General features: G+C 40.6%; 9 non-coding genes across 9 annotated transcripts; 3 read left to right on the plus strand and 6 right to left on the minus strand.

Moving 5' to 3' along the window:
• Positions 1 to 28,072: 28,072 nt before the first annotated feature.
• On the minus strand, positions 28,073 to 28,145 carry trnav-aac (transfer RNA valine (anticodon AAC)). The gene has a single exon. It is a non-coding gene; the product is annotated as a tRNA-Val (tRNA).
• A 476-nt stretch (positions 28,146 to 28,621) lies between these two features.
• On the plus strand, positions 28,622 to 28,695 carry trnai-aau (transfer RNA isoleucine (anticodon AAU)). The gene has a single exon. It is a non-coding gene; the product is annotated as a tRNA-Ile (tRNA).
• Positions 28,696 to 29,691: 996 nt separating this feature from the next.
• trnaq-uug (transfer RNA glutamine (anticodon UUG)) lies at positions 29,692 to 29,763 on the minus strand. Its single transcript has one exon. It is a non-coding gene; the product is annotated as a tRNA-Gln (tRNA).
• A 137-nt stretch (positions 29,764 to 29,900) lies between these two features.
• On the minus strand, positions 29,901 to 29,973 carry trnav-aac (transfer RNA valine (anticodon AAC)). Its single transcript has one exon. It is a non-coding gene; the product is annotated as a tRNA-Val (tRNA).
• A 476-nt stretch (positions 29,974 to 30,449) lies between these two features.
• Positions 30,450 to 30,523, plus strand: trnai-aau (transfer RNA isoleucine (anticodon AAU)). The gene has a single exon. It is a non-coding gene; the product is annotated as a tRNA-Ile (tRNA).
• A 957-nt stretch (positions 30,524 to 31,480) lies between these two features.
• On the minus strand, positions 31,481 to 31,552 carry trnaq-uug (transfer RNA glutamine (anticodon UUG)). The gene has a single exon. It is a non-coding gene; the product is annotated as a tRNA-Gln (tRNA).
• A 137-nt stretch (positions 31,553 to 31,689) lies between these two features.
• Positions 31,690 to 31,762, minus strand: trnav-aac (transfer RNA valine (anticodon AAC)). Its single transcript has one exon. It is a non-coding gene; the product is annotated as a tRNA-Val (tRNA).
• Positions 31,763 to 32,238: 476 nt separating this feature from the next.
• Positions 32,239 to 32,312, plus strand: trnai-aau (transfer RNA isoleucine (anticodon AAU)). The gene has a single exon. It is a non-coding gene; the product is annotated as a tRNA-Ile (tRNA).
• A 996-nt stretch (positions 32,313 to 33,308) lies between these two features.
• Positions 33,309 to 33,380, minus strand: trnaq-uug (transfer RNA glutamine (anticodon UUG)). Its single transcript has one exon. It is a non-coding gene; the product is annotated as a tRNA-Gln (tRNA).
• Between the last annotated feature and the right edge of the window lie 38,709 nt (positions 33,381 to 72,089).

Consider the following 72,089-nt stretch of genomic DNA (forward strand, 5'->3'; position numbering starts at 1 on the left):
CAGATGATTGCAATTCAGCAGAACCCTGTAAATCAGCCATCAATTGAAATCATGTGTGCTGAAGCAGGGGAACATCTAAAACATGCAGGTCAGTGAGACTTGAGGACCAGGGTTGGGAAAGACTGCCTTACATCACCTGAGTTCAGGTTCTGCTGATTGGACCAGATTTCGTTCACCTGCTGAGAAAAGCTGCAGAGTTTATGCAGCCACAGCTGCACCAGGAGCAGATCTGCACAAGTTTAAGTGAAAAACAAGGAAAGTAGAATTAGACACAAATTTAAGACATTCACAAATATGAAAAAGTCTCAGTCAGACCCTTTCACCAGCTGTGTCTTTAATTACTTCAGCAAAACTCACTGTTTTTACCAAATTCTATAGTCTAAATCTGCTCCTTAGTCGCATCTTTTCGGGGTTGCTACTGCCTCTAGTGGCGTGGGGGTGGTAACACAGCTAATATAATTACATTACTGAATCAGAATACCGCAACGTATTTTGTGTGTCGGGGGGGTTGGAATAAAAAGGGTTCGGTGAATGCGCATATGCAACTGGGGGGTTCGGTACCTCAAAAAAGGTTAAGAACCACTGGTTTAGACATTTAGTAAATGCTGAGGATCATGTAATCCTGCACATCCACCAGACGATCGGTTTCAGTGTCTTTTGGGTTTTGTTGCTCTTTCTCACCAAAAGTCAAACATTTTTCCTGTTGAGAGGTAATTCTGTTTTAACAAGAACGTTTTCCAGAAATATCTTTTCGCCCAAGAAAAACAAACAACTGCAGAAGTAAATGCTGCCTGGACTGCTGCCATTTTCCCTGAGGAGCATTTTTCAGATTAAACCTTTTTACCTTTTTAAATAATAACTTTAAGCAAGTATTAAACATATTTTTAATTAAGTCCATGTTGTCTTTTTTACTGGTCTGATGTAATATTCAAATCTCAAATGAGTATGTGTAACTTTTGTTGTGTGTAAAAACTGCTGGAACGTTTTTGCAAATCCAAAACTCTTCCAATTGAGAGATTATATTGATTTTTGTTGTGTATTATGTCAGGTTTTGCAGCTGCAGTTTGCATTTATCTTAGTTTTGGACATAAACAAAGTCTAATGAAGATTGTATTACTGATGTAGTACAGGGAAATATAACTCATGTTTTTTATTATTGTTACAATAACAATTCCTTTGAATAAAACTGAATGTTCCTGTTCATGTTGAAAAGCAAATAACTGTAAATCTTCAAAGCATTTCTTTGAATGTTTGCAGCAAACATTTGTTGCCTTTTGCAGCAAAACACTACATGCAAAAGAGCCAAGTGTTAGCAGCATTTAAATATTAATGCTAATTAAATGCTGTGTCAAATAATGCTCTGATTGATAGAATAGGCCTGATTGTGAACAGTGTGAGTCTGATTGCATGACTAAACTGTTATAGGATCCCCCACCAGCAATTTCAGCAAGTCTAGCCACACAGTTTCAATCCCCATGCTTTTTAAAATCCACAATTACCCTCTGAGTAGCCTGAAATGGTGATCTATTTCATTTCAGGACTAATATAAAACTCAATTGCTCTTGATTTCCAGCGGCTCCCATTTATACTGAAGGTCATGGATGATGATATTGTGGTAAAAAAGTTCTAAAAAGGCAGACAAGAGCAATCTATTTATTTAAGTATGTCCCCATGTCATAAGTTAAGAGCATCACTGAGGCCTACAGTGACAAGCACTGGCTGAGCTTCCTTTAAAACTGGTTTAGGTTTTTCCACTATCCAGTTTATAATAAACGGCCAGAAAGATCTAAACTGGATAAATATATTAATGAATACATATTTTTGTGTTCAACTTCCACTGACATTCACAGAAATGATGAGTTTTATTTGAAAGAGAGCATTTAATGTGCAGTAATATGTGACTGGTTTGCATTTTGGAGACTTTTAAAAACTTCAGTTCTCTGATAAATACCAACACTTCAAGGCAACCAGAGTAAAATGACAGAGAAGACAGGCAGAAACAGACACCAGTCGGATGGAAACAACTTCAACAAAACTTCCTTTGTTCTGAATTTTTGCTTAAAATGCTAAATTTGCTCCATCCACCATATTATTAATATTTATTCAGAACCACTTTATTGTAGAAATCAACTGGCTGCAGCAATAAGATTTGGCATGCTGATCTATGGTTTCACATGTTTAGTTTTTGTAAAATTAGCTTGACATGTGAGATTCAATACTTTACAGCTGACATGATTAAAAAGTAAGATATCATCATGAACTAAACAGAAGCCCAGATTACGGGTCCGTTTGGTTTCTGCTGCTGCCTGGACTCTGGGAGTTTTCTGTCTTATCAGCCTGGTGAGGAGTCAGTCAGTGATTTGGTGGAGCGCTAAGCTAACATTAGCGCTTACACTGGCAGTTACCCAGCAGCCAACAGGAGCGCAGAAGGTGCTTCCAGCTTCTTGAGAGACTCCAGTGAGAGTAAACTGGTGAGAGTCTGCAGAGTCACAGCTTTAGCTCCTGTTACCTTCAATCACAGGCGGGAAAAAGACGAAGTCATGTAGGACCAGAACATATTTTTATTCGTTAAAGAGTAACCTTCAGGTACAGAGAAACTGATCACAACATAGGATTTAATATTCACAAGACAGAAAATATAAAAAATATTTGCAGATTATGGTATTTTAAGGTCTAAAATGATAATAGCTCCTGGTCCAGGTCTGGTTCAGGCTCCGGCTGTAGCTCTTTGTCCGGCCCCGGTTCCGGCTCCTGATCCGGGTCCGGTTCAGGCTCCGGCTCCAGCTCCAGCTGTAGCTCTTTGTCCGGCTCCGGTTCCGGCTCCTGGTCCAACTCAACATAGTGAATTAATCCAACTGCCTCTGATAAAGATTTTAAATCCACAGAGAAAAACGTTGCAGCCTGACGGATCAACGAATCCCTGTGGGAAAATGACTGGAGGTCTTCCTTTAAAAAGGTGAGATAATTCTTTAATAGCATGAAAAAACAATTGACTAATTATTTAAAAATTATAATAATATTGATAATAACAAACGGCATGACAGAGACAAAATAACATGTAATGTAGCTTCACTTGTTTGTGGAGAAAAACTAAAAACTCAACTCAATCAGGGTCCCAGCAGAAACACTGCTGTTTCTTTTTTATGTCTTTATTTTCAATCATAATTAGATAATTAACCCAAAGTGATTTAATTCATCATAGGTTGAATAATTAAAGCTTGAATAATTAGGTCTCCTGTGAAATAGTCCAAACAACTTAAAGCAGTCCAAGGTTTAATCCTTCATATATTTTATTCGTATCACGTGAAGCTGCAGACATGCAGCTGATTAACAGTTTTATTTAGGTGAATCATTCCTCAGTTAAAGCCTCACCAACATGTGAGGTTTATCCCAGACTGGCTGACGTCGTCTTCTGACCAAGTCTATTCTTTATCTGTTTGCATTCATCTCAAACTTGATTTTGTACCAGAGATTGGATGAAAATGTTGTTTCATTTTTTTAACCTAACGATATTTTGTTTGGACTGTGGGAAGAAGGCCAGAGCTAAATACATATAAAGCTCTGGAAAAATTAAGAAAGCGCTTAAAATGATCAGTTTCTATGATTTTTCTTTTTATAGGTTTATGTTCGATAAAAATGAACTTTGCTCTTTTAACATGTCTCTGAAATTCCAAGCAAAGATTTTATATTTATTAGCAGAAAATGAGAAATGGTCCAAATAACGAAAAAGATGCAGCGCTTTCAGAATTCAAAAAATGTAAAGAAAACAAATTCATGTTCATTTAGAAGCAACAACACTAATGTTTTAAAAGAGTTCAGGAATCAATGTTTGGTGGAGCAATCATCAGGTTTTTAATGGTGCAGTGCAGTGAGCTCTTCTGTATATATACAGTTATAGATTTTCAAATTTGCCAGAAATAAAAACTTTTATTTTACATTTTAAACTGTTTAGCAAGAATAATATAGATTTTTCCAAATCTACACATGAGTTCATTTGTCTTGAAAAAAGGCAGAATAAACAGAATCTTAATTTGTTTTTTTAAGTGCATCTTCCCACTCACCAAATAAACTGGATAAAACATTGAGAGAAAACTCTGGACCCCACTGAAGGTTCTGGTTTCAGACCAGTAACACGTCCGGAGTGGATCCAGCTGCCAGCAACAGGACCTCACAGCCAGTCTATCTGTAAACTCCTTAAGCAGACCTGGTATTTAACACATAACCGACTCAAAGCAACCAAAACGAATGAAACGGTTCCACAGGTCTGATCAGCAGCTGCTGCAAATGGGAAAAATCCTGTTGGACGTTTTCGCTCCACAAAGAAGAATCTACAAAATTCCTGCTTTTAAAGAGGCGATTAAACCTTCTGATAATTTATTGATAAGAGCTTTTAATTAGCAGTGCTGGCTGCTACTTTCCTTCAGAAATCTAATGGAGACATTAATGGTGGATTTAGTGTTTCCTACGACTATAAAATATTTAATCCGTCTTTAATATTCCTGCCTTGCCTTTCTGTTTCCACACACCTGATCACAGCAGTTCCAGGATCAGGGAATGGTTCAGACACTTTCAATAATCAGTCAACCGGCATCAAGACCCAAACCAACTCAAAGCAGTCCATCCTCACTTTGCTTTAAATTAACAAGCTCCAGGTCAGTTTCTCATTTAATGGCTGCCGCCACACCTTTCCAGCGAACCTCCTGCTGGAAACACCTGTCAGCCGCCGGCATCCTGAGGGCCAGGTAGCGCTCTGCTCGTGTTAGATAGCAAAGGGACGGAGAGATGTGTGAGAGGATTTGTTTTTGGCTCCCGTCTAGCACCTCCGCTAATCTCAAGGCTGTAATGTTAGCAGCTGCTGCAGGCGGAGAGGAGCCAAGAGCCAAATGCTATCGCTAGGCGAGGATTAAACAGAATAAAGGCTCAGCACAAGTGTTGCACTTGGGTGTTGTCTAACTTATAGCCTGTCAGAAATATTTGGTGGGTAAAATATAAATAAGACGTTTATTTCCATGGTAACTGTGGCTTGTTATTGAACTTAATCGTCATGCAGCTGCCACCTGCTTTTAGACTCCTGTTGCTCTGAGTCTGAAACATGAGGAGCTATTTCTGCGTCAGAAGGTGGGAGGACGACACGTGAGCTGAAGTACATCAGAACAATAAAGGCATTTAAATGCATCATGCACACACATGAATCTGTTTTTCTGTCTTATATTCTTTTTATTTTGCATCATAAAAATGTCAGCACGGTTTTTACAATTGCTTACAGGAAGGAGAGCTCTGGTCGCTTTGTGTTTCCAAGGAAACCTCGTTTTCTTCTTAAGGGTTTAGTTGTTTTATTTTTCATACTTAAAGGTCAATGAGTTGTTTCATGGAAGACGATGTTCAAACTCTCCTTCACGTCACAACTTTAATGTAAGAAACATTAAACACAACACATTCTGTCACATAAGAGAGGAAATGTGTAAATAATACATGCATAAATGTATTTTTATTTCTGTGGTCTACTAAAGAGGCTTCAATGTCTGTTTTAGTTAGATATAGAACAGATTCAAAACCCAGAACAAATTCTCCGTTCTGGACAAACTCTTTTCAAGTTTTCTGTGGACTCACTTTGTCTGCAGTCCTTGAACCCAGCCCCTGTCAGAGCAACGCTAAGGCAGAAAATGCTTCACAGTTCAAGGAATTAACCGGCATTATAACCACTGTAACACTCAGATTTTACTTCTTTCCTGACACACTTTACTTCTTGCAGCCTGTCATAATTAATTATAAACCTGTTTTTTTCTCAAAGTGCTCTTATATATCTGACTCAGAGCTGCAAAGTGGAAACATGCCAGAGAAAGCAAGAAAACACTAACAGCTTATGGAGACATGACAGACAAGCTTTTCCTGGAGGTGATGTCACAACCTATATTTGTATTCTCAGTTTGAATTGACCTGACTTGGCAACTCCTATACATTCTTGCTGCCCCTGACATTTCTTATACATGCCAAAATGTAGCGTGAAAGCAAAGGAAATATGAGGAGGTTGCAAGACTCGCTGCTGCTTTGTGGTGTCAGTTCAGTAAATATGTTCAGGAATGCTTTAAAGGGAAACTATTATGCAAATTTTATGTTTTTGTACTTTCATTGGGTTTCTACTGATTCTAAAAACAGCCCAAACACTTTATGAAAAAAATACAACCTGTTTTTTGGCTATAACTTAGAGGTTTTTGGTGTTTGGAAAATGAGCCGTTTCAAAAACCTCTGTAACGCAGCATCACAAATCAGCAGGAGCTGCCCCTCACCTAGCAACCCCAGCCAAGCCCAGCCTGTTGCCTAGCAACCCCAGCCAACTCCAGCCTGTTACCTAGCAACCCAAGTACAGTGTCCACATGTTTGGTCAGCTGGTTTTACCGCTGTATGTCCTGTACAATGGCTGCTGGAAAAGGCAAGTGTTTTGATGTTGACTTACCATCCAGAAACCACTTGATGCATTCTTTTTGATTGTGCAGAATGCTCCACTTCTGCTTTTCAAAGATGTACAGTTGTGTAATTGCACATCTGTTAGCAGTCATTTCCGTGTACATTGAGCTGTGGGGGGGTGGCCAACTGCAGCTTACTTGGATTTAAAGTGACAAGACGTCCAAAGAAAAACATTGCATTCTGGAAGGAGCTCAAAGTAAGAAGAATTGAGAAACTGGAATCTCATTATCTAAGATGCACAAACTCATAGATACCTAATGGCAGCTTGTTTGTGTTTTTTTGTCTGTTTTTGGAGCGTGGGAGGAAACCGCAGTATTCGGTGAGAACCCACATGTTTGTTGATTCTCCTCATCATATTCACCAGGATTCACTCAAAATGAAAACAAACTGCACAGAAACTTCATTTATTTACAGTCTTGTAAACACTACACTCCAAAAACAGTTGTATATGATGAAAATAGTCTCTAAAATGCTTCATGTCAGCATATTCTGGGTACATTTTCAAGATTTTATTAAATTGACACCCCTAGTACTGTTAAGAGGACAATTTTATGGACAGAAGGAATGACCTGTGTGGAGTTTTGCCCAGGTGGGATCCATGCTGGTCATCTTCACATGAAATTACTTTCTGCACATTCATTTTATTACTGCAAAGTAAAACACTTTACAGTTTTATACATTCTGACTAAATTGGCTTTTGGCACTATCAGTTTTATGTCTGCTGAGTAGGCAGGACGAAGCAACATGTGCTGCTTGAAAAGACATAAAAAAGTGGCGGTAAAACACACAAACCTGCTGACAATACTGGGGAACAAAAATGTTGTTTCAACAGAACCGCCACTTAAAAGCGGATCAGTCTAAGGTAGTGAAGTCAGGTATTGGGTTTAGATCAACGCCCGGCGGCAACCGGCGCTAACCTGTTTCACCCCCCCGACACATTAGTTCCAAAAACAGTGCAGTGAAGACGATGTCTGCACACTCACATCATCATGTTTGTTCATGTGTGGATGGTTTGTGCCGCTGTCACAACGCGGGACTCGTTTCTGCCATGTGTGTTGCATACCAACCCAGGCAGAGGATTTGAAACATCTGTGGGGGTACGGCAGCCCTGGAGGGCCATGGGTGGGGCACACATGCATTCCTACATAAACACCATATCCATTTTCAAATGCGATGCCAACACATTTTCACCACAGCAAGAATCAAACAGCAGAGTGATTAATATCACTGTTGGGAGCAGAAATATGTTTTTATTCCAGTGTTAAACAATGAAGATTAAAGGGAGAAAAACTCCAGTTAACATGCAGTTTCTCTGTGTCGTCTGAAGGACAACATGGGTGCAACGAGAGTTTCATTAAGTTTCTCACAAGTAAGAATGATGTACAGGTTTGTTGCCAAGGTTTTGAGAGTAACAGTATTTTTCTGCCATTAGTGGAAACGATTCAGACAAAGGAGAGAGCACGGCATGAAGCTGCAGCTCAGTTCATTTACTGCAATGATTTAATTCAAAGACTATTGATTACACACTGGGATGGATTTCCATTCATTTCCATGGTTATGTTTTGCAGATGACGAAAACTCAGAGTAACACATCAGGACAATGACAGAAATATGTCATTGAGTTTTTCCCCTACCTTCCAGCAAGGTGCACGGTCATCAAAATTAACTGAAACAAAATCTCAAAATGCGTCACTATGTAGCACATTTTGGTCTGATTTAACTTCAGAAACCAATTCAGGTCATTTTATCAGAACCAAAACAAAAGTTTGGTGTAATTTTAACTTCAGACAGTGGGACAAAATGTGCTTGTGTCTTTATATTTGCTGTTTTTAACCGTGTGTTACCAACTGAACAGTGACATAATTCTTGGTAAGATTTGAATTTACTGATCAGGACCTGCAAAGAGATCCACAGAAACATTCTAAAGGATAAAGTTTCTGTGGGGACAAGCCGGCCGCGCTGGGCGGAAGTGTTTGTTAATGTTGCCATTATTCCCGAACAGAGCAGGAAAACTTGGAGCAGGACAAAAGTCCCTTTCTCAGAGCTGCAGCTTGTCAGCCAGAAACAATGCAGTCATGACATCGGGGAAACGCTGCTGATGTTTACCTTCGCCCGCCATGCCAACTTCCTGCTTTTCTACCTACAGTCATGTTTGTCAAGAATTGTCCCAACACAATGATGCCGTCCGCCAGAGCCTTCAGAGTGTCAGCACTAACTCAGGTCTAATGTCAGACGCATGAGAGAAGTCTGAGAAAAGACGTTGGACGCAACAGATCAGGTTGGCTAAAACAATGTTCAGAAATATCACTGCCCCTTCTGCACCTGGTTTGAATAGAAACTCACAAGTAAATGTCATTTGTTCTGCACTACAAAGCTGCAGCTCTTTGTTCTGGACGCTCTGAAGTCAGATGTCCCTGTCGAGTTGTAAAAGTCAAGAGGATAACCGTTCAGGCTGCGTCAGGACAATGCAGAGCAGCGTGTCAGAGAATCAGTGACAACATTGTTGCCGTCTGCTTGACACTAATGCATCTCCAGAGGAACGTAAGCATCTCCTCGTACTGGGAACTTCAAAGCCCGTTAAAAAAAATCCTTCAAATGCCTTAGAGATTCTGTGACACATAAAGTTGCAACTTCAAAGTCACATTTGCTTCTAAATGTGATGCACACTCAAAGCTCCAGAAAACAACTCTTAGATGTAAAAGCTTTTCACGCATCAACTGGCTGAACAAAACTGTCACATTAGCAGCTGTTATCTGCTGAATTTGTTATCCTGCACTTAAAAAAACCTCACAGCTCACAAAGTGTTTGAGTTCAATCATTATTCATCTGTAATGAAGACATATTTCAAGCTGGACCACATCCTGCACAGATGTCTGCATTAACTTTGCCTTTTAGTTTAAATTTAAAGCATTTTCTGTAGCACATTTATTACATTTATTGTTTGTTTTATTTGAAGATTTTTAGCAACTTTTATGTTTATATTTGTACCTTTTTTTTGTTTGGTAATAATCATGGCAATACTGTTATGTTTTAATTAATATATATTGTTTATATATTCATTTATATCAGTTTGTTGCCTATAATCAGAGATGGACAGAGTCTGCAGAAGTTTTACTCAAGTAAGAGTAAAAAAGTATTAGGTAAAAAGTCTAAAAGTACCGAGTAACTGATCAAATTATCAATCAAAGTTTTGCATTTTAAGTAATGACAATAATTCATATAAGTATCAAAAATATGAAAATCGGGCAAAAGAAAAAGTTTACCAATCAGTTTGTTTCAATACAAACTGATGAAACTTTAACAAAACCTGCAGGTGTGTCTGGTGGATTTTTGGTTAAAACATGTTTGTTGTTCATTCAGTTGGTAGAAAATCCAGAAATTTTACTCAAGTAAGACCATAAATACTTTGAAATAAAGTTACTCAAGTAAAAGTAAAAAGTACTGTAATAAAAATACTTCTAAAAGTTTGTTTTTTGTTTTTTTTTAAAGTTACTGAAGTAAATGTAATTGAGTAAAAGTAACTGGTTACTAACTAACTGCCTATAAACCCTTCGGTTTATTTGATTTAATCATTTTGATCTTGTCACTGTTTTTGCCTCTTCTGATTAAATCTCTGCCTTCCTGGTTAACCAGAAAGTTTATTTTCAAATTAAAATGAAGTTATAAAAAGTGGACTGGTGGAGCTGCATGTTTGAAAATGTTGTGTTGACGATGACCCCATGTCAGCGGCTGTGGCTCCTCCTCAGACCTGGGCACGCTGTGTGTGTAGAGCGCACACAGAGCCCCGGGCGGACGCAGACCAGGCACCCCACAGAGTGGCCCATCGCGGCAGCAGGTCGGAGCAGCGGCCCCGGGCGGACGCAGACCACGCACCCCACAGAGTGGCCCATCGTGGCAGCAGGTCGGAGCAGCGGCCCCGCAGACCAGTCACCCCACAGAGTGGCCCATCGCGGCAGCAGGTTGGAGCAGCGGCCCCGGGTGGACGCAGACCAGTCACACCACAGAGTGGCCCATCGCGGCAGCAGGTCGGAGCAGCGGCCCCGGGTGGACGCAGACCAGGCACCCCACAGAGTGGCCCATCGCGGCAGCAGGTCGGAGCAGCGGCCCCGGGCGGACGCAGACCAGGCACCCCACAGAGTGGCCCATCGCGGCAGCAGGTCGGAGCAGCGGCCCCGGGCGGACGCAGACCACGCACCCCACAGAGTGGCCCATCGTGGCAGCAGGTTGGAGCAGCGGCCCCGCAGACCAGTCACCCCACAGAGTGGCCCATCGCGGCAGCAGGTCGGAGCAGCGGCCCCGGGTGGACGCAGACCAGTCACACCACAGAGTGGCCCATCGCGGCAGCAGGTCGGAGCAGCGGCCCCGGGTGGACGCAGACCAGTCACACCACAGAGTGGCCCATCGCGGCAGCAGGTCGGAGCAGCGGCCCCGGGTGGACGCAGACCAGTCACACCACAGAGTGGCCCATCGTGGCAGCAGGTCGGAGCAGCGGCCCCGCAGACCAGTCACCCCACAGAGTGGCCCATCGTGGCAGCAGGTCGGAGCAGCGGCCCCGGGCGGACGCAGACCAGGCACCCCACAGAGTGGCCCATCGTGGCAGCAGGTCGGAGCAGCGGCCCCGGGCGGACGCAGACCACGCACCCCACAGAGTGGCCCATCGTGGCAGCAGGTAGGAGCAGCGGCCCCGCAGACCAGGCACCCCACAGAGTGGCCCATCGTGGCAGCAGGTCGGAGCAGCGGCCCCGGGCCAGAGTGGCAACAGGAGACAGAAAGTAACTCCATTCTATACTTAACACTAATATGAAGACATGACAAAATACCTCTATTATTTTCTAAGTCATGCTGGCCATAGTTCTGCTAAAAGGTCATTTTATTGACTGGGTCAGGTTCCAGTAAAGTAAAACAACAGCAGTTTGGTCCTGTGAGCTTCTGGAGGTGCGAGGTGGAGCTCACACCAGTAGTTTCCAAATTGGTGCTGGGAACCGAGTCATTTTTATAGCATCTCTCCATCGAATACATTTTGACCACTCTTCTCATACCAAGTGTGAAAAATACCAAGATTTTAAAGAAATAAAGCGGCGGCTGTTATTTGGGAGAATGTGTGTGACTGGAAATGTTTCAGAGCTGCTTCAGGCTGGCAGGAACCATTTTAAATCATTTTCATGTTGTGTACTTCAGATTCTTTATGTCTGTTCTGTGAGAAACCACTTTATTATGGAAACAAACTGCAAAGTGTCTGCATTGTTTCATGGTAACAAATGGAACAAAATCATCTCTTGATTTTATGACAAAGTGTATCCCCATGTTTTTAAATGTAAAATCTCCTCCATGATGTCTGTAGAGGGATGGTGTGCCAAAGTGCATGTACTGAAAAAAACCTCTCATTAGGCAAAGATTGAACTGATTGATGGTAATTGTCTGACGATAACCTGAGAGACCTGGGGGGTCTCGTTCTGATCAGCCTAAGTGATGATGAGTAATCCACTTGTCAAATTTAGCTGCTAATTTGTCATTTCGAATCATTTTATAGCAGCTGCCGTCTTTTTCTGTGGACTTTGTCCCTCTGGTCCTCCTGTTCTCTCAGTATTTGTCCTGATGGACTGCTGACCCATCCGGTTTCTAACGTGCCTCAACACAGACGGTTAATTAGATTCCTGCAAGAACGAGGAAAAACATGATGGATGGAAAATGTGAACAAACTTCACTTTCATATTTTAAACAGTTTATTTTTTTTCTGGAACATTTTACAAAGCTGGATGATGCAGAAGGAAGCATATTTGAATATTCCTGTTCATAAATTACTCTACATTTTTCAGAATAATCTTTTATTCATCACATATTTGGCATATTTTGGCGTATTCTTTTGTTTTTCACATTTTGCAGAATGGCTAAAGGAAATGTTATATTTATACCAAAGGTAACAAAGTCTTTAATTAACCAAAATGCCTGAAAATGTGCAGAAAATTCAGATAAAAACCTCTAAAATGAGTTTTTGGTTTCATACTTTTCAGGTTTTGTTCTAAAGACAGCAAGTTCACAAGTACAGGTCAATCTGAGACTTTTAGAAACGACGACACAGCTAACGTCACACAAAACCACAACATAACTGCTTTACAGCTTTCATGGTATTCTCCATATTTCTTTTTTTATCCCACTTGTTACTCTCCAAAGATGTCATGAAATGGTCAACAGGAGCAAATTTGCCTTGTTACGTCTAAAAAAGATGTTAAAGTTTTGAATAGTGTACAATGACTGGAGAAAGGCGTCAGCTGGAGCTACTTTTCTAACCGTTCCTGGGTTTTAGAATATGAAACAAAGGAAATCTTCCTTCATTCGTACTTATTAGAGACACTGAACCAAATAGTTGAAATGAAAAATAAAAATAAACTGAGGTGTGATTGAAGACTCTCCGGAGGCAACGGCTTATTAATGTGTCGCTTCCAATAAAGCTCTTGATATTCAGATTCTGGTCGTCATGGAGATCTCAGTCACTCCTGAGATGGAGGCAAAGGTTAGAGTGGTGGTGCATGACTCCTGCAGCATGGAGGCAGATTATAACGGCTCTCCTGCCACTCAGGCTGAGAGCTTTTTACTGAAAGGAAGAGAGACTTCCTGAAGCAGTCGAACAACGGGAATCAATTTTTCACTGGTTGGAAATCTCCCGTTTTTTATTCTGCCTGTCATTTTTCAGAGGGATATCTGAGGAAAATCTATCCACTCCTGCATGTCAGCAGGCTTTATTGTGATGAGGATGGAGTATCCTGCTGCTTTTAAACCCATGTCTTCCTCACATCTTTTTTGTCTAAATAATGGATTGTTTAAGATTTCTTTTGCTGAAACAAAGAAACGGAGCACATTGTTCAAGGCCAGCTTCCTTAACCCCCAATACTTCAAAGAAATTAAGATTTTAAGTAAGATTCATTCCAGCAGGCAGTCATAGATTTTTTAGTATTAGCTTGTGTTTCTCCCCCAGTCAGAAATTTTAACACCAAAATATTAAAACATTCTTGCACCAGAATTAATTTCCCAATTGCAATTTAGAGGCTTAATGTTTTCACTTAGAGTAAAAAAATGCAGAATTCACATTATAAAGTCTACATTTTCCTTTTGCAGTTATTGTTGATTTAAAATTCAAGGTTGTTTTGTAAAATAAACACAACCCTGCTTTGTTCAGACGGGACGTTTACACTGAGCTTTTATTGCCAACTGATTTCAAGCTTCAGCCGAAAATTAATAAGCTGATATTCTTCTCCAGTTTATCCAGTATAAATTGGAGAATACGTCCATTAGCCAATGCTTTTTGACATCTTGACCTTTTCTTTTGAGTCGTGGCGCCAAGCTCACTTTCTCTTCATGAATCTTTAAAGGCTGCAGCGTAAACAGCTCAGCCTCTGCAGCAGCGTCCATGTTGCCTTTGTGTACATGGACACCAGTGTGAGCAAATATGTATTTCCTTCATTATTATGATTTTTTATGAAATATTTTGCCACATGCACTCCTTCAAATGGAATAAATATATCCTTATCTCTAAAGCATGTTTTAACTTGCTTGGACTGATGCAGATCTGGGAATCATCCTTTAGTGTGAAGATGGAGAAAAGTCCAACTTTTTCATATGCATCCTGGAGCTGGAAGCATGGACCATACTGAAAAATGTTTACTGGAAAAATGACAGCGGCAAACTTATGAAAATCCCGAGGAGAACAGGGAGCCAGAGCAGAACAAAACATAAATCACAGGAACCAGGGACTACAGAGAAGCAACAGGATCAAATGAGAGAAACCAGCAAGGAGGAACTGAGAATGAATGACATAAATATGCAACGGGGAGGCTGATTACTGAGCAGGGATCAAAATGGCTGATTAGAAACACGTTGCAGGTGTAAGGGGAGAGAAAGAGAAACAAAGAATAACTAGATACAATAAATAATAAACTGGAATCACAAAGGAAGGACAGAAAACAGAAACAAGATTGGCTTAATCAAAGAAGACTAAGAATGATCAAACTACAATAAAAAACTGTAAACACCAAAACAACCTAAGATCCTGACAGACGTTGTGCCAAAACAGCAGCAGCTGAATGTATTTTTCAGAAAAGATAAGTTTAAGTTTACTCTCCCTGCTGCGTAAGCGGCTGTCATGTAAGGAGCAACAATCAAGCCAAAAATGGAACATCATACAATTCGGAGATTGCATGATTCAGAAATTCAAGTCTTCATTGTCTTTCCAAGCATCGGATCAGAGAAGCCCCTCCTTTGTGGCTCAGAACAGAAATGACAACACTTTCTATTTTAGTGTCTGAACAGAGATTACCCAGGGTTGGTGTGTTCCCCCGGCTGGCAGGCGTTTCACAGCGAGTATGTTATCAAAGCCACTTCAGAGGTGAAGTCACTTCCTCCTCCAGCGAAGCCAGATAACAGCACCCACTCCGAGGCTCCTGGGAATTAAATCCTCACCAGGAAGTGGCACAATGGCCGCCCCATTAGCTCTCAGGCAGAGCCGCGTCGGCCTCTAAGAAGCTCCGCTGATTCCCCCGGTCTCACCAGGTCAACGCTGAGAATCCCCCCCACACGCCTGCTAATGGCCTGTTTGGGGAAGCTTTTGTTTTTTGTCCATGTGTGAGTCTGGAGGACTGTTAGGGTCATCAGGGCTGATAGATGATTATTGTGTTTAGGAAGGAACTCTAATTACTCTGAGTAAATCATCTGGTGCTGCTGTGACAGACAGGAATGCTATCAGGCTAAAGATTGGTGCAATAGATGACTAACCTCCGGGTCCACGTCTTCAAAAAAATAAAAGTATTTTGTACACAAAAGGTCTAAAAACAACAGCTGGGGAAAAACCCAAAACCTTTGCAGCATATTTTAGTCATTTTGTCCGATGGGTTGGGCAATGCTCCAACAAAATGGATGCAGTAACGATTTTTCATTTTAGTACAAATGAAAACATTGAATTAACCTTTTACTCTGGATGGAAGAGCAAGAAAAATGAAACCTGGCAAATCATGTCTGTAGAAAACTAACAGCTAAATCAGAGTCGAATGTTTTGGTCCCCAAAGCAGAAAACTGTTTTTTTTCAGAACAGTGGAAGGAAACCCAACACCTGATCCATCAAAAATAATGTAAATTATTAAAGCATTGTACTGTTTAGCAGCACTTATTTAAAAACAATAGAAGAAAACAGAAGAGATTATGTTGGGATCAAGAAATCAAAGACTGAAGCGTCTCAGGTTCAATTTGAACATAAACCAGGAGGTGATGCAGAACCAAAGGAAGAATCTGGAAACTGAAAAGATCGACTTCTTTCCTCCTCCACTCCAGCATTTTCCCCACCAAGCTTAAGATTTTATTGTTTTTCCTTTTCTCTCACTGCAAAAACAAAATCCTGACAAATGTTTTTATCCATTTTCTACTGCAAGTATCTTAGTACACCTGAAATAAGTCAAAACTAATTTACAAGCTAAAAGATGCTATCTTTTAGCAAGATGGAGGATTTTGTGTTAAGACAATAAATTATCGATATTGATCAAAAAATAACTAGGTCCATTAACAGACTATTTCACTTATAATTAAACATTTTCCCTTGTTAGATGTGAAATATTCTGCTGGTGAGCAAACAGCTCTGGAAAAAATGAAGAGATCACTGTGATCAGTTTCTCTGGTTTTACTCATTATAGGTTCATGTTTGAGTAAAATGAACTTTTTCTTTTATACTATGATCTACTGACAACATATCCCAGATACTCCAAGCAAAAATTTAGTATTTATTTGCAGTAAATGAGAAATGGTCAAAATAATGAAGAAGATGCAGAGCTTTCAGACCTCAAATAATCCAAAGAAAACAAGTTCATGTTCATGAAATAAGCCAGGACACATGACAACATGATGCATTGACCTACTTATATCACACCTACAGCTAATCTCACAAAACGTCTCTACATCCACAAATGGAGACACGGGAACAGAAGAGCTCCTGTAAATCCTGACTGAACGGGTCAGAAGTGAATTGGCTCTTGAGCAGAGGCCGAGCTCCTTGACCTTTCCGTGTAACATAATCCCGTGTTTGGCTTCGTAAATGGACACGTCGTCGTCTCGTTTAATAAAATCCCGTCCTCCCAAGTTTATCAGCGATCAGCCGATGTTTCAGGTCAGCCGACAGGAACATCGCTCATGAATATGTAAGCTCAGCCAGGCTTGTTAACATTCCCGGCAAGTCATCTGCAGACAGGTGAAGAGCACACATGGAGCCTCTTCTGATGACCCTGTTGGGATAATCAGACGGGCCAGAGGAAGGCCTGCGCCGCCAGGTGGAGATCAGAACGGCGCCGCTGGTCCCGCTCGCTCCTCTGCAGAGATTGCACACCCTGAAGGTTACTGTAATCATTTCTACTTTCCTCCAACAAACAGCCCTCAGCAGGGAGTCCACTGTTTACCTGAGCATCAGGTTTTATTCAATATTTCATCACAGCATCGACCAGAACCAGATGGAAAGTGGAGCTTTAACATTATTTGGATGCTAAAGTCAGATCATAAGTTGCTCCGATGAAGATTTAGCCTTTTAAAATTTATTTTATATGGTTTATTATTCAGATATCTGTGGTTTTATATTGAATAACTTTATGAAAATGTTGTAACTCGCCGCTGCTTTCATCTTGACCAGAGCGCAGTGGGAAAGTAGACTTTGTATGTTACAACCCGTTACTGTTTCAATAAATGTATGCATTTATTTTTTTTATTTTTTTACAAAAATAATCATTTTAATTCTCATGCAAACTGAATTATTTCAGATTGATCTGAGTTTGAACCTGAGCTGTTAAAGATTCAGCTTAAATATAGATTAAAACCGAAATATTATTTTTCTCTTTTAATTTATTCCAATGATTGTTAAAATAAGATGGAAAAAAAAGTTGATGTCCTCCTGTCAACATACAGAAATTAAATGGTAAATGCAGGTTTGAGGTTCAGAACTGTGTGACACTGATTTACAGAAATCTGAAACTTATTTCAAAATGCTGAGTAATAATCTTCTCAGCCTTATTTTAAATGTAGAACTGTACTATTTTAAATAGGAACAAATAACGGATGTCATACTGTATCTAACTCCAGAAAAAGAAATTATTGCTTTTTTACCAAAGATATAAGGGATTTTCTTCGGTTTGTATTGTTTGTTTTATATTCATTGATAATAAACATGTTAATGTATTTGTTTCTTTTGTTTGCATTTTTTCTTTCCGCTTGTGGGAAACAAAGTTTCTTGATCTTCGTGTTAAATATAAAAACCCTCTGCTGTCTGGTTTTATGAGCTAAAATCAGTAAAAATCAGCTTTTGCTGAGCTAATTTCTCAGTTTTCCACCTTTTAGTGAGTGTGGTTTTACGGTGAGGAAGATTCGTGTGACCTCTGTACTTCTGTTCCACACACTGAGATAATCATCAATCATGGATGAAACTGTGTCTTTTCTTCTGCTCCTACCAGGCACTCGACCTTTAGCAGACCTTTTCTCTGCGATTTCTTCCTACTGTAACGTCTTAATAAAAGATAAAGAGATCTTCCCTGCGCCCCTCCGGAGAGCGCACATTTCATACATACCAACACTCTGAATCCAGGGATATTATATTCCTCCCAGGGAAGTCCAGATTGTGTTCTGAATCGGTTCAAGCCTCGCCTGGCAGCTCTCAGCAGCACCTAACAACATGTGTTCTCAGTTTACAAGGAGGCCAACCTGCACTGTCCAACCTGCAGGCGGGAAACGAATCCCCATGAATTAATCTCATTAACAGTGAGACCAGCGTTGTGGTCAGGACGTTTCCAGATAATGATGTTTTCTCTTGATATAAAGTAATTTGTGAAAGTTTTGCTTCCATTTGGACATTTTGATATATTCTCACTTCACTTAAATGCACTGTGTTGGGATTTCATACCATAAGCCAATGTGCTGTTCACTGACTGAGAGCTGCATCCGTCTGGCAGCAAGAGGAAAACCGTTTCTGAAAGGAAGCCAGAAAATAAACAGAAAACAGAAACCATGGAGAATCAGCGTTCAGCTTCTACACTCCACAAATCTGGAACAAACTGCAAAACAGCCGAAACGCTGACTTCCTTTAAACCAGGACTAAAGTCCCACTGCTTAGATCTGCTTCTGAATCATTATAACTGGAACATCAATGAACAAATATGATGTGAGGTTATGATGTCATTAGACGAAACATAATTTGTTTTGCTAGTTTCATTAGTGGTTCTTGTGTTACGTTTTTATGATGTAAAGAACTTTGAACTGCCTTGTTGCTGAAATGCTCCATACAAATAAACAAATAAACATGAGACTGTCTGGCCTGGTTACGTTTCTGCACCACGTTTTACTCTGTAAAAGGAAGTGGCAGCATCAGGCATGAACAGGAAAGTAGATGAACGTTGGCAGGAAGCTGGATGGATCTAAAGAGAAGAAATGAAATCTGAAACAGGCTGCAAGACAGGAGGGGTGTGTCAGAGCAGCCCAGTCAAAGTCCAGAACAGGTGCAGCTGAATAATTAGTAGAAACTATGTGATAGCAGAGTGATATGTGGATGTTGTAGTCGGGTGGGTTTCCTGAGATGGAAACTTTTTAATCTGATTTGAAAGATTATTTGAACTTACTGAACTCTTTGATAACGAGGATCATGTGAAATGTTCTGTTTTCATCTCCACTCCTTCAGACTAGTCAGCAACAATTAGCATCATTACAGCAGCTACTTCTCAGTGAAACTCTGGTAAAAACGTTTTTAACGTGTCAACAGAGGAGCCATGTTGTGATGACTTCCTGGAGGCGGAGCTTCAGAAAGAGCAGAATATTTTTAAAGAGACAGACGCCCTTTTTCAAGGCATTAAGCTACTGAGTCCAATTTATTTGGTATTTTTGATATATGTAGCATTTTTATAACAACTGAAGGTAACAGTTAGTAGATTGTACTATAAAATGACATTATGTGCCTAGAAAATACAGAAAATACATAAAATGCTGCTGCTTTAAAAAAAACGTCTGAAGGCACAAAGGGTTCCAGCGCAGTAAGCTTTACCTAAGAAATGTTTCTATTACAGAGAGGTAAGGAGCCTTATAATATATTTATACCAGCTGATTGAATGTGCATATTCTTTAAACATCCGTAAATGGACAGTGAGATGTTTTTTTTTTCCATCAGATGACCGGAGTCTGACCTCAGGTTGCTGCTGCAGCCTCCTTCCTCTCCAGTGGCTCTTCCCTGTGGAGACTCTGCTCCCCGTTTGCCCCGTCCTGCTGGGACCTGGCCTTTTGTGGCCTTCTTTCCCCGGCTGCAGCAGCCCTGAAGAAGCTAGCAGCTAGCCTCTCTTGGCCTCCACACAGCGGCCAGACAGAAGCTGCTCCTCACTGAGCGCGCTCAGACGCCCGCTGAGGCTCCGCTCCCCGTCGGCTGCTCATTTCTTCCTTTCCCCAAGTAAATCCGGCTTGGCAGCAGAGGAGAAACTTCTCTCTGAATGTTTGGGAGTCGGGGATTTATCTGGACCTGTCTCACTGTGTGTTCTGTGTAAGCGGAGGGGGGATTTTGAAAAGTTCAAACCCAAAGAGAAGCACAATAAAGCTCAGAAATTAGCAGCAAGATGGCCTTCTGCTTTAACGTCCGTATTTCACTGACACATCAGATGAAGGTCGGCGCTCACAGCAAGCTGGTGCCGCAAAAGAAGCTAAATCTCTCAGAGTTTAATCAAAGAAGGTCAGAAGATCCAGCACACAATGGATGCTAAAGGACAGCAGCAGAGAGCCTTTTCTGGGGTGCAGCAACTTTTAAATCTTCATGGTAATTTCAGGAGGATAAGATGGACAAAGGGGTGAAGCTTATTCTGCACTCAGCTTGAAAAACTACTTCTAATCTTGTAGATTTTTTTTCTTTCTTCCCTATTATTGTTATCAGCACCACTCTTCTCTTCCTCCCAGTTTGTGTTTTATTGTGAAGCCATGAGTCACATTTGGCACAGAAACATCCAGAGTCGGAACAAATTCACATGAAACAGAAGGAGAGAGGTGGAGGGGTCAGCTCGACTGCCCACCCATAAATCCCTGTAATGAAATAGGCCAGTACTGTACGCCATCTCTGATTGGTCGGCGAGCGGTGGGGGAAAAAAACAAGAAAGAAAGAAAGGCCAGAAAATTCTAATCCCTTCACTGTCCACGACTATTAGATCAGCGTCTAAATCCCATCAAATGTATTGCTATCTGAGCGGCTCGGCGGCCAGGAGCAGGAGTTGCCACCTACAGCCTGTCCTGATTAAAGCTGCGGGTAAAAAGTCTCTGTTTGCATTAGAGCGGGGGGCGGAGCCGGATTAGGGCTCCCGCGGGATGGTGGGAAACATTTACAGGAATGTTACTGCTTTGATTTCCCAAGACTGTAAAAAGTCTCCGATTGTGTATCAGCTGTGTTTACATCAGACAGAGAGACGGGAGGACAGTCGGGTCATGAGACCTGAGGAGGGAAGTCAGAGGCTTCTTCCTTACGGACAGGAAGTGTGACGGAAACTGGCAACAGAAATACATCAAATCCAACCTAATTATGGAAAGTCCGTCTCAGATCTGAGTAACTTTGATGTATTAAACTTTCTCAGAAGTAGAGATTTGTTGTTCCTTATGACCTTTGTGAAGTCTGGTGCAATTCAATTCCATAAATAATACTCCTGATTGCGAATAAACCATAATTAGAAACGTGATTTATATATTTTTTTATTATGTTTGACGGTGAAATCGGTTTATTTAGTGTGTTTTATCATGTCCCGGCCTTGAACCAGACTGGGAGGTCATAAATCTGCAACAATAAATTGAGCAGTGCTGTAATTGGCTTCAAGCTGGCAGAGATTTGGTCTGAAAACACTTTAATTCTGAGTTATAGCTCTGCTTTTAAGATTTTAATCAGTCTTTACTTTTTACACGCAGTCAGGATTAAATAGAGTATCTGCTCTATGAGGCTTGTTTGTCACATTAAAAGTCTTTTGAAAATCAACTTTAAGGTGGCGTTTAATGAACTTCTCATAAAGCCCACATCTTTGTATTGATGTGATGTAATTGGTGTTTTCATTAATTGTAAGTGGAAAATCGCCATAATAAACATAAATAAATGCTTAAAAACACCCGAGTGTGTGTAACTGATCTGTGCTTGTGTCTCACTTAGTGGCTTAAACTGAATTATGTGATTTTCTTCTATTTTCTTATGTTTTACTTTCAATCACTGAAAGAATGTAATCTTTTCTTTTCTGTTATTGTTTTTCTCATGATCTGGTTTAACATCCATGCTGGCAAGTTAAGAGATAAATATTATGGAAAAAATGGGAATATTTCACCTAATAAAGGCTTAAATTTAACTCAGTATAATCACATACAGTTGTGGATGCATCAATCTGTGTAACACACATGAAGGTGGATGTGCAAAACACTACTTCATATAATACTTTGCATGCAGCCCACATGTTTTTTAAATTTTTTAAATAGTAATTGGTGAAATAAATTTATGCAAGCAAAAATGATGAACATTTTTAATAAAACAAAATGGATAATAGTTTTTATAATTGTAAAACATTTTATTGGACCCATTTGTTTTTTGTTTTTTTTTCTATTTTTTAACTTGAGCAGTGTCAGTCTTTCATACCTGCATTGTCAAAATAAAAGCGCTTGCAGCTTGGCTTTACAACATTTTTTCATGCTTCATGTACTTTCAAAGTTAATTACATGCAAACGTTTGTCCATGTTTCCCCCGATGCGGCACATCACAGAGTGGAGCTCTGAGGCCGTTTACAACGCTTCATGTTTCTGCATAAATAGATCACACAAGCCCAAAAAATGGTAAAAGCAACATGTTTACTGAGAAAATCAAATCTTCGGTGATAATCAGCCTGTGCATGTGTGCAGTTAGATTCTGCAGGTTTTCAGATCTCCACCTGGACCGTGTGGCTGCAGCTCATTGTGTCTCAGCGGTGAAGTGAGACTGGAGAATCGGCTGTTCATTACGTCTGTCTGCAAGCCTGCGTGTGTGTGTGTGTGTGTACGAATACCTCCTTGTTTCAAGACTAACAAAATGGAACCTCAGAACCTCCACATGGCCCACGAACATGTGGCTCTAAAGCGGAGCTCTGCTGCCCCCTCTGGTTGAAGGTTGAAGTGCAGCGCAGTGCCGTTGATGACTGTGGTCAGAGTTCTTTTCCTGGATGTAACTGGATCCAATAATCATCTCAGATTCAAACTTAAACATCTCTAAATGAGCAAATTAGTAAAACAAAATCATTTATTTAACTTTTTGCCCAATATAAGATGTAAGCACACATGAAACCTAATGTATTATCTGAGTTCAGTTTGAGATGGAGGCATCATAATGATTATGAGATGAAAAAGGCAGAATTTCTGACAGATTAAACCAAAAGGCTGCACAGTTTATACAATAATTATACTATAAAAATAGACTGTGTGAATGTGGATATACAACATTTTATTCTTTTTTTTTTTTAAGTGAAACTCTTCCCAAAATGTTTGAGGTGTTTTCACACCTGATAGTCTGATAGACCTGGTTTGACTGGGATTCAAAATTGTAACATTTGTCCCATTTCCAGCTGTGAACCAAACCCTTTGGATAACCTGTTCCCCTCCTCGCCTGTGGTGGCGCTGCACTAAGAACCACTGATGGAAACGACACAAAAACTCCTGAAGAAGTCACCAAGTTCAACTTTTTTCTTCATGAAATGTAAACAAAAATGGAGTAGCATCCGATTTCAGCGGTTGGAGGATTTCTCTGTTGTCTTTGGTAAAAGACCGAGAGCTTCTTGTATTAATGCTACACTTGTGTTTTTAGTTCCTCAATCTTTGAAATCAAACCAGTCAACTCAAAATGTCCAATACACTGAACCAGTTTCAGCCAAAACCCAGCTTCTTCAAACAGACATGGATTTAAAACGGATGATTTGTGCCAAAGTCTGAATTATAAAGGCGTCAATGATGAGAAATTTGACTTCCTGAACTCTTAAAACCACCTCTGTATTGATCCTGAGGGTGGATTTTATTTTGGTAATGGCGGTTTGCTCTGACTGCTTCCTGTAGCAGCGCCATCCTTCTTGTTCACTCTGAAGCTGCTCCTGTTTTTGTTCACAATCATATCTGTCTAAACCCGCAGCACGATTATCATTTCTGCACCTGTGCCAAGTTATTAGAGAGGGAAGAACCACAAATACTATTACGATAATGGGCCGCAGATAGCAGAGTGGATAATTGCATATTCTTTAGATGAACATGAGTTGACATTGGGAATGGAGTCCCAGTTCGCATCTGCTGCACATCGCTCACTGCCTTTGTGGCCGTTTGCAGCTGCAAAGCAGCAACTCTGACAAAGAGGAGACCTGTGCAGTTTGAAAGCAGAGTGGGTGACACCGGTTTAACGACACCAGGCATCCGCGTTCTTAGTCAGCAACTGCAGATGAATTGTACGACAATGATGACAAATCAGCAGCGGAATGGAGTGGGAGTCGGAGCAAGGCGACGTGTGAGAGAAAACCTGGCGCCGTCGCAGATGGCTAAAGGCCAGTTTTAGTTTGGTTGTGCTCCCAGTTTGTCTCCTTTGATTCCGCACTCAAGGTAAGAACCATTAGTCAGTCTCATTGAGCCAGGATGCCATCAAAGTGAGTTATGTCATGCATCATTTCCACAGAAGCAGGATAGATTAGCTTTAAACGGCGCTGAAGTGATGTTACACACTGATGTGTTCAAACATGAAGCCAATCCAAGTTTGACTGATAAGCAGGAGAATGAATTTATTTTAAAGTTGTCTATTTATGCGTTTAAAAATATTTGTTTTTCTACAGATGGTTTTGACATTTGTGAAGAAAAATCAGTTTTATTGCTGAGATGAGTTGAGGATCTCTCTCTCTCTCCACAGAGCAGCGGGGAGTCCCGATCTGTACAAACACAAACGTTTATGGACTTTATTAGGATTTTAGATTAAATGGCAATTAAAAGAGCAAATAATTATGAAATAATGAGAATTACTAACTTAACCTTCATTTAAATGAGTAAGAATTTATTTTTGGAAAAGTGCTGCTTGCGTTTGTATTGTGCCTCCCTTAGTCAATCTTTTGCAGTGAAGCACTGCAGTCATTTAATTTAAGAGTGTAGGACAAGGGACGCATGTAAAAGTTGCAGGACTCTGGCCTCAGTTTGAGACTGCTGGTCTAGAGAGTAATCAATGCCTTGCTAGGACTGAACTCATTCCACATCCTGTGCACCTCAGGATAGAACAGGTGAGATGTTGTTAGTAGATCAACCTCCATTTTCAGCTTCTCAGCAACTTTATCCCTGAACTGCCTTGCTGTGTTTTTTGGTCTTCATGATGCTGTTTGTTCACAAGCGTTCTTCAGCTGAACACCAACACCTGACCAACGACTGAAGTACATACAGGTGAGCCCTATTTACTACCTACTGGATGTTTATAAGCAGCTTACCGCTTTGTGTTGTATTTAGGAGTTTTAGTAAAGCACACTGTTCAGAGTCTTTTTTGGTTAAAAATGATCCTACGACGACAGCCTGGTGACTGTTCCCATGAAGTAGGTTGCCACCATCAGTGTGTGAATGGGTGAATGTAGTGGAAAGCACTTCAGTATCCTCTGGACTTGACAAAGCTCTATACAAGTACAAGCCATTTACCATTTTACCATTCATTTCCATATCACAGTTGCAGACTGCTTTGCGGTGGTCTATCATACAATCCCAATAAAATCCTCTCAATTTTGTGGTTGTCTAAAAGTCCCTTACAAAAACAAGCATCTAAGAAACACCCTGTTGGGATCCCACCTCACTCCTTTGAGCGTAGAAGAACATTTGATTATCAGTACATCCTGCTGTAAATGTAATGCTGCTCTTTGGAACATAAGAAAATAAAGAAGCTCTCCAGTTTGTAGAAATCCCCAGCAGGTTTACGCCCTGCAAGCAGGAACCCGTCCGGTCGGAGTGAGTTTTCCCCTCTGGTGCACCTGCAGCCCAGCCACCCACGTCGTCTGTCCAGTAGCTCTGTGGAGCATTTACAGTGTGACAAACCCATTGTTGCCATGTGTCACAAAGATAATTATGGAGACAAATATACAAACTAAGGCACGTTTCAAGTGAACCACAGGCACCATGGCAACAGCACACACAGGATGATTGTTTCTTCTTTGAGATCTGTTTTTTAAACTCAATACACAAATCCAACCAATCTGAAAAGGCCTCTGGTCTGTGGAAAAATCAAAGATAACAACAAGCACTATTCAGCCTGAAAGCATCAGCGGCACCTTTTTGCCGAGTTTGTGAGAAGAAACTGAACTCCTGCACTGACTTTAGTGCCACTGTCTCACTTTTCTGAAGGAGATGAGAAGAGTTGGCTTTTTGTTCTGCTGGAGCTGCAGAGGCTTTGTGGTGCAGGTGAAGAATACGGGCGCCGGCTTTCTCAGACAATTCTGACCTGCATCTGAATACAGGCCAGGCCAGCTGGAGCCCTTTATTTACTGCTGAAATATTGGGATGCTCTTTGCCAGGTTGGAGAAAGACAAACACTCCCAAGGCTTTATAAAGCAGGAGCCATGACAGACTGCAAATTTAAACGGCTCCCTGCAGCTTTTATCTCCTACAGATTTTCTTACTTGTGTTTAGTTGAGTGTGGAAATAAATTTGCAGGAACATCTGCAGCAGCAACACCTGCATGTTGGCTTCTTTCAACCAAATTGACTTTGGTTAAGAGAAGCCAAGTCAGTGTTGTGTAGAAACTATAGACATCACAAAGAAGGATTTCTGTTTATTAGAAAACTGATTCATTTTACAACGTGGTAATAAAATTTTAATTAAAACAAAGAGAAAACAGATTTTAATGGGGATGGCTTTATCTGCCAATTATCACATGAATAAAACATTTTTACTCAGTTTGGTTTTCTATGCATTTCTTCCTTGTGTCAGATATGTTACTAAAGGGCAAAAACATAAAAGATAAACATTAAATTTTAAAGTACTTCAGTTTATATTGTGTTAGTTATGGTAAAATGATGTAAAAACCCATTTAAAGTTCCTTAGTGTGAAATAGATAAGCAGAGAAATAGAGCACCAATACCTTACTGTGTACAGATTAATTCGTATAAAACATAAAAAGTAAAAGAAAAATATGAGGTATGACTACAAAGTAATAAATTTAACACTCTTGTAACTCAGTTCTTTGTTTTTCTAATTTGGCATTAAATTAGCAAGACAATCTAAGATACTGTTAGCCAGAAAACAAAGTCATCACCATAATAAAAGTCACACACGTTGGTGGGCCACGTTTGGCTTTGATTAGGACTCATTTCCTGAGGCGTTTTGACAGGTTTCTGCAGTGTCACCATTTATTTCCATTCAGCTTTGCATTAACTTTTCACTTATGGTGCCTTCACACCAAACGCGTTACGCACATCAAAACCGCGTTGGACGCTTCAAGTTCGATGCACGTGCACTGTGGAAACACCTAGCGTTTCCAGCATCAGGCTGGTCTGGTTTGTAGGTCACAGTCTATGCCAGAGGTTCCCAAACTGTGGGGCGCGCCCCCTAGGGGGGGCGCCGTGTCATTGCAGGGGGGGTGCGGGAAGCCATCTGGATGAAAAAACAAAACAAAACATGAATGCTGTATGCGCTGGGTTTTTACCTTAGAATGGCCAACTCTCTGTTATTCCTATGTCAATTTGATACAGTAGAGGCTTCCACATTTCCCATATTTGTGTCCTCTGTCACTTTTATCAGCAGTTAAAACTGTTTAATCCGTTAACATGTTGTAACCTGTTTTTCCGAGCCACCTTTAAACGCAACATGAGCGCTACGACGCTCGCACTGGGTTTACACCTGTGAAGGAGACCTGCTGCTGCTGGGCGGAGCTACGTAGGTTTGTGTTAGGATCACGGCAGCAAACCAGCAAAACGCAAAGAACTTTTCACAGTTTTTCCCTCCAAACTAACCGACTGAGTTGAGTAAAGCTGTTGGATGCAGGTAATGTTAGCTAAAAGATGACTAGCTAATATCAATACAGAACCTTAAGCTTAACAAGGACCTTGTAGGCTACCGATGTTGGTGTCTATTTTCAGCTACTTACATTCATTTTGCCCCAAAAAAAGTCGATGCCCCTCCCGTCACATGCGTCGTTTCAACCAGACAGCCATTTGTAATCCATAGGGGGGCGCAGAAAATGTTTGGAAACCACTGGGTGGTGGGGGGGGTGCAGAAGAAAAAGTTTGGAAACCACTGGTCTATGTGGAGGCACGTCGAGGGCATTACGACGTCAGAAAGGTCAAAATCACTCCAGCCTATGATTGGTTTCCGTTGCCAGCCTATTTGTCAGACACATTGAACGCTCTTGATGCATCAAAAGGTTCAAATCACGCAGCAACGGGCCCTAGACGCTCATCCAAAAACACTTTGAATGTAAACCAGACTCACCTGATTCTGAAAATGCATTTGGTGTGGACACACCTTAAAGGAGCCTCGATTTCAAAGATGTCTACATTGAAGTCGACTGGCTTATGAACCATCACGAAAGAGGAAGACTCTTGTCTCAATTCACCCTGTGAGAAACATAATCTGCAAAATCTGTTTCTGTCTGGTTTCAAACCAGAGACCTTTTGTGTGTTAAACAAATGTGATAACCACTACACTACAGAAACTCAACTTCTCCTCTTTGTTTCAGGTTGAGGTTCCAAATGTGAACATGTCAGATTCAAAGCATGAAGTTCCTACTGAGGATTGCACTCAGATGCCTGGATTCAGAGTACAGAGTAGCCCATTGACCTTATTGGCAACAATCCATTTATGTTGATTTCATATATATTGCAGTATATTATTTTTATAAATATGCTACAATTAGAATATGAGCACGTTTGTCAAAATCATGTATGATTTTCTTAGATCGATGGGAAGACCATACCAAGGTTGTGAGTTCTATCCCCATCCTGCCCAATCAATCAAAACTTCAAAATGAAAGAGTGGAAAAAGAAACACTTCAAAAATATAATCAACACTGGAAAATATACCTCTGGCATGTTGACTTTGACAAACATTAGAATATGAAGCCTTTCCTGAAAACTTCCTTGTAAGATCATGTAAGATTTTCTTAAATCCATGGAAACTTTACATTCTGTGTGGCTGGTTAGCTCAGCTAGTTAGAGCGTGGTGCTAATAACGCCAAGGTCATGGGTTCAATTCCCATACTAGCCAGTTGAAATATGAATTGGTTCAGACAATCAACTTCAAAGTAGTGAGAGGATTTAAGTTAAAACCTTTCATACATTGCTTTTGAAAAACATAGGAATATCAGCACTTTTATCAAATCTTAATTGTGGTAAAATCATGGAAGTTCTTCTTATATCCATGGAAACTCAGCAGTTTGTAAGGTAGGTTAGCTCAGGAGTTTGCAGCGCGGTGCTGGTAACGCTGAGGACATGGGTTCAATCCCCATACTTGCCAGTTCATATCTATGGTGTTTCAGATAATCAACAAATAAAATTGGTGAAAAATAATATCAACACTCCAAATAAAAAATGGTTCAAAAACAAAATCAACACTTCAAAATAAAAAGTGGTTCAAAAATAAAAACAAAACATGGTTCAAAAATAAAATCAACACTTCAAAATAAAAAATGGTTCAAAAATAAAATCAACACTTCAAAATAAAAAATGGTTCAAAAACAAAATCAACACTTCAAAATAAAAAGTGGTTCAAAAATAAAATCAAAACAAAAAATGGTTCAAAAACAAAATCAACACTTCAAAATAAAAAGTGGTTCAAAAATCAAAACAAAAAATGGTTCAAAAATAAAATCAACACTTCAAAATAAAAAATGGTTCAAAAATAAAATCAACACTTTAAAATAAAAAATTGCTGTAAAGTATACCTTTATGCAAGTTGATATTGAAAAACATTAGGATATGAGCGCTTTTGTTACAATCATCTAAGTTTTTAGCAAATCGATGAAAACTCATCACTCCAGAAACTTATTCAATTTCCCGGTAGAGGATCCAAAAGTTATCAGAGACTAATGTCAACCATGGGCATGGAACAATGTTAAATACTTATACCACAGATCCTCTCAGAGAGCACAGTAACTTGGTGAACAATCTGTCAGACTTGTACTTGTGCCTAATTTCACATTATGGTCCATAAACTAAGCCTGGGATCAAAAACTGTATTGAAGATGTCAGGAGCAGAGACAAAAGGTTCTACTGAGACTTGAACTCAGATCGCTGGATTCAAAGTCCAGAGTGCTAACCATTACACCATAGAACCACCAAGTGGGAACTTAAATAAAGGAACCTCAATTTCAAAGATGCCTACATTCAAGTCGATTGGTGTATGAACCATCACCAAACCTGAAGACTCTTGTTGTCTCACTTCACCCTGTGAGAAACATAACGTACAAAATCTGTTTCTGTCTGGTTTCAAACCAGAGACCTTTTGCGTGTTAAGCAAACGTGATAACCACTACACTACAGAAACCGAATTTCTGTACATTGCTTCAGTGTGAGGTTTTAAAGTTTAAGATGTCAGATTCAAAGCATGAAGTTCCTACTGAGGATTGCACTCAGATGCCTGGATTCAGAGTACAGAGTAGTCCATTGACCTTATTGGCAACAATCCATTTATGTTGATTTCATATATATTGCAGTATATTATTTTTATAAATATGCTACAATTAGAATATGAGCACGTTTGTCAAAATCATGTATGATTTTCTTAGATCGATGGGAAGACCATACCAAGGTTGTGAGTTCTATCCCCATCCTGCCCAATCAATCAAAACTTCAAAATGAAAGAGTGGAAAAAGAAACACTTCAAAAATATAATCAACACTGGAAAATATACCTCTGGCATGTTGACTTTGACAAACATTAGAATATGAAGCCTTTCCTGAAAACTTCATTGTAAGATCATGTAAGATTTTCTTAAATCCATGGAAACTCTACATTCTTTGTGGCTGGTTAGCTCAACTAGTTAGAGCGTGGTGCTAATAACGCCAAGGTCATGGGTTCAATTCCCATACTAGCCAGTTGAAATATGAATTGGTTCAGACAATCAACTTCAAAGTAGTGAGAGGATTTAAGTTAAAACCTTTCATACATTGCTTTTGAAAAACATAGGAATGTCAGCACTTTTATCAAATCTTAATTGTGGTAAAATCATGGAAGTTCTTCTTATATCCATGGAAACTCAGCAGTTTGTAAGGTAGGTTAGCTCAGGAGTTTGCAGCACGGTGCTGGTAACGCTGAGGACATGGGTTCAATCCCCATACTTGCCAGTTCATATCTATGGTGTTTCAGATAATCAACAAATAAAATTGGTGAAAAATAATATCAACACTCCAAATAAAAAATGGTTCAAAAACAAAATCAACACTTCAAAATAAAGTGGTTCAAAAATAAAAACAAAACATGGTTCAAAAATAAAATCAACACTTCAAAATAAAAAATGGTTCAAAAATAAAATCAACACTTCAAAATAAAAAATGGTTCAAAAACAAAATCAACACTTCAAAATAAAAAGTGGTTCAAAAATAAAATCAAAACAAAAAATGGTTCAAAAACAAAATCAACACTTCAAAATAAAAAGTGGTTCAAAAATCAAAACAAAAAATGGTTCAAAAATAAAATCAACACCTTAAAATAAAAAATTGCTGTAAAGTATACCTTTATGCAAGTTGATATTGAAAAACATTAGGATATGAGCGCTTTTGTTACAATCATCTAAGTTTTTAGCAAATCGATGAAAACTCATCACTCCAGAAACTTATTCAATTTCCCGGTAGAGGATCCAAAAGTTATCAGAGACTAATGTCAACCATGGGCATGGAACAATGTTAAATACTTATACCACAGATCCTCTCAGAGAGCACAGTAACTTGGTGAACAATCTGTCAGACTTGTACTTGTGCCTAATTTCACATTATGGTCCATAAACTAAGCCTGGGATCAAAAACTGTATTGAAGATGTCAGGAGCAGAGACAAAAGGTTCTACTGAGACTTGAACTCAGATCGCTGGATTCAAAGTCCAGAGTGCTAACCATTACACCATAGAACCACCAAGTGGGAACTTAAATAAAGGAACCTCAATTTCAAAGATGCCTACATTCAAGTCGATTGGTGTATGAACCATCACCAAACCTGAAGACTCTTATTGTCTCACTTCACCCTGTGAGAAACATAACGTACAAAATCTGTTTCTGTCTGGTTTCAAACCAGAGACCTTTTGCATGTTAAGCAAACGTGATAACCACTACACTACAGAAACCGAATTTCTGTACATTGCTTCAGTGTGAGGTTTTAAAGTTTAAGATGTCAGATTCAAAGCATGAAGTTCCTACTGAGGATTGCACTCAGATGCCTGGATTCAGAGTACAGACTAGCCCATTGACCTTATTGGCAACAATCCATTTATGTTGATTTCATATATATTGCAGTATATTATTTTTATAAATATGCTACAATTAGAATATGAGCACGTTTGTCAAAATCATGTATGATTTTCTTAGATCGATGAGAAGACCATACCAAGGTTGTGAGTTCTATCCCCATCCTGCCCAATCAATCAAAACTTCAAAATGAAAGAGTGGAAAAAGAAACACTTCAAAAATATAATCAACACTGGAAAATATACCTCTGGCATGTTGACTTTGACAAACATTAGAATATGAAGCCTTTCCTGAAAACTTCATTGTAAGATCATGTAAGATTTTCTTAAATCCATGGAAACTTTACAATCTGTGTGGCTGGTTAGCTCAGCTAGTTAGAGCGTGGTGCTAATAACGCCAAGGTCATGGGTTCAATTCCCATACTAGCCAGTTGAAATATGAATTGGTTCAGACAATCAACTTCAAAGTAGTGAGAGAATTTAAGTTAAAACCTTTCATACATTGCTTTTGAAAAACATAGGAATATCAGCACTTTTATCAAATCTTAATTGTAGTAAAATCATGGAAGTTCTTCTTATATCCATGGAAACTCAGCAGTTTGTAAGGTAGGTTAGCTCAGGAGTTTGCAGCGCGGTGCTGGTAACACTGAGGACATGGGTTCAATCCCCATACTTGCCAGTTCATATCTATGGTGTTTCAGATAATCAACAAATAAAATTGGTGAAAAATAATATCAACACTCCAAATAAAAAATGGTTCAAAAACAAAATCAACACTTCAAAATAAAAAGTGGTTCAAAAATAAAAACAAAACATGGTTCAAAAATAAAATCAACACTTCAAAATAAAAAATGGTTCAAAAATAAAATCAACACTTCAAAATAAAAAATGGTTCAAAAACAAAATCAACACTTCAAAATAAAAAGTGGTTCAAAAATAAAATCAAAACAAAAAATGGTTCAAAAACAAAATCAACACTTCAAAATAAAAAGTGGTTCAAAAATCAAAACAAAAAATGGTTCAAAAATAAAATCAACACTTCAAAACAAAAAATGGTTCAAAAATAAAATCAACACTTTAAAATAAAAAATTGCTGTAAAGTATACCTTTATGCAAGTTGATATTGAAAAACATTAGGATATGAGCGCTTTTGTTACAATCATCTAAGTTTTTAGCAAATCGATGAAAACTCATCACTCCAGAAACTTATTCAATTTCCCGGTAGAGGATCCAAAAGTTATCACAGACTAATGTCAACCATGGGCATGGAACAATGTTAAATACTTATACCACAGATCCCCTCAGAGAGCACAGTAACTTGGTGAACAATCTGTCAGACTTGTACTTGTGCCTAATTTCACATTATGGTCCATAAACTAAGCCTGGGATCAAAAACTGTATTGAAGATGTCAGGAGCAGAGACAAAAGGTTCTACTGAGACTTGAACTCAGATCGCTGGATTCAAAGTCCAGAGTGCTAACCATTACACCATAGAACCACCAAGTGGGAACTTAAATAAAGGAACCTCAATTTCAAAGATGCCTACATTCAAGTCGATTGGTGTATGAACCATCACCAAACCTGAAGACTCTTATTGTCTCACTTCACCCTGTGAGAAACATAACGTACAAAATCTGTTTCTGTCTGGTTTCAATGTATGAAAGTTAAAACCTTTCATACATTGCTTTTGAAAAACATAGGAATGTCAGCACTTTTATCAAATCTTGTGGTAAAATCATGGAAGTTCTTCTTATATCCATGGAAACTCAGCAGTTTGTAAGGTAGGTTAGCTCAGGAGTTTGCAGCACGGTGCTGGTAACGCTGAGATCATGGGTTCAATCCCCATACTGGCCAGTTCATATCTATGGTGTTTCAGATAATCAACACTTCAAATTAAAAAAAGGGTGAAAAATAATATCAACACTTAAAAATATAAAATGGGTGAAAAATAAGATCAACACTTCAAAAATAAAAAATTGCTGTAAAGAATTCCTTTATGCAAGCTGATGTTGAAAAACATTAGGATATGAGCGCTTTTGTTACGATCATCTAAGTTTTTAGCAAATCGATGAAAACTTATCTTCCTGACTGAGGGTAAATCTGGACTCATCACATCACATGACCTCCTTCCTTCACTCCTGAGTCCAATCTTCAGGCTCCCTCACAAACAAATGCCTTTTTCTCCGGTTATTCTCCCTGATTAGTGGTTTTCTTAAGGCTACACAGCTGCTCAGCCTCAATCCCCTGAGTTTGCTTCACACTGAGCATGTGGAAAAGCTTTTACTATTAGACATCGCCCTGAGTTCTGCTGCTGTTGTTCTTCGACTGGATTTTTCTAACCCAGTTACAGTCATACCTGAAATCTCTGTTTATTTTCTCTGCTTGATGCCGATGATCTGACCCGTTTGAATCAGACTGATCTTTTTAGCAAACATATGGACAGAGGATGTGTCTCTCAACATGGCTGCTTAAGAAATGAGAAGCGACTCGTTCCCTTAAGTTGGATGTATGGGATTCTTTCAATTAACAAGTTCAAAAAAGTGTAATAAAATATTTCACTACACTACTCTTTCATCCTAAAACTAATTCTGTGGGACTCTCTCCACTGAAAATCATTAAATCAGACGACAAAAATCACAGTGTTTGGTGTAAACACCTGTTGACCTGCAAGCCAACAAACCATGAAATGAAAACGTGGCTGTGCCATGAATAAAACAAGAGCTTATTAACTTGGTATTAGCATTCCAGCTTGTGGGTAAAGTAAGAACCTTTTTAAAACAGAAGACAGTAACAAAGTTGTTGTTGGTATCAGGATGCCTGACCAGGTCACAGACGGGTCACACGGTGGGTTTTCACCGGGTTCTCCAGTGACTCTCCACTGGCCAAACAGCCTTCTGTTTTGTTTGCAGGTTATTTCTCTTCTCTGTGTGATGGATCATTGGACCACCAGTCCTGTGGTGGTCCAAAGATTAAGGTGGAAAAGAAAAGAGATGGACAGATAGGTCACGTTGTATAATTTATGAACATTATTTATTTAACTGAATTCAATTTTTAAGGTGGGAAAAAACAATCAAATGATGTTTGTTTTACAGAAAAACCTCTAAAATGTCCTCCAAGCGCCAGTTTGAGAACTAAAGCTAAACAAGACACGTTTCATCTGCCTGGTTTTATTGTGTGATTTTATTGTGTTGCTCTGACAGAATCTGCAGACGCCCTGAAAGGAAGAGGAGGCGCTCAGGGAACCCGTTAAGTCAAGGTTGTTATGCTGGCTGGCATTTTGTAATATAGTGAGGGATTCTAATCTTTATCAGCTTTAGTGGCCCTGACAAGCTAACATTTATTAAAGTCGGATCAGAGGCACTTCACTCAGGCAATAATGTGCTGTCAGTGACAGTTAGTGCCACCCAAGATGATCTTGTTAAAAAGCTTTTTAATCAGCAGTGGAGCAACAGGAAGACTCATCCGGAGACATCAGGCCTGTCTAAACATCTTCAGCCGCAGAGACGGTGGAAAACCTCGTACCTGCAGATGAACACGGAGAAACCAGCACACCTGCATCCGGGTGGAAAGAATAATGATTCGTTCTTGCACATTGTATTCCGTCTCGCGGTCCGCCGGCATTGCTGTCACTGCCTTTGTCATCCTCCTCCAGTCAAGCAAACACTTGTCACAGCTCTGACTCCGCCGTGCCTCCTCAGACACACTCACAGGGCGGCTTTGTCACACTGTCATTCAACCGGCCCGAAGAGAGTGAGAGGTGAGAAAATTTGCTCCTGTGCCTTTCTGTTTGACCGGCCTTTAGTGTGAAACCACTCAATATTCCCTGCTTGGAGCAAAGCAGTGGATTCTGACTACATTAAATGTGAAGTGTATGTCCAGGTGCGGCAGAAATGCAAATATTTCATCCACCTGAAGTTAAATCATTTCCTTTTGAACCCAAATCGTAATGTAGTTTTCCAGTATTTCCTCACCAGTGTGAAGATCCAAATGAACTCAGATCAACCTTTTTCTATTATCTCTAAAAAAATCCCAACACCTAAAAATATGTAGAAATAACTCAGAGAAGTTATTGAATCTTACTGTATTTATTAAGGACAGAATGTCAGAGTTATTCTGCTCAACAGTCGGACGTCCTGCAGGCACAGGATGGATAATATGAAGTTTAGATCGGAGATTCAGCCTCTGTTGACAACTTGCCAGGTTTGCAGCAGATTTTAGAAACTTTCAGGCTCCTGTGGTGACGTTATTTAAAGGCAAATCGTGACAAATCTACCTTTTCTGGGTTATGTCAAATCTTTCTGTAAGCCTGAAGCTGCTGTTTGGCAACAGCAGAAACTTAGACATTTTCCTCCCACTATTTGTTCTCAGGTAAACAGCAGGAGCATCTGCAGTGTTATGGTGCGGTTAGAGGCCATTTCTGGAGACATCCCAATGCGTTTTATGATCTTATTTATGTTTCTTTATAGATACTAATCTGGATCATTTTAACCTATGGGGTCCCAACAATTTGAAACAAAAAAAATCCTCCAATCCTCCATCCGGCCAGGATGTCGATGCAGCAGGTAGACATGGTTAGCTAATGCACATCATGTACGGCCCGTTCTCGCTTAGATCATAAGCAGTTCTGGTTTGTTGACCCGTCGTCTCTGATCAAACGTTTCCTCTCAGTCGCCATCAGTTCCTCTAGGATGATCCTGTTCAGAAACAACCAGCTCCTGGATGGCCGCCGTCTGTTCTGCTGCTTTTATAAACTGTTTCTGAGTCTCCTGTTGGATTATCTGGTAACGAGTCCCAGCAGGTCGCTTCTGAATTCCTGACCTGGGCTGCTGTCGACCAACTGACCTGGGCTGCTGTTGACCCATTGACGTGGGCTGCTGTCAACCAACTGACCTGGGCTGCTGTCGACCAACTGACCTGGGCTGCTGTCGATCAACTGACCTGGGCTGCTGTCGACCCATTGACCTGGGCTGCTGTCGACCAACTGACCTGGGCTGCTGTCGATCCATTGACCTGGGCTGCTGTCGACCCATTGACATGGGCTGCTGTCGACCCATTGACGTGGGCTGCTGTCAACCAACTGACCTGGGCTGCTGTCGACCAACTGACCTGGGCTGCTGTCGACCCATTGACCTGGGCTGCTGTCGACCAACTGACCTGGGCTGCCGTCGATCCATTGACCTGGGCTGCCGTTGACCCATTGACATGGGCTGCTGTCGACCCATTGACCTGGGCTGCTGTCGATCCATTGACCTGGGCTGCTGTCGATCCATTGACCTGGGCTGCTGTCGATCCATTGACCTGGGCTGCTGTCGATCCATTGACCTGGGCTGCTGTCGACCAACTGACCTGGGCTGCTGTCGATCCATTGACCTGGGCTGCTGTCGATCCATTGACCTGGGCTGCTGTCGACCCATTGACGTGGGCTGCTGTCGACCCATTGACGTGGGCTGCTGTTGACCAACTGACCTGGGCTGCTGTCGACCCATTGACGTGGGCTGCTGTCGACCAACTGACCTGGGCTGCTGTCGACCCATTGACGTGGGCTGTTGTCGACCCATTGACGTGGGCTGCTGTCGACCAACTGACCTGGGCTGCTGTCGACCCATTGACGTGGGCTGCTGTCGACCAACTGACCTGGGCTGCTGTCGATCCATTGACCTGGGCTGCTGTCGATCCATTGACCTGGGCTGCTGTCGACCCATTGACGTGGGCTGCTGTCGACCCATTGACGTGGGCTGCTGTTGACCAACTGACCTGGGCTGCTGTCGACCCATTGACGTGGGCTGCTGTCGACCAACTGACCTGGGCTGCTGTCGACCCATTGACGTGGGCTGCTGTCGACCCATTGACGTGGGCTGTTGTCGACCCATTGACGTGGGCTGCTGTCGACCAACTGACCTGGGCTGCTGTCGACCCATTGACGTGGGCTGCTGTCGACCAACTGACCTGGGCTGCTGTCGATCCATTGACCTGGGCTGCTGTCGATCCATTGACCTGGGCTGCTGTCGATCCACTGACCTGGGCTGCTGTCGGTCCACTGACCTGGGCTGCTGTTGACCCATTGACCTGGGCTGCTGTTGACTCACTGACCTGGGCTGCTGTCGGTCCACTGACCTGGGCTGTGGTCAATCCACTGACCTGGGCTGCTGTTGACCCATTGACCTGGGCTGCTGTCGACCCATTGACGTGGGCTGCTGTCGACCAACTGACCTGGGCTGCTGTCGATCCATTGACCTGGGCTGCTGTCGATCCATTGACCTGGGCTGCTGTCGATCCATTGACCTGGGCTGCTGTCGATCCACTGACCTGGGCTGCTGTCGGTCCACTGACCTGGGCTGCTGTTGACCCATTGACCTGGGCTGCTGTTGACTCACTGACCTGGGCTGCTGTCGGTCCACTGACCTGGGCTGCTGTCGGTCCACTGACCTGGGCTGTGGTCAATCCACTGACCTGGGCTGCTGTTGACTCACTGACCTGGGCTGCTGTCGGTCCTCTGACCTGGGCTGCTGTCGATCCACTGACCTGGGCTGTGGTTGATCCTCTCTCTGCCTCTCCTGCTGGATCTGCACATCTGGACTGGATTCATGTTACCGTAACTCCTGCTGTCATCATGCGGCACTTTTTTCAGCTTACTTTTAGATAAACATTTGAATTAAATAAAACACTTTAGGGCTACTCTGCTTGATTCTTGATCCAACAACTTGGATTATTTAAAAGTCCCTTGTTGTGTTTTTAATAACAAGCTGTTCGCCGTCCATCCAGAAGTTTCAACAAACAAAACTAAGTTGTGCAGCTGAAAGAGTAACACAGCCATTTTGGTTGGTGTTTGTTTGTCTGACATTTAAATTAGGCTTGCATGACACATATTAATGCAGTCCTGCAAATGAGCTGAAGAAGCAAATGACATTTTACAAGCAACAAATTAGTCAAATGAGCGGAGTGAGACGAGAGTCGGGGAGAGAGACTCATTGAAACCGTTGGTCAGGTGAAGCTTTGTGTCGAACCCCAACAGCAAGGTGCAGAAAGAGACCCTGGACCAGCATTTTACCTGACATTTAACTGGGAATTAACTCAACATATTACAGTACAGCTCATAAAACGAACTCGCTTTCGATCAAGCGCTCTGACGCCCGTATTTCAGGGTGCCAGGATAAGGTCAGCTGTCACAGAGGAATGTTTGCTGAATAAAAATTGACGCATAACAAGCTGAAAAGCAGGTTGGAGTTGGGCTTCCTCCCCTCGCAGGCTGCAGATCCTGACCTTTACATTACACTGTTCAATAAGGTTTTGGTATGTGTGTGTGTGTGTTTGTGTGTGCGTGGGGGTGTGTGTGTGTGTGTGTGGGGGTGTGTGTGTGTGTGTGTGTGTGTGTGTGTGTGTGTGTGTGTTTTATTCTGTCAAATTAAGAGAAGGCCCCTTTGGGTTCTTCATGCCTTGGAGCTTTTATTTAATTTGCAACCATTGAGTCTTTCTTGCTCCTTCCAGTGTGCAGACAAAGCAAACCAACCTGTAATTCAATTATTTTCATTGTTGTTTTATGGCTGTTTTTATTTTCCGTATCTGTCTCTATGGAACTGCTCCGATGTTCCCATCTCTTATTCTTTGGGTTGTGGTGGGTGGAAGGAGACAAAGCAGCAAAGCAGGTCTGAGTGTGAAAAGAGAACATTTTGACTCCTGGTAAAATAATCCAATGATTCTGTGTTGGAAGCGTGGAACTGTCTGCTACCTGCAACACAGAAATGTGTGAATGCGAATGCATCAGAGTCATTTTTCACAGAGCTGCAGGAATGTAAAATTTCTGTTCCGATGTTGATTAACTGATGTCTCCCTGTTTTCCATTCTATGGGTTGTAACGGCTGCATTCACTGCAAAATCCCAAAAATAATACAAGACTAACTCATAAGTAACTTTCTATTAAGACATATGAGCTTGTTTCATTTTAAGTTTTTAATTCCTTAATGCAGACAAAAAGGAACCAGTTCCACTGGCAGATTATTTCATGTGTAAGACTATCTGCCAGTGGAACTTGTACTTTTTCATCAATATTATTGATTTAAAACATTTTTCTATCTTGCTAAAAAGTTATTTGTAAGTTCATTTTGTCTTATTTCAAGTGTACTGAGACATTTGCTCTAGAAACTAGACCAAAAATACTTGGTGAGATTTGGTGATTCTGCGTGTTGGCAGTAGCAGCTCCTATAAATCCTTTGTAGTAATGAATGTTTAACTTCACTAGAAGAACCTTGTCCCGCTCTTCTTTCAGGATGGTTTTTATTTCATTGGAGGGTTCCCCATCATAAACTGTCTCTTTAGGGCCGGACCACAACATCTCAGTTGGGTTTTACTTTAACTATGCCACTCCAAAGCTTTTGTTTCCATTTCCAGGACCATTTGGAGGTTGACCTGTGTTGTGATACTGGACAATTATCCAGTTGCTCTTCTTACCCTGTTCATGAAATAATGAGATAAATGGAGGAACATTTGTCTTTTAGAGGGTACATGTGTAAAAGTCATTTTATATTTTACGTCACTTACAACCATCATGAACAACAGATCACTGAACAAAAGTTGAGCATGTTGTGCACCAAAGTGTTTCATCAGTTTGCCATTCGAAGCATCATCTCCAGCTGACAAAAACACAAAAACTGCAACCAGACTGAAGGAAATACTCTGAGACCCATTTTTACAGACTTCAAAGTGAGTCTTCTGGTAACGTATGCGTTGGTGGGAGGCCTGGGACAGAGCGGGATGGTTTCCAGATCAGAAAATCCTTCTTCGTTCCTCTTTCATTGTCAGGGAATTTGTAAGGTCTTTAATTTGGTCGTTCAATATCTGGAATCCATTAACAAGCTGCTAAACTGGACACCAGAGCATAGACGGATCCATCCAGATGAGTTTGACACTTAAATAGATGCTCTTTAAAAAGCATGCAGATTTGATCTACCTACAGAAATAATGTACAGACTAATAAACGCTGATTACTGACAGCTAGTAGTTGTTGAGTTTCCCAAACTGGAATCAGTTTCTGAACTCCATCTTAATTAGAGCTGAAGTGTGAAGAAGGAAGAAGTGCTCCTCTGTGTGAGAAATCTTTATTCATAAGGGCTTAACTGTGACTGGCATGGCCTCAAGACATCCCAACCTCTCAGCTCGAGAAGCGCTGCCAGATGTTATGGATATTCACCAATAACTAACATTTGCATGTCGTTGTGAAGCAGAAGGGGTGATGCTGGTTAGGTGGGATGATCCGTGATAACCCAACGCAGTCGGTGTGTGGGCTGAGGTTCGAGTGCTGCATCTGTGTCCTTTTGAAGCGACAGTTTGCTTCTTTTATTTCCTGGTGAAACAGAGCATCCGGCTCGGTTCCACCTTCCTCTGTACGTCTTGATTAGGATGTGGCGGGAGGCGAGATGCTCGCGCCGGAGCCGAATGGTGCATCATGAATGTCTGCCACGTCCCTCGCCTTGCTTCGATACTCACATTTGCTTTCTCTTAGCTCCGTTTGTTTTTGTTGTCTCTTTTGTTCGGGCAGAAAATCCGCAGTGTACGCAGCTGTGGACTGTGGTTATACGGATGGCAAATAATGATCCACCGAACTGTACACAGAGGTTTTTCTGCAGAGCCATTGTCTCCATGGAATTGATGAGAGGAAGAGAAGGGGGGGAAAGGAAACACACAGGATGACTAATACTCTAAACTGCAGGGCGGCTGGGGGGCAATCATCCAAATTAATGAGCAGTAGATTGACAAGCGGTTCAGTCTGGATGCTCATCCTAATCAGAGGCCAGGAAGGGGAAAAAATAGTCCCCCTTCAAAGACGAGCAGAATGAGTTTGCAATGTATTTCATATTCATGTAAGTGAGGCTTGGCAGAAGGATCAGCCACCCTTCCTTTATGAGATGTTTATTCACATGAGGGGCTCATCGTCAGGCCAGTCAATCAACATCCTCAGGCTGCTGGTCCAGGTAGCGGATCAGGTGGCCGTTTAATTACCCTGCTGGTAGGAGAGGCAGCGCTGGACAGAACAAAAGGCAGATGGACTTCTTTTATCTGGACCAGGTCATCCATGGCACCTGGAGAGTCCTTGTGGGTTGGAACGGTCCGCTTCTGTTTGGACGGGTCTGGAGAGCGCAAGAACCAGAAATCCAGCCCTGAGTGTTCACCTTGGTGCAGGCGAACCCCTCTGACCTGCATCCATGCTGCTAATAACATGCTGCTCTCTCCGCGGCGACGCCCACCTCCCTGAACGCACAAACCCCAAGCAGCTGGCGGTCCATCTGGGGCTCATCAGTTGCCCTGGAGAGCAAAATTAGTCCCCACCGCACCAGACTGGGCATCCGCTCCGCATTATCACTGCCACCCATTTCTTTCCACTGCATCTCTGCCATGCTAGCACCCCGCTATTCCACCGCCTGCTGTCCCAAAGCCACAGCAAAGACCTGTCATGCTCCGTCATCCCAAAAACACCGTCGCAGAAGGTATTCTGATTTAAACCAGCTTGGAGGAAACCCCAACACGTCGGCGCAGGCGAGAGCAGCAGTGGTAATGAATGCGGTCGTCGTCAGAAGGAAAGAATCACAGACAAAACACGGGGCCCGGGGTCTGAATGAGCTATTAATGACGGTGATCAGATGGTGCTTCCTCTGCTGAACACCCACAGAACCAGAACATTCATGTTTTCTCACAAATCCAAGCAAAGTTTTCCAAAATATCATCAAATAAAACAAGCACTTTCATCTGTCATCGGCTTGTAAAGCAACAGAGTGAGAGAATGAAAATAAACAGGAAATTAGTGATGGGTTACTATAAAGCATTGCTTTGGGTGTTATTATGCCAGGACAAAACGCTGCTTATTAAATTATTCCCAGTTTTGCTCAGAGAGACTCGTTTACTTCAAAGGCTTCTGACTTCCACTGTGTGAACAGATATTTCCACTCATCTGCCTCAGCTGAACAGAACCGCTGATAGTATTTACATATTTCTTTAATAGCTGCATGTGATGCTTGACTCCAGAAGGGACACTGAAATCGAGTGTCCACATTTAATAAAGCAATGTAACGGCAGTGCTGTGAAGTTGTCTGGTTGCAGAGATAAATGCCGGAGCCTGGGATGCATTTGGCAGCAAGTGAACATATTGTCCTTCAAGTTAAAATGTTTCCTGGCATTTAGTTCCAACACATACAATGAATGAGCCGCGCAGAAGGTTTCAGCTCCGATTTGTTGCCTCAGTCTTAATGTTCTGACAGGATGAATACTGAAGTGTGGTTGGTTGGATGTCCTCTGAGTGGATTTGTTCTGTCCCTGTGATGGACAGGGGATGTGTCCATTGTGATCCTCCCTGCTGCCTGCTGCCTGGTGACAACCTTCAGCTCCGGCTCTTATCCTCTGGTTGCTACAGAAAACTGAATGTTTGCACCTTCAGAAATCTTTTCTGTTGCTGCATTTCTGTTACTAATGTGTGCGAAACTTTGTCTGTAGTCCACTAATGTAAAAAAAAACAAAATTCTGTAATTGTAGCAATTATAATCACATGTGAATACGTTTGTCCACAAAATAAGTCATTATAAAATATGCCACCCTTATGATTCTCCAACTATTTCCTATCTTCTTCTTCCTGGTTTTCCCCAGAGGTAACATCCTGTTGTTGTGACTCGTGATGCTAAAAGTGTTTTTCTATTGCAGTTTTGCGAAATAAACCACATTTGAAAAGGCCAACAAAACAACCATCAACACGATTTTATAAGTTTATTTATTTTTTAATTGGCGAGTTTCCATTAAAGCAAATTTATTTACAAAATGCTAAAGTACGCAATTGGAAACGCAGCTAGGGCTGCTGACGACGCTAAAAACTGATGGATGTAGTTTTCCAAGAACATTTTCATTCAATAGTTAAAAGTGTTTAAGAAAAAGTCTTAAATGAAAAGTTATATTCCTTGGTTTGTGTTTAGAGCCTTCCTGCCTGGTTAGCCTCGCCACAGTGGTAGAAATCACTGATTTGGGTTTTACAAATACTAATTCCTGAGTTTATTACTGCCATGGTTCTGATTCCTTGTGGCTTGCAGCCACCAGCCTGGCTCGGAGGTGATTGCTCCAGTCAGTGGTCAGCTTCCCAAAAAACACATTTTTGTATTTGTGTCAACCTGTGCAAGCGGGACAGACATGAAGGGAATTAGAGCTCAGGGCTTCCTCAGCAGGACCTGCTCTCCCCAGATGCCTTGTCTCGTTGCTGGGCTTGTAATTTCAACGGGAGCTTATCTCCAACAACAGACCAGCCGTTTCTGCCGTCCCCGCCGCGGCCGCCGTTCCCGGAAAACATGGATGACACCCACGCTTAGCAACCCTCCTGGTAAGTGATGAGGAGTGCACAATAACTCGAGAGAACAAAACTGCTCAGTGGCGTGTGCATCAAAAAAAAAAAAAAAAGACAGACATTTTGTGCAAACACAGGCCTTTGTTTTACGGCTTCAACATTTCCCTCTGATTCCTTTATTAAACTCATAATGCAACTCCAGAGTTGTGTCTTTTCTTCGAGGCGGGCTTTTAGCAGAACCTGTGAGGTTCCACATGAATGCGTACATCCCCAAGCTTCAGCATTACGGGGTTTTATTTACATCCTCCTGAGCTTCAATGATTTATAGCTGTAGAAACTAAACTTCCTTCTTAAAGTTTTCTCACCAATTTCTATCTCTGAGAGTTTTCCTACAGGGTTCAGTGAATAAAAACAAAAACTTGACAAATTAGCCAGTTTTTTGGCCCCTAACTTTTCAATCATTAGCAATTAGTAGAGCTTATTTTTCTCTTGAGGCATAAGTGTTGGAACATATGATCTGTAACTCTGGCCATGTGTAGGAGTGGGGATTGAGTTTGATTATTTCTCCACATACGTCCTGATGGAGTGTATATCAAAGGAAGTCATGTAGAACCAAGCAAACAGGGAGGGAAACGGCATTCCTGCCGTGCAACGATGTGAACGCTGCCAAGCGGCTTCTAAAAGCCCCGATACTCGTGTTGTGATTGAAGGTTGTACTTAATCACATGACATGTTCAATGACTTAAGCACACCACTGGACAACAGTAAGACCTGGTGTTTCACTAACTTAGCTGGAGCAGAAAGACTCGATTTAAAAGTAGAATTTTATTTCTACAGATTTAATGTGGTGTTTTATTTCCTAAATCGGCTTAATGTCTTAAATATGTTACCTAATTTCTAGAAGGGTGGAGAGTAAAACCCTAATGCAGGTACAATGAGGTAGAAACTGTTCAAAACAAAGAATGAAGACAAAAAATACAGAGTTCAAATAACTTGCAACAAAAAACAGCAAAGGCAAACTAAGGCTTCTTAATAAAATAATAAAGTAGTAAAAGGTAGAGAAAAGCAGGTAAAGAGGCCACTGCTATGGTGATTAAAATATTTAACCTAAGCTCTGGATCAAGACCCAGCGATGTGGTTTCATATTAGATTTTATTTTTAGATGATTGTAGAAATGTATGTCAATTTGGTTGTCTGTTGTTTTGCACTAGGTGGATAACTAGCTAGCTTTCTAGATAGATAGATAGATAGATAGATAGATAGATAGATAGATAGATAGATAGATAGATAGATAGATAGATAGATAGATAGATAGATAGATAGATAGATAGATAGATAGATAGATAGATAGATAGATGCCTTCTAAGAATGTTCAAAGATGTACATTTACTTGTAATTTCAGATTTCACTGTACATCTAAATGATGTTATAATCTGTATCGGTTATATTTTGCAGCAGCTGTAAAGCACAGCTTCACATCAGACAGGATTAGGTCGACGTTCCACAGCAAACAGCCCCATGTTTCTCTTTCTCTTGTCCTCCATTTTGTCATCAACGTAAAGTGTGTGCTTTGTTATAGCCGAGTTGTCGAGCAACACAAATAAACTCTCTGGCTCACGGGCCTGATTCATCTCACACACACAAGAGTGCTTGTTTTGTCTTTTCTCCAGTTGTGGACACGGGCAATTTGCCCTCTTACACTCCAGCAGAAGAAGAACTGGAAAAAAAGCAATACAATAACAACAGGTTTGTCTTGTCGTCCAGCTTGTGCGCTTTATTTTTTCTTCTCAGTCGCATGAGCGATGGAAGTACAAAGGCTGTTTATTTGTTCATCTGGCTGGAGAGGCTCTTACTTTGAAAGGTTTGTGATTGGAGCAGCAGTGTGTTCGCTTTGGAGCAGTTTAAAGAGAAACTGTTTCACTGAAACGTTGCTACAGAGACTGTAGACGGCAACTTTACTGGGCACCAGCTGAGGATAACAAGAACGACGCAGCAATACAGACAGCAAGCAATGCATTTACCCAACATGCAGCTCCAGAACCTAATGCAGCGAAAACATAAGGGAACCTTTTTACAACTTAAAATGAAAGTAACTTGTAGAGAACTACGAACTGTGTGAAACATTTAAAGTCATCATACAAGTCTGACTGTACAAGAAGTTAAATGCAGACTCTGGATTGTGAATAATTAGATTGCTCATGGTGTCAAAAAGTTGCAGAGTAAATAGTTTTCAGTAAAGGAGTAGAGGGAATGTTTGGCAGGAGACAAATGTGGTTTGGAGACTAAAAGTTCACATTGTTTTCCTCTGTTCCTCCTCAACATTTCATGTTTTCTAGACTGAATTATTCTTTTCCTTCCTTTTTCTCATCAGCCATTCAACACAGGCAGCGCTGAAGAAGAGCCACACTGACCATCTGCAGACGCTATTAACACATTTATAACATTAAATCTAATCAAACTTTTTTCTTCTCAGTGCTAGAATCACCTTCTTTACATTCAGAAGTCTTCCTACATTATCTTAGCACAATTTAAATTTGCCTTTTAAGTTGTGCAACTTGTTTTGATCATTGGAGATTCTCCAACCAGTAAAATCTCAACAATCAGACTTGAGCAAAGACATATTTCGTTTATTTTGGCCTTCCTGCCATAGTTTCTTAGCAAGAGGTCCAACATTGCTTGTTGTTTGATGTTGAGCTGTGGAACCATCACACAGGTATGTTGCTACCAAACCAGCCCAACAGGCTCCAGCTCCAAGCAGCTTGGAGCTGGAGCTCTGTGTCAGGCATGCCGTGGAAAAGCCAAGCAGAACATGCAGCTTGGTTCTCCAGAACCAAGCTGCATGTTCTGCTTACGTTCCTGCTGTTCAGAGTCACGCTGTTACGCTGCAGTTCTAACAGAACCTCCTGGATTACAGAACCGCTGTGTGCTTTTTCTTAAAACTACAACCTGCCTGGTGAACTGCAGCATCAGAGAAACATGCACTTGGTGTGAATTCTTACCAAGAACTGAAAATAACATATAAACGACATGTGGGCCATTAATAATAGATACATGAAATTGCATCACAGACTGGCTGCAGCTGCGTCTCGTGGCTCATCAGCCTTGACTTTCCTGCTCTTTGAGGCTGAAATCAGCACTTTGTGATCACCACTCCACAACACTGACTTTGCTCTGCTTAGATCACCCTGTAATTCATTTGGCTGTCTGCCTCATTTACAGGACCTGTTTGTACCTGGCGTTACTTCCTGGTATGTTGGTGTTGCTTAAATATTTCCACTCGCTGCTCATTCCTCACTATGGAAATCTTTGCACCGGTTCCTGAGGTCACGTTGGCCATCCTAACTCACAGAAAACAGCCAAAGTTTTTCCCTTTTTTAAAAAAAAGTCTGAGAGAAAAGGTGAGGTGCATCTGTAAAGTGTACAACTGTACAAATGTAATATTCACAAGTTGTTGAAGTTGCAGGAAATCAATAGCACGAGAAACCAAGAACAAAGAAAAATGGAATTATGTTAATATGAAAAGGACCAGAGAGATCGCTGATCCTGTTTGCATGGAGAAAGACTGTAATTATATTACGGTAAAGTCTGTCTGCAGACCGTCTTGAAAAGGTCAGCAGATATTAGTGCAGCTAAACTAATTCGTTTTAGTGAAACACAATTTTCAATTTAGCTTAGAACAAGGCAAAGACCGGCTTGTTTGTAATGCACAGATCCCACAGGCTCATTCAAAGTCTTTAGTTCTCATATGAATGCATATTTATTCAAATCTGCTGGCAGACAATTAGATTCTTCACTTCAGAAGACAAAATGATAAAGGACAGTGACCGTTCTACGAGGTGATGATAACGTCCACTGACAGCATCTCACTGCAGTGCAGTGGATTTTTCTCCTGCTGTTCTGCAGTTCTTCCTTTTTGTTTTTCAATTCAAGAAGTAGGTCAGAGATTCTCCCAAAATGCTGTTTTATAAAAGTAAATACTTGCATAATTTGGGTTTTTTGTCCACTGCAGCACTCAGTCCATCACACCAGAACGGCACAAACAGTTTCTCGCTTGGAAATCTGCGGCGTTCCAGTCAAAGTATTCCATTTGGGATTAGGGCATGTGTGGCCTAAGGTGATATGAAATCGAGCAAACGACCTGACGGCGCTTTGGATGCATTTCCACAACATGAGAAAAAAAATGACAGAAGCAAATTTGCATATGAATAGCAGCAAATTGCAAATATGGAGGTTAGTGAAACAGCCAACTGAAGGGCAATGATAAAGAAAATGCACCTTCTTAATCCTTTTGACCAATTAGAGCGTTTTACGCCTCAAGCCAAACTCACACACTGAAACACAGAACGTTTTATGTCCACCGGCTCAGTCTGGGCTGGACTCTATTGTTATATGAAATAGAGCAGTGTTAGTATGTAAACATCAACTAAATTTCACTATGAAAGTTTTATTCTTTACTCCCAGTAGACAACAGGCTAAACAGGAGTTTTAGTTTTATGCTTTTTTTATTAAGTATAGTAATGTAATAAGATTAAAGGTGGGACTATTATGTAAAAAGTAACTTTTTGAGCTTTACATCATGTTATAATGTTATTCCCTCATCAAAAACACACCTGGAGTGTTACATTGACTCTTTCATGCATGTTCGAAAACTTCTCACGAAGCTCCTCCCACTCTGCTCCTCCAGACTAGCGGCAGCAGCAATTGACAAACACCTGGTGGAACTGCATGTCTGCTCGTTATACAAACTGATTCTTAGGAACAGCTTAAAGAACAAACATTGTGAGGACATCCTGAAGGCTCCGTGTCAGAAAGAGCCCGAGCTTCTTAAAGAGACAGAGACCAATTTCAAGGTTGTAAGATGTGAAGTCAAATTTCCTTTAAGTCATGTTTGATACAGCATTTTTATAATAATTGAAGGTGACATAGTTACTTGATTGTGCTGTAAAATCCCCCTTTGTGCAGCACCTTTAACTCCAATTTAAAGGTGCAGAATTATGTGTAAACTTTTCCTCTTTCAAAGTCATCAGAAGATGGTGCTTCTCTTAACCCTTTAACAACAGTTTTACCACCCAGGCACTGAGAAGTAGATCACATAGTGACCTCAGCAGATGCACACTTCGACCAGGTGTTTACTAATTCCTGCTGGCTAGTTTGAAAGAGCATTGTTGGGGAGAGTTAGGGGGGTTAGAAGCTATGTTTTGAAGGCGGAGCTAGGTCCACCCAGGCATTTTGCATGGCTGAATGGTTAACACAAGAAGATAACGATTTTAAATACATCTGTCCCTTTTCTTTGCTAGGAGAAACTGTAAGCTCCATTCTTAACCCTCCCACAGTGTGAAGAGTCGGGAAACCGCATGTGTTTTTCACTCTGTGCGCGGTGTGGTGGAGTCACACTGACCCTGTGTGTGCTTTTACAAGGTTGTGTGTGGTTTTGGATACTGACGGTCTGACGGGAAAGCTCCGCCCACTTCCCGCTGTCTGCTGGTGATATTTGGCTCAATCCACCGTATTGTTGCGCTAAAACTGTGGGATGGTTAGTCAGATGTTAATAGGTGGGATAATGCCGAGCACAACAAGCAGACATTCCTGCCCATGATTAGTGGGTAAAGACTCAACAACACTTTTGATTTAACCGTTGCAGCTGACATCAGCAGTTTTGTAAATCTTACAGGTTGTATAAAAATCTGCCACTTTCACCAGTTATGGCTCCGGTGATTCAGGAGTTTCCACTCTGGGCTGCTGTTGAAGTTTGCTGGAGTCGGAGACGACAGAGGAGCCAGAGCTTTCATTCAGCCAGTGGCACAAAGCGCAACGCTACTGCTGACAAAGAGAAAGGCAACGCATTTATGATATTCAGCATGTGGGATAAATGTGTAGCCTGACCTCATAAAACCAAAACAAAAAGTAAAAAGTGCAGAAATGCTACAATAAAACGTTGCTGAGATTATAAAATGCATAATTGGCGAACTGGTGAAGTTCTTTCCAGAGTGCACTGAGTGAACCCAGCATCACAACAACCTGCATCAGACTCCGACTCAACCTCAAATCAGCGCCTTCGCCGCGAAGTGACAGCGGCTGACACGGACATCATCGCAGTGTGAGCGTCTCAATGAGGGGCGCGGGTTGCTAGCACAACGCCGGCCGTCCCGGCTGGCATGCGGAGGCCAGAGGGATCACACACACCTCCTCGCAGTCGCTGTGGATCAGCCTGCGTGAGCTGATCAAAGGCATCTGAGTCCCGCCGCGCGGGGAGCTGATTGCATCCATGCACTCAGTGACACTGAAGATCCTCTAATTAAACTGGAGTGTGGAGAGAGAGAATCACAGCTGCTTCAGAGATAATCCGCTGTCTTTATCTGCGTTATTAAAAAATATACACATCTGGAACAATAGCAACAACCTCAAATCTACATGACGCAGATTAAAGAAAGATTTTTCTGCTAGCAGGTTGAACAAGTTGTGTGACTTAATTCAAATATTCAATGTTTTATGCAGGCGAAACTATATAATATTAATATTCCAAAAGCGCTTTTCTGTTCTTCTAAGTTAGGGAAATATATGGTCCATGTTCCTTAAAAAATAACCATTTAAACTCTACTCCTCATCATTTCTTTACACATTTCATTCAGTGTGCTGATTAAAGATCCTTACATGCATCTAAACTTAATCAAAATATAATCTACAATTTTCTGGCTGCACAAATTGTGTAATTTAGAATATTTCACATCAAATGTAATGTAGATATTCAGTGTTTTCTAACATAATATGCAGAAGAAACTGCATGATATTAAATCAAAGTGTATTTATGTTCACATATATTAGTGAAATATGTGGTTCATGTCATTTTCTTTAAGAAGTGACATTTTCACATCCAGCATGGTAAGAAATTGTCACAGGTAACAATAAATCAGTATCTATGAACTGATTAATAATCCCTACATGTTTCTAAATTTAGCCAGAGTTTCTTCTATCATTTTCTGTCACCTTCTGTATTTGTTGCTCATTAATCACGTTGTGTTTGAATTTCAGGAGGTTGCAGAGACTTTTTCTGCTGCAGACACTTCATGTGTTTTCAATCCACATCTGTGTCTTATAATCACAAACGTTCCCACACAAATAAACTGAGCCGAATGTTTGTTTCCTAAACACTGACGCTGCTTTTCTCCTCTTTTCTCTGTATTTACTTTTTACATCACAAGTTCAGTTCAGTCTTAAAATAGCAGAATTGGTCAGCAGTCATCATGCACTACAAAATTAGAGTATGCTAAAATATGCTAAAATAATATGTTTGTGGCACTGCTCATTCCCCCTTTTTTTCCCTCTTGTTCTCTGCTACGCTGCAGCTAGCACAACCTGATGTGAATGCTAAGCTAGCTAGCATGGCCACCCCAAACAGAGGATAAATAGTTTTCCTGTGACAATAACTTGTTTCTCTGCCATTATAGCATCGAGCAGCAAGTACATGAGGTGATTGGCAGCGATAAGCCCCTCCTCCTGGACCTGATTGGTTGGTTTTGTCAGATGTGGAGCATTTCTTCAGATGGGAGGAGGTGGAGGAAATCAATCTTTTCACAGATTATCTCATAACATTCAATCATGACATGGTGACAGTTTTAGCAAAAATATAAAAAATCTATTTTTATGTCACAAAATGCCGCTTTAAGCTGAATATCCATCCATCCATCCATCCATCCATCCATCCATCCATCCATCCATCCATCCATTTTCTTCCTCTTATCCGGGTCGGGTCGTGGGGGCAGCAGCTTCAGAAGGGAGGCCCAGACTTCTCTTTCCCCAGCCACTTCTTCCAGCTCCTCTGGGGAACCCCAAGGTTTTCCCAGGCCAGCTGAGAGACATCGTCCCTCCAGCGTGTCCTGGGTCTTCCCCTCCTCCCGGTGGGACGTGCCTGGAACAGCTCAGCAGGGAGGCGTCCAGGAGGCATCCTGACCAGATGCCCGAGCCTCACCTGCTCCTCTCGACGTGGAGGAGCAGGGGCTCTACTCTGAGTCCCTCCCGGATGACCGAGCTTCTCACCCGAGCTGAATAATACCAATTAAAATAATGAAAAATTCAAAATACAGCATGTTTTCTTGCTAAAAGCATAACCACCATGTATTAGAATTTCACTTTTATTTCTTTTACATTTCAAAAAGATTTAATTTATGTATAACTACCTATGCATAACAGTTAATAATCTTTAAAATATTGGCTAATGAGCTGTTGTTGAACTCTGACCTGGCAGACTAACTGTCAGTTCAGCTCAGGGCATCAGAGTTTTGGGATAATGGAGAAGCGGATTCACGTCGGTAAGCATGGCTAATGGTCTGAGTGAGAACAGAGAGAACCTGTCTTCAGGCAAAATCCATATTCCCCACAGAGTCAGAGTTTATCAAATTTCTATTTAAAATTTCAATAAGCGTCGGGGGGAGGTGGCAGTTGGCTGCCGTACGGACGGATTCAGGTAACCAGACTCTTTGATGGTCGTTAAGCATGAGGAATCGATATCATATCAAGGCCTGGTGGAACACCTGACAGTTCAATTTCACAGCAAGCCTCCCGATCAATACTTTCGGAATAGTTTTGGACTTTACCAAAGGCGACCCACTGGAGTTAATCTATGGTGTCATTAACTGTGGTCACAGCGTGCATGGTCATTACACTGTGTAACAATAAATGTTCATAAAAGACGACCCTCTCTATCCCCTGCGCTCCACTGCAGCCTCTAATTGAAGCAAATTCATTCATGAGGCAGAGAGGGGGTCCCGATCGACTCGCTCCCCGCCCGCAACGATCCGGGGGAAAAGCCGACATGCCGCACCTTTCCGAGGGGCGCGGAGCACAGGAAATTGAACAAGGTTTTATCAAGCAGAAAATGTTTTAAACTGTTTAGCCTGCTCCAGATTGCTTTGGGGAAGGATTGTTTACCCTTGAAACACAATAATGGTCGGCGCCGTTTTTCTGCAAGTGCTTCAAACAAATAACTCCTTAAACAGGATGTGTTTTTTGTTTTTTTACAATGACTGAGGCGAAACCTGCATCTACTTATATTCACCCATCATCAACAAGAAGAAACCTTGTGCAACCTTGAACAGCCGTCCATTACCAACTAAAACAGCAGGTATTTTCCAGCAATAACAGGGTATGAAGGGTTATTGTCAGGCTGCAGAAATAAACAGAGACATTTCTTCAGTCGTGCCAATTTATGGAATCCTTCAAGCAAGACTTGGGCCGATAGCACATAAATCATGAGTTCTTTATTACTGTCGATTATAAATTAAAAGACAAGCAAAGAACAAGAGCTTCCCACTTATATATGATAAGTGAGATGAAATGGCCTGTGGAAGAAGGACACAGGCGGCGTGACGCTGTGGGTGTTGGCCAGGGTCCACTTGAAGCTGAAGTCTATTTTCCCCTCAGCGGAAATCTTAAGGGGAGTGTGACAACAGATGGCCAAGAAGAAGACTAATGGCAGATACCCTGAGTAATGATGATGGCTCCGGTGCCGTGTAAACAAGGTCAAAGCTTTTAGGAAAAAAGTCAAGTCAGGTAGACTCACATCTGAAGCTTTGATGCTCATCTTTAAAACTTTCAAACATAAGAGTAGGACGAAAACAGAATCATAACGATTTTCCCTTCTGTATCACGAGGCCACTGACAGGATTTACGCTGCAGCACAACATATTTGGATGCTATAGTTCCCAGGATATCTGAAACTGGCTATTTTCAACCCAAAAATGCAGAGGCTTGGTTAAAATCTGGCCCCATCGTGCACATTCTCACTTCCTCCATATCCTCTGTTTAAGTCCTAACTGTATAATTTTAAGAAAGATTTAAAGCGGTGGTTCAAACTTCTCAGTTCTATTCCTCCCAATGCCTGCAAGTATTCATTTGGAGGCTTCGCTGAAATGCGAGTAAAACCAACCCAGGAGGTAAAAGGAAGAAGAGCTGGACAGGACAGAAAATGTTTCTGTTTGGTTTGTAATTGTTTAAAATGGTCTAAGGAAGCCTTAGGTTCAGCTCCTTTAACATCTACAGCATTTCTTTCTCTTTCCTGTCAGCATGTTTTCAGACAAACTGAAGCACCTAAACCACAAATGACAGAGTGATATGGGAGTTAGTTTTAGAATAATAGTAGCAGGAAAAAGAATATCGCAACGATCCAATAGTAAGAACCGTTAGCATGTCAAAAACTGTCTGCGAATGTGTGTAAAACTTACTAAAATTCTGCTAATGACAAAAAACAATTTCACAATTCTGGTGACTCTATTAAATAAGACATGCAATTAAAACCTGACTAAAAAACACGTTTTCTACCACTTCCTGTCATCTTTTTTGTTGTCTCCAGCAGAAGTTACATCAGGTCGTTGATCATGTGACTCGTGAGAAGCTACAAAAGTGTTTCCACAGCAGTTCTGTAAAAATACAGAAAATATAAACCTTTATCTAAAGAACTTCTTTTGTTTTAAATCAGTGTGTTTATATTAAGCAAATTTATTTTTGTAATTCCAATTTACACATTTTGAAAGACATTTTGAAAGTTTTCAGAGGAAATGGCAACTGACATGTAAATCATGAACATATGGTAGTTTTGCAAGAGTTTTTACAACTATAGCAATGACAGAGAAGACTAGTCCAATTTAAAGCAGTTTAGCTTACATGCAGAGCAGTAATGAGTAAAGTGTCTTGCACAACCCACAGCTCAACCCTGAACGTCATCTTTGCACTTTACAACCACAAACTGCAACCAGGCCAGCCGAGAAAAAGAGCGTTCCTCGCCTTGTTTTATCTCACTGGAGGTTCATGGTGTCTTTTACTGACACATTTCATTTAATTTAAAGCTATAAAACTATTTGAATACTGTATGTGGCACCTTAAGCTTTCCATTTGAAGACGGTAAATTGTCTGTCGTTTGAAAGGCCTGGAATCAGGGAAAATGTTTTAAACGTACATCTGGATCCACTGTGTTCTCCTGTAACGGTTCAACCAAAAAGGATCCATTTTGGACAGTCCTGGGCTGAAAGAAAGCCTCTGATGAAAGAAACAGGTAAAAGGTCGTTAAAGCATCATGTTTTCCTAAACAAAATCAGGGAACTGGACAGATTTATGAGAAGGTCTCTGTGGCATTCGGCTTTACTTTTCTAATAAAATCCATTTTCATTTATAGTTGTGACAAAATGTGTGCAAACGTCAAGGAGTGTAAAAAGGTTGGATTTTTGAGGTCACGATAGTTTCATTCCTATTGTCCAAATAACTCCACAATTTAACATTTTGAAAACAAATCTGCTAAATTGAAACACGGCAGTTTTGAAAAAGTTTTGGCGTTGGATGAGGTTTTTTTTTTTTTTTACTGTGTAGAAATAATTGGTTTATTTCATGAAACTGCAATGGAAACACGTTTTTTTTGCTTCACACGAGTCACATGACCATCAACCGGATGTTACTACTGCAGGAAATGACAAAGATGACAGGAAGTGGTAGGAGAATGACAGTGCAGGATGTTTTTTAATGACTTATGTGAATAAGCTGATTTTTAATGTGTTTCTTATTTATCGGAAATGCTGCCATTGCAAAATTGTGTTTTTCGACATTAGCAGATTACTGACAAATTTTTTGTGCACATTTGCAGTGGAGACTCAGCTAATCTGTCTGACCTGCTGGACCTGCTGTCCGATTTATCTGAAAGGCGTTCTCTGTCCGTCTGTCCGTTCAAACCTGATAAATTCCTGCAAATCACCAGCCACAGACTGAAACCGGTTCCAAAACGAGTCAATAAAAGTGGAAAAGAAAGCATCACAATGCTATCACACCATACACATTCTCAGGACTTCCTTGAAATGTGAGGCTGAACCTGAGCGACAGAATCCATTACAGTAATAAATGTCTTCAGAACAGAACAGAGGCTCATGTGTTTTCCACTGAAAATATGGGAGGTATTAGAGGCTTTAGGCTATTAAGGACCTCAGGCCTCCCTCCAGTTTATGTATTGATTACAGTCATCTGTCTGTTTAATGATGTTTTACGCAGGTCTTGTAAGCTTTAAACGATGGTAGAAAATTGTCCTGCATCTATAAAACTCGGCCTAGCAGAAGCAAATATATGTGCCGCTCGTTTTTCTTCGGCGTGAAGCAGAATCCTGCCGGCCGCCTGCACACGTCGTTCCAGCAGCGCAGCCCCACCGCAGAGCTTTACAGCAAGGCTCCTGCGTAAAGACGGCCGCTGCAGCGTGAGTCAGGAGAAAAGGATGATGGCTGTGTAAATAAACGTCCAGCAGCTGAGGAGAGTAAAACATGAGAGGTAAAATCCGGGTTCTGTTAAATGTTGGGAAAAATAAATTCCATCTCCAAATGTTATTTTATGAAAGGAGTTAAATTAGGACATTGTTTAGCCTCAGGCTGGTAATTTAGGTTTAGATTTCTGCTGTATAAGTTTCCCTCTGAATAAAAAATGATGGCCTGTCAGATGCAGCAGTGGACCTGGAAACAACACAGTTTTAGCAAAAGAAAGATTCTTTCATCCTGAAATCATTTATCTTGTTTGTAATGGCACGCCACACATTAAATACTGAAATAACTTCTTTCTGGAAGAACACATTCAACTGATTGTACTGAATTGTTACTTTACAGAAATACAACTTATTTCATTTTTACCCAGCAAACTAATTCATCCCCAGATGTATTTATATGTTTCAATGAGATTTAGTTTGCTTTTAGTTTTTGAAAAAAGAAATAGATTTGGATAATGGTCCAAAATTATATAAAATGCAAAAGACTGTTAAGAAATTTAAAGTGGTAACAAACTGAACAGCATTTTGTCTGTTTTTCAGCAAAAATAAAATATTTTAAAAAGAACTGAAACTTACTTTACAACAAGCAGATTCACTATAATTAATGGCTGGAATGAACTCAAGAAGTCTGCTTAAATTAAATCAAAACGTTCATAAATGAAATATAAATTAGTTAATGCGTACAAACTTAAGCAGGCAGGTAATGTTTTTATTTAAAATATCCAAAGGATTGTTTTTAAAATGATCATTTTCACAACAGGTGAGATACAGCAGACATTTCTTCTGTTGTCTAATTAAAAGGTGAAATCTGAAAAACAGAAACTAAATTTCCTCTCCGTCCAGCGCCTCAGAGCCACCGTCTTCGTTAAGTCAAATTTGTGCCTTCCATTACATCAACATTGGGAATCACTTCTGCCAGTTAATCAGCCTGAGCTCTGCTTCCAACTCTGCTCTCACAACTTTCCTGGATTGCTCAAGTTGGCAATTATTTTGCCGTTCTCCATTAAAAACTGCCAGGCTTTACTGTTTAAGCTTCTGTAGAAATCCCTTTACATGCATCTCCTTCACCGTAGAGCTCCACTAACACTGCGGAGAGCCTTTAATTACATGCTATATCTTACCCTAGGATCATGTGCTCTCTTTCTGGGACAAGAAAGCGGCTGCAGCCACCAGAAAGTTGTTTTTGGGAGTGAATTTTTCCACGCCAGAAAGTGAAGACTTGAACATGTCACAGCTAATCTGGCTGTGTGGATGTCTCATGGTTAGCTCAGCGCTCTGCGTTCTGTCACTTCACTCAACACCCGATGAGCCGTGGGGTCAGGCGCACTCTGTCGTTGTCTTTAATGAAGCAGCAGATAATGGCCTTGGGGCCCAGGAGAGACTTGACACAAAGTGCCACATCCTTTGACTTGGATTAGTCTTAATTACTGTTCCCCTCGGCAGATCAATGGAGTCGCAGCACAACACATAGAGGCCACGCCGTGTCACACGCCACTACGATCCAAACACTTGTAAGGCCAAAGTTGGGTCTCACTCCATCAAGCCTGAGTCTGGACAACATGATGCTGAGAGCAAATATCAATGTTCCTTTAAGATTTATTTTACTTTGAAAAAGTCTCTGTAGTCTTTTCAGTCAACAAAAGATGAAAACACACCCAAATGTGTGTTATAAGAGGGACAGAGAAGAAATGAGATCAGTGCTCTTTCACTTACTCTTGTATTGCGTGTAGATGTGGTGGTTCTCCTGCTGCTTCTCGCTCCTTCCACCAGGGGCCGCCTGGTGGATGATCTCTGGTGGGCGTGACCAGTGACGCTGGGATCCGCACACCTGTCGGAGATTTTCTCATCTCCGAAGAGGCTTAAGAGTGGAGCCAACCAACACATCGATGCCAGATTGTTAACCAGTAATGGTACTGCAGGCCACCACTAGATCAGTTAGTGATTCCTCTGAGAACCTTCCAGTGACATCTGTTGTGTTTACTCGTTTCCAGACAACCTCCTCGAGACGTCCTGGGTCAACTTCCGAGGCTTTGAGTTCCTGGCTGTTCCTGACCCTCTTACCCTTCGCCGGTTGCCCACCTCGATCTGCCCCGCTAAGCTGAGGCCCGCAGCTGTCCGCCCTCTGACGTCGTCTGCTGGTTTCCCCCTACACCGGATGGCCCGCAGCAGATTACCACACCCAAAACGACCCCAAGGAAATACCAGTATCCACCCCCGCTTACCTGCCGCCTGACACCCGTTCCTGTTGCCGAGTTCCTTGAACCTGCTGAAGCTCTATTGTTTTTTTCATTAAACATCTTTTACTGATACTTGGCTCTCTTGTTTCTGCATGTGGGTCAAAAAGTTACCTCCCAGCATGACAGTAGAGATGCAGAACACAGAAATCTCTTTTCATACAATTCTTAACCTTCCTAACTGCAAGTTATTGATACTGTATTTTTTTTCAGACATAATCAAGTATTTCACATTACAGTTATTTAACAATATTTAAACATTTCACTGAATTATTTAAGTAATGTTTAATGGTACAGTCAGAACTAAATTAATAATGAAAAAAATAGAAATATTTCCAATCAAAATGATGAAAAACAGTACATTACTTTACTATTTCACAAAAATCACAAGTTATTTTCCCCATTCAAACCAAACTGCTGGATGCCGATCGGAACATGAGGCCTACTGCCGTTAGCAACAGAGCTAAGCTAGCTAGCAAACAGTCTTCACACATAACATTAAAGCACGATAATCTACTCTGTGACGCAAAACAAACTAAATGCATACAAACTCGCACATACGGGTGTAGCATCCATCCATGTCATTCTCCTGAAATAGGTAATAAATGACCCCATTTAGTACCTTAAGAGGGACAATTGTAAGAGAAGAAATGATCACGAGATTAAAGCAGGGCTCTTTCTTTTTCTCTTGTATTGAGTGTAGAGAAGAGCGCACTAGTCCCCCTGGTGGACTCTTTTGGCTATGGCGCCAACGCACCCCTCTTCCAGACAAAGGACCCAACTACATCCCTTGCACACCCCAAAGCAAACTAAATGAATACACATAATCAAAACAACTGGATCTAATATTAACAAGGTCAAATCAGTATGTCCTACAACACATACACATTTTTTCTCACTATCTTTAGTTAAATCAGACCAAATGTTTCTTATTTTAGCTTAGTTAGAATTCCCAAAATTATTTCTATTTGCTACATGCCAGAAAACTTGGAATGGACATTTTTTAGAGAATTGTTTTTTTGTTAAAGTTTGCATGCATTTGGTCAGTATCAGAGATAAATGTCTTAAGCTGAACCACTTGCTACTGAGGATGAAATATCTACATCAATTACCGATAATCAGGGGCAAGTTTGGGTTGAAATTCAGCCCAAGAGTTTGGTTTGGAGAGGAATTTCTTCTGATTACACAATGGGCAAAAGTGGAACCATAATTTTAAAACAAAAGAACTTTATTTGCCATATAAAACCGCTACAGTTTTTCAACAATCAAAACTACCGCTTGTGTGTGTATTTAATGGTAAAATTACAAATAAAAATCAGTCAACAGAAGTTTATTAAACAAGCAGCTTATAAAAATGAAAGCAAATATCAGGGAACAAAAAATAACCTCCAAAGCTAAACAGACCTATTACATCACAAAGGGAAATTAATCACTTTTAGATTGTTTTCAGATGTCAAAAAGCCAAAGTTTGGACCACAATCCTTTGCTCTTATTATGTAAAATTGACCTTTTTGAGCCTTATGTAATGTTATAATGCTATTTCATCATCAAAAACATAACTGGGGTGTTGCTTTGATGTTTTCATGTGTGTTTGAGAAACCCTTGAGCTCCTGCAGCAACCATTTGCACAGCCATAATATTTCTGTTTGCAGAATCCATATTCTACGCCAGCTCCATTTTACTCTTTAATAATCTGAAAATGATTTTATATAAAAGTTAAAAATGTATTCTAATAAGCCACTGCATCCTAACAGCAGCTCTGCATGGTAATCTGTGAAGGAAAATGATGCAGTTTGGTTGTTTTACTTTGCTTGCCTCCTTTATGATTACGTCTCATGTAGGATGCATTCAGCAGCGTTATGATGCATGACTCACCTATTTTCATTTTTTATTTTTCAGAGTGGATCAATCCCAGCCTCTATAATGCCATCAGGAACAAAGTGTATTCAAGTGAAAGAATCACTTGAGCTTTGTTTGATGTTTTTTTAAAAGGAAGGCTTACATAATGTTGAATTTTCTTTTACAATCCAAATTATAAAGCATCTGTCATCGGCGTCTTTTCAGGACCAGAACTCAGAACCTCCAGTTTAATGTCCTTTTTCATCTGCTTTTATAATCCCGTTCTCCCCGGTTGTCCTCTTGGCCTCTTCTGCAGCAGGACAGTGACTCTCTGATTAATGCTTATGGCGGCGCTCTCTTCATTGGTTTTAATTAAAGCACTGAGATACAGACGTAAAGACAGGAATGTAAACCCAGGGCACAAACAGACACGACACCCATGGTGTCACACAAAATGAAGAATGGGATTTAATTAGGGAGTTGTAATTTACAAGATAAATACGAGTGAAGTGTTGCTTTATGGGGTAACAGCATTAACCTATGACCTCATTCTTACAGCGTCGGTTATTCAATTTGTTAAGCACATAAAATAACATTAAAGACCAACACTTTTAGCTTTTGTCTGTCAAGAGAAAGGAAACCGTGTGACGGGACACTTTTAAAAGCTTTTTTAAGACCCACTTCTCGCTGACATTTAACTCAAGTGGAGTTTATTAGTTTTTTGCCCAGTGGGTTTTTAGCTTGTTGTATCTCTTCAGACCACCTTTTATGTTTTTATTGGGAAATTATCTCAGTGCCTGGAGTTTTAATACATTTCACTAACAGGGACTGTCACTGTTCCTTCCCATCCCCTTTTCAACACCTGTTTTTTAGTTTAACAGATTTGCAATTTTGCCATTTTTCCCCATTTTCTATTGTTGTTTAGTTGACATTGGAATTGTTTGAAATGAAATACATACAGATATAAAAATCAATATTACAAAAGAGATCACATAAAGACAGTTACAAAGTCGGCCGTCTATCATCTAAAAACATTTCCAAGATTAAAGGACTAATGACACAGCAAGATCTAGAGAAATTAATTTATCTTTAGTCGCATTGATTACTGCAGCAGCGTCTTCACGGGTCTGACTAAACAAAAATCAGTCCTCCAGCTGCAGCAGATCCAGAACGCTGCTGCTGGAGTTCTGACTAAAACCAGGAAGAACCCAGTTCTAAAGTCCAAACGCTGAGAGAACAGACTTTAAAATACTGTTGTTAGTTTATAAATCACTGAACAGCTTAGCACCAAAATACATTAAAGATCTGCTGTTGTCATAGCAACCTTTCAGAACTTCTCAGGTCTGGTTCTGATCTGCTCTGCATCAGAACCAGAAGCAAACATGGAGAAGCAGCATTCAGCTTCTATGCACCACACGTCTGGAACAAACCTTCAGAAAACTGCAAATCAGCCGAAACACTGAGTTCATTTAAATCCAGACTAAAAACCCTGAAGTTTAATTTGACCCACAATAAATGAAACACTGATAAACATGATGTGCAATAAAGCCACAAGACAAAATGCTACGTTTCTATTGTTGACTCTTATTTGACTGTATTTTTATGATGTAAAGCTCTTTAAACTGCCTTGTTACTGAAATGTGCTGCACAAATAAACATTGATTGATTGATTGATTGATTGATTGATTGATTGATTGATTGATTGATTGATTGATTGACTGATTGATTGAATATTGTTGCATTGTAACTTCTGTTGAGGAATTGTGGATCTTGTTGTTGGGTTGTTGTGGCTTTTGCATTTCGTTGACCCGTCTGGGTAACAGGCCCAGAAGCAGAACCCAGATTCTCTCAGCATCAGTCTCCAGTGATTTCTGGAGGCCATCCTGCATTCCTGGATCAGTATGGATGCTCAGTCCTTTCAGTCAATGTGGATGTGCAAAGAAAACTTTCATGAAGGGACCAGAAAGAAAACCTACCAAGATGCCCAAACTCCTCAATTGAGACAAGAAAAAACATGCAAGCTCACAAACCCAGTTACGTCTTGTGTCCTTCATTGTTTTTAAGGTTTTATCTTTTTAGGCTGAAATTATCTGAGCCTGTTTATCTTGCATTGTAGTTCTTGTAGTTCCCACAATCACAAACTGCTAAGGTACAAAATATTCATATCTGGTTACAGTAAACACAACTTCTTAAGTGTGCCCTATTTTTTCTACTGCTGTTATGACATCATATTCAAGGAGAGAATATTTCTGTCCTCCTGTCTACCAGAAGGGATTTTAACCAGATAATCAATATTTTTCACTTCACCTGTCAGTGGACAGAATGTCATGATTGATCGCTGTGAAGTGAAGAAAGGACACGAATCCAGATCCTTTGATTAATTTGTGACATGAAGCTTTTGAAAGAAAAGGTCACACGTCCTTGACATTAGGACAAGATCTGATGGAAGTAAAATGAAGCAGCTAAAAACTGTGTAACTACACAACATTAGGAGAGCAAGTTATTTTACAGAGAAGTAAAGCTACACAGTATGTTTTATTTTGAAAAACATTAAATGGACGCAGTTACATTATAAAGTTATGGACCAAAAGGAGAGTGAAAAAGAGAATTTTAGTAAACAACTGTTTTATGTACTTATATACGTAAATATATAAATATACATTAGACTAGACGTAATTGATATAATCCAAACTGACCTAGAGGAGTAAAAGTTTAGTCTTGTATAGAGTGTAAATATATGATTTCAACTGTACAAAAAATAATTTTATACTTTCATACAACAAAATATTTTCACACTTCATCTAAAGCAATGTAATTGTTTTGCAAAAACCTGAAAGGTTGTATGAATTTACATTTATAAGAAAAGGTGTCCAACTTCTGTCAGACTGAAAACCTGCGACATTCCAACTTATTCCAATCTTTGGAGTTTGCAGATGGGATTTTCTGCAGCTTCTTTTCAGAATCGCCGCCGGTGGATGTGAAACGGAAACACCACTGAGTCGTTCTCTGAATGAGACTGAAGCGGTTGGAAGAATAAGAAAGGTGATTGGATTGTGTGGTTGCACAGTATGTACCAATATCCAGAGGTAATGGGAAATTTCTTCCTCCTTCCATGCTGCACTTCCTGTGTCCATGGCTGATGATGACTGTTGCTGTGGATCACACAGAGGTCTATGGAGGCCTCTATGTTGGAAGTAAAACACAAAAAAATGCCAGTTTAAGATGCTGAGTGAGCGGAGAGACAGAACCAGTGACAACAAAGAGTCCAGATGAAGAACTGGATGGTAAAATTACCAAATTTTAAAAGTTAAAAATGGTGGTAATGATCAACAATCGAAAAAATAACGTGATGTACGTCTTTGATTGTGTTATTCTGCACGTGTAGAAGTGTTTCTATATTGCGTGATATAGATGTGTGACCTTTAGAGGTCCTTTAGAAAGCAGGAGAGGAGGGAGGCCGGCCTCACAGCCCACCTTATTGAAGAAGGAGGCTGACAAATGTGGCCGTGTTCACATGTAAGCTTCAATTAATCTCTCAAACGATGGAAGGCCTAATGGGAAATGGACTCAGGAGAGAACTCTGCTGCTTCCTGCATTTTTTCCAGGACACCAGGAAAGAATGATGTCCTTTTGCAATCAGATAAGTCCTTCTGCCTCTATTTTCTGACAAGAACGTAACTCTCCCTGTATTTCTCTTCATTCCCTTTTACAACATGGCTGCTGTTTAATCTCACATGTGATAATTTATCTGAACTGTAGCAGGATTTGCTTTAATTTGATTAAAATATCAGCTGCTCCTGATGGAAGGCGAGTGACAGCATTACATGTCTTGCTACTTTTGAGAGCACTAGGGCTGTTCAGAGGCTGTTTAAAAGCTGGTCAAAAATTTTTCAAGAAATTATTTTAACTTATATTTCATAATGACTGGAAAACATTATGTAAAAACCGTATTACAGTCATTTTTAAAATTTTCTCTCATCTTCCCTCCAACTTTACGAGACCCCCGGTCTTTAGGACACAGAAATAGTTTTGTTATAAAGTGACCCGTTTAAGCTACTTTTCTCTTAGCGATGAGCAAAACCATTTCTGTGCACAATAATCTGAAAACAATGCGACCTGTAAGCATGTAGAATGAAGCTGCAAAGTTTGCAACATTTGTCACCAATTACTGTGTTTCTTAGTTCCTCGTTCCTCACATGGTAGTTATATGATTCAGTTTCCAACAGAACGCTGCACAGCCTCTAGTGCAGCCTCTTAACAGTCGTAATAATCTCAGGTTTTCTCTCATTTTGGCTAACAGCGGCAGAAAAAACTAATTTGACATCCTGCTTGTAGGAGGAATGTGTTTGTAGGGAGAAAAAGGGGACACAGAAGTGGGTTACTGCCCATCCATATGGCTTACAGAGGGAAAATTCAATAATGTTGCCTCAGCAATCTACAATAACAAAATCCCTCAGAGTCAGCAACTCCTGTCTCCCAGGTCTGAAGAGGACTTTAGTATCAGTTCACTGGTCTGCTGCACCTGCAACCTCCTCACTATCTCATTAAAGACAGAACTGATGCAACACAAAGAAACAAACCATCCTGAGGGACGGGCTCAGAGGAAGAGGTCCAGGTCTCCTCACCAACATCCACAGCTCCAGCCTGGGCTGCACATCTGATCATATGTAGAAACATAATTGGAAAACATTGAACTTGAAAGTTTTGGGTGTTTTTTTTTTTTATGGAGTTTAACCTCACTGAGACCAGTTTCAGAAATGTCAGCCTGAAAATAGCGGAAGAAAAGGCAGGACGGCTGAAAGCTGGCGGACAGCGCTGAGAATATGACTGTGACATTTGCTGACAAGTCGGGGCAAAGCGAAGCCTCTGCAAATCCACCTCTGGCAACACCTTCCTGACCTCCCACCCAGGACCTGATTTTCAAAAGGCCTCGGATTGTTTCTGGAGCGGGAGCCTTTTTGTCGAGATCAAGGTCGGGTTAAATCTTTCTTCCTGACTTGCAGGTAGCTTCTTTGATACCGAGGTTTCTTTTTATTTATTCAGTTTTTTCAAAATGTCAGTCTTGTGCTTTTTGCACAGCACTTGTTTTTCTTGAAATTGGTTTGCGACTACAGTGCTGAGGAAAAGTATTTCCCACCTTACAGATTTGTTTTGTTTGCTTTTCTGTTTTGGTCAAACTTAAATGTTTCAGATCACCAAAACTATTTCTATTTTTAGACAAATACAACTGGAAATAGGTGCAATTATACTATCCTTATCAATTATTGTTAATTTTTTTTAATCACTGTAGGAATGTAGAAATTTATCATTGTCATGGTGTCATTTTCCAGACACCAAAAAACGTTACAGTAACTTATTGCTAAAGACAGCGTCTGTTTTTAGAGGCAGTAGAAACCCCAATGGAAAATGTGCAAAATATGAATTTTGCATTATGCTTCCTCTTTAACAAAGACACAACTGTACATTTCAATCAGCTCAAGTTGCTTTGGCTTTTTTATCCCTTAAAAAACCATCATTTTAAAAAAACACTGTTTGAATTTACTAAGTTTATCTTGGTCTAATTTTTTTAACGTGACAAAAAAAGTAAAAAACTGAAGAAATCTGGAGGGACAAAAACTACACAGCACTGTGGTTTGCAGTGGCTTCTGGCATTGGTAGACACAAGAAAGACATTTTTAAAGTTCGACTTGGAAAGCAGAAGTCTAAACTAGTCTAAAGATGTTGCAGCCAAAAGGTTTACCTAAGACAGCCCCTAATTTGAGTCTGTGTAACTTCATCTCAAGAATTCACCAGGAAGTCCACCTAAAACTGAAGCGGCAGCCCAGTAGGCTGACCAACAAAGAAGCTGAACTCCTCCCAGAGACAACTTCAGTCTACCTACTTTGCAATAAAATGCCTTCAGTCAGTGACAACCTCATTGATATTCTGAGAGGAGAAACCGAAGCATGCGAAGTAAACTGTTACGGCCTCCGTGTGTCTGCTGCAGCGCATGAAATGAGCAAACAAGGAAAGAAGTCATTGGACCATAAACATGAGGCTGCTTAAGGCTTTGTGTCAGCATGACACCAGGGCCTCGTCCAAAAAGACATTTACATTTTTACAAGTTCACTTTTACTGTAGCTGCGACGCTTTGATCCTAAAATCAGATTCAGTCGTTACAGGCTGAGAGTGAGCGCAGAGCAGAGGAGTGAACTGTTGTTGGAAGAGATTTCCTCAGAATGTTGTAAATGTGGCAGAGGAGGAGCAGACGGTCTGGAAACACACAGACAACATGTTGAGAACTTTTTCATCCAGTCCTGGTGGGTTTTCATGTGGACAGTTTTCTTTATTCCACAGCTGGTGGACCAATGTGATGGGAAACACTTGGGGATCTCTCGTTGGCCGTTCCTTCAAGTGTTCTGCGATTATTCTGCATCTCTACAGCACACTAGCATTTACATCCTTCACGTATGCACACCAGTGATGGGGGAAAAATGTCTGTCTCTTTTGTGGTGGTGATTAGAGCCAGGTTTTAACAGCCTGGAAGTGAAAACCAGCTTAAAATGCCTTTTCGTTGCTGATAAAGAAAGCCATGTGTGTCCATCCTGATGGAGAACACAGGCTAACACAATGCAGGTGGTCCAATTAGCCGATAAGGATCAGGTGTCGAGGGGGAAGCAAACATGAGATGAGTTGAAACAAAGCAGGGGACATGTCAACACAAGTTCAACAAGCGTGTGGAGCACGAAACAGAAGCAATTAATCAATGGTAACCCAACACTGTGTGGAAATTGTGAAATGGAAAATGCAAATTGTTAAAAAGAGCAAAAACCAGAAATATAGTAAAAGGCCCAGCTTTAAAAGCCATAAATCACTCATATTAAAAAATGAATGTCAGAGCTCAGATGTGTCCTGACATTGTGTCCTCGGTTCTCTCTGGGTACTCCTGCTTCCTCCCACTGTCCAAACCATGACTGCCAGTTTACCTGGTCGCTATAATTTATCCTTGGATATGAAAAAATGGATGGATATCCAACAAAAAAAAAAAAAAAACGCTCATTTTTTAATTTAAATTAAGAAAACAATATGACTGAAACTGCTGCAACGAGCTTCCATAGCAACAGAGTTTAATGTTCAATACAACTGAAATGATCAAATAAAAATCCATTCATGAGGCCAAAGACTTGGACTAATAAATGTAAAACCAGCTGGTATCCTTTAATCATTATGTTGTTGATAATTATATTTCCATATGTATTTAAAATACCATGATAGGCATCTGTCCATATATATATATATATATATATATATATATATATATATATATATATATATATATATATATATATATATATATATATATATATATCTAAGCATCATCATTAAAGTTTGGTTGTATGTAGGGGTTTGATGCTTCAGGTTATTCACTTTTATAAAAAGCATTTCTTCCCTTTTTTATTGTATATGTGAAGTTTAGGACACTTTGGGTTTGTTTGAAACTCTGGTTCACCATGGTGCCTTGTTTTTCCTTCCTATATGCCCATTTTTTTATGCCTGTATTTGTTTATCTTTCTAAAAAATATTTCATAAATAAACTTTAAAAAAAGATTATGATATTTTATTCAGCTGCAGTGATGATGATGATGAAGAAGTGGAATAAGTAAATATCTCTCAACCCTGAACGTAGCTTGCATCAGTGTGTGAGGGGGGCTGTACTGTATGGTGTGTTAAAGTGCAGCTCGTGTACTGGATGTACAGTTCAGAATCAAAACAACCCCACAGTTATTCAACACTTTTCTTTATTTTAAAATAAGTTGCTGCATTGTGGTATCAGGACTTTATTAACTGACTAAATCTGACCAGATCTCCAGTCCAAGAGGGAGTTCAGCCATTTGATTCATCAGGCGTGTGGCTGCAGGTTTCTGGGCAGCAGCTCTCCATGACTGAACAACAAGAGCTGCTTGATGTTCTCATCTACAGGTGTGGCATCTACACCTGCAGACCTAAGTGCCCTTATGGGAAGTACTGCAAAAAGACTAGATAGTAGCATGTAAGGGGTAATTGTGTTTTCCTTCGTATTCCCACTGGAACACCTTAAGTACCATTGTAAGAACTCTTTAGCTGCTCGTAAAGACTCTCTAAATACCTGCACAGATTCTCTGTAAATGAACTTCTTGATATCGTTCACACCCAGAGATTTAGATTTTATTTTTGACAAAAAAAAAAAAACAACCTGTTATTAATGCTGATTAAATCATGTTTTGTCTATTCATTAGTCTAACTTTCTTTGTCACCATAATAAACTTTGCTGGATTGTTTGAGAAATTATTGCAATAAACGATAACATTGTTGTTTTGAGACCATTTTAAACTATTATAACAGCATAATAATGCAAGTTCACCTGGACCTGTTACAATAAATTTGACTGGTTGATAAACTGTCCCTGATATTAGTGTGACAAAAGGGATATCAGGGATATTTTTGAGTAATATATTGATAATGGCATAATAATGCAAGTTTGCACTCTCAAAAACTCATGAACTTTGTACAGAAAACTCCACACCGGAGCTGGAAGACACTTTAAATGTCCAAAATTTAAAATGTTGTACTGGATGTACAATACAACCAAAATCAATAAATAAAATTAAAATAAAAGCCACACACCACTGGAACCATAAAAAATAGATTATGATGAAACTTAACAAAATTACCCATCAAAAAATATCACAATAGAAACCGAGCTCATTTATTCATCATGAGATTTAATTGATGAACTGCTTATTATGACAGGTTGAGGTCAATCTTTCATTTATTTCTATTTACCTTTTATTTCTTTTCTCAACAGAACATTAATTCAAAGTTTGTTTGAAAGTTGCTAAAGAAATGTAATGCTACTGATGGTGTTTTGAACATCTTGTTACCATCCAGCATGTGAATTGTCTGTTTTTGTGCCAGATTTCCTCTAATGTGAAGGTGATAACACAGGTCATCGTTTATCAATCAATCGATCAAGTTCATTCCTATAGCAGATTTCAGCAACGAGGCAGATCAAAGTGCTTTACATCATGAGAACATCATGAACACATCATACGGTCAACAACAGTTTAGTTTGAAAGATTGAAACTTCAGTTTACGTTCTGCATTTTTGTACTTTAAAGATTTGCACACCGGCTACCAGTCCTGCCTTTTTCATTCACCTTTGACAGAACTCAACATAAAATATTCAAAAGAAGCCAAGTTAGCAGGCAGGAGAGTAAGTGTGGTGAATTCAGCCTTAATCAGGTGAAATGCATAAAGGCTGCACTGACTTGTGAAACAGAATATTCACTCCTCAGCTTCAGTTGTGCTTTTTTTTTTCTATCCTCTGCACCAAAACTTCAAATTGATTCTGAATTCTCCACACACACTCAGGCCACCAGTGACCCCATTTCACAGGCAACCTGCAGAGTTACAGCACAGGGCAAGCGATGCGGCGTGTAACCTGGTTTCTCTGTGACTGCTCCTCCATTTGTCTGCCAGTTCTCCTCTTTCAGCAGGTGCATGCTGTCCTGTTCCCGCACGGCCCACTGCTGCGCGCTAAAACTGTCCACGACATGCTTAGGCACTTCCTGCACCAGCAGCAGCGGCGCCGCCGCTGAGGCAAAGGCAATGTGTCAGAGCAGGAACGGCTCTCTTACGACAGTATCATATATTCCAAGCACAGAAGCTTTTTCCATCAGAAACATTTCATTTCATTTGGAGAGGCCACCTTCTTGTTTGTTAGGGCAGATGAATCAGCTCCAGATTGATGTGGAGAGTTACCAGGTGACAGCGCATGCCGGCTGTTGTTTTCTGGTCAAATTGCATTTGCTGCGACGACGTCGCACCGGGAGATGAGGTGTGGTGACCTCTGAGGATGATTAGAAAACATCATTATTTCCCAGCTGTGGGACACTAACTGCTTATGACCGCCGGTGATTCGTTCCGCCGCCGCGCCGCCCTCTCCCCGCGACGTCGTCGCCGTGGCCACCGAAACAAGGTGTCATCCGCGTGGAAAAAATCCGCTTTGCCAATTTGTCCTCGGCCCCGATTTCAACTTCAGCTTTGATCAAGAGGCGAGGCTGCTGATGGGAGCAAAATGCTGCAACCTGAGCCGCCACTGGAATGTCTGTCAGACAGCCAAATGATTTGCTATGCAAACCATTATTCATATCTGACAACATGCCGAGTGGCTACTTTGGTATTAATGGACCCTCAAACTGGAAGGCTCTTATTGATGTTGACAGCCACACCTCCTAAACAGCACACTCATCACGCCCGACTGTGACATGACTAATGAACGCAAGACTGATGGGCACAGAAAGCGCGGGCACATGGAAAACTGGAGCAGCCTGGCGCACCTGTAATTGAAGCTATATTGTTAGTGTCAGTCACTGGCTTCATGTGGACATTATTAGTGAAGGAGCTTCGTCAGAATCAGTTTCTCAAAAGCGATTGAATGGGACAAACAACGTATGGGGATAAGAATGAGCATGATGCAACATTATCAAATAGAAAATACCATTAAATATGTAGTTCTTTCAGATTAAGTGCTCACATAATGAGGCTGAGTCATATTTTACTCATTTCTGAAACAAAAGTAATTTAATCTCACTCAAACTACAAAATATAAAATTTTTTACACATTGAGATAAAAATACGAACAAAATGTGCTTCATAGCTGAGGTTAAAGTTAAGACATCCTACAACTCTAGCCTTACGCCCCATGTGGAAGTAGAGCAAACCTCCAGCAAACGGTGTTGTAAAGGAACTCAATGCGACATGTTTGCCTTATAAGCCACCACTGAGGCAAAAAGGAAATTCTCCACCAGGCTGTTAGCGGGAAACAACGGAGAAATCAACGATAAAGCCCAGGAGGAAAAATGATCAGAGACACAAAGTCTCATTGGATGCACTTTGCATGAACAGTAATGACTTAAATAATACCAGCTTGAGAAAACCTGCCTTCAGGAAAATCATAAAAATAAACAGTAGCATGCTTAACTGTAAATACCGCAGTTACTGCAGCACGTTATCATGCTGCCATAGATCGAAATTTACACACATAAAAATCAAGCATAACTACCTTCACTTACTGAATTCAGAAAGTGTTATGACAAAAAGTGGGATGTTTCCAACCAGTTGCCTTGGTGCAGAGGCGTGTACGCCTGGATGAATTGCGATTGCTGATTGGTCAGTTGCTGAAAAACACCCTGCAGTGACGGAGGATTGCTCCACTACACATGGGGGCAGAGCCAGCATCATGTCAGTTGTGTTGTAGTTTGTTTTGTATTAGGGCTGTTTGTACTGACTGTATTTATTAATAATAATTGTGTAGTTAAGTCATTTTAACCTCGTTTTGTGTGACACATTTCTCTTTGTCCAAGTAGATGAAAAATAGACTTTCAGCCAAATCTGGCACATTCAGAGGATTGTTATTTGCTGTGCATTGTCCTTACCAAATAAAATAATAAATTAAGCCTAGAGTTTGCATGTGGGCTGACGGCTGTGGGGGTCCAGTCACTCCACAGCATCTCACTCAGA

This window comes from Poecilia mexicana, unplaced genomic scaffold, assembly GCF_051168715.1.
Source record: "Poecilia mexicana isolate PSO_F unplaced genomic scaffold, ASM5116871v1 scaffold_2, whole genome shotgun sequence".
NCBI classification, from domain to species: Eukaryota; Metazoa; Chordata; class Actinopteri; order Cyprinodontiformes; family Poeciliidae; genus Poecilia; species Poecilia mexicana.